At 41.7% G+C, this 72,089-nt stretch overlaps 1 protein-coding gene across 5 annotated transcripts; it reads left to right on the top strand.

The window, feature by feature from the left end:
• Positions 1 to 14,968: 14,968 nt before the first annotated feature.
• Positions 14,969 to 71,486, top strand: LOC131234292 (uncharacterized). Of its 5 annotated transcripts, XM_058231059.1 has the most exons (14): positions 15,021 to 15,124; positions 16,337 to 16,406; positions 19,718 to 19,819; positions 20,482 to 20,555; positions 20,685 to 20,756; positions 20,858 to 20,886; positions 29,694 to 29,744; positions 30,121 to 30,171; positions 41,067 to 41,126; positions 41,242 to 41,324; positions 57,032 to 57,182; positions 61,129 to 61,179; positions 65,216 to 65,320; positions 71,150 to 71,486. In XM_058231059.1, the coding sequence occupies exons 3-14, from the start codon at positions 19,752 to 19,754 to the stop codon at positions 71,285 to 71,287; spliced, it is 933 nt and encodes a 310-aa protein (XP_058087042.1). In that variant the 5' UTR covers positions 15,021 to 15,124; positions 16,337 to 16,406; positions 19,718 to 19,751; the 3' UTR covers positions 71,288 to 71,486. The 5 variants fall into 5 exon arrangements, with proteins under 5 accessions (XP_058087038.1, XP_058087039.1, XP_058087040.1 ...); XM_058231055.1 differs by lacking the exon at positions 16,337 to 16,406 and having other exon boundaries at positions 14,969 to 15,124; XM_058231058.1 differs by lacking the exons at positions 15,021 to 15,124; positions 16,337 to 16,406 and adding an exon at positions 17,360 to 17,513.
• The last annotated feature ends 603 nt before the right edge of the window (positions 71,487 to 72,089 follow it).

Below are 72,089 nucleotides of genomic sequence, written 5' to 3'. Positions count from 1 at the left end.
GGCAAAATTGAAGGTTTCAGACCGTTAGATTTTAACCAAACTATACCCTTGGATCAAGAAAATTTCCCTGCACAGGTCAGTATACTTGTGGCTCTGATCGAGTGACGATAACCGTTGAACTGATACAGGTCCTCCACGGTCGATCTATAAATTTGATCAGACCAAAATCTTAACCTGGCTTAGATCCATAGTCAGGGAACTTACTCCATGATGTAGGTGAGTAATGAGCCTTCACATGAGTCCCGTTTGCCCGAAACAGACACCCTTTGGCTATAAGCTAAGTATACCATGGCCCTGGGGCCATTTACACCACTTTTAAGCCTATTTAAGGACCTTAAACGACTCCATTTCCTTTCAATACGAATTTTCTCCAAACCCTAGGAGAGAGAAGAGAGAAAAGAAGAGAAAAGAGTGAGGAGAAGAGAGAGTTTGGGAGATCGAGGTGGTGTTTCTCTCTTACGCCTACACGCACTAGATCGCCTCTACATCTAGCTACACGAGTCATTTCAACTCCGATTTGGGTAAGAAGTCCTAACCCTAAATTCGTTTTAGGAATCCAAATAGAGGAATCGACGAAATAGCTAACCTATTTCATGATTTAGGTAGCCGTTGTGCTGTAGACGGAAATGTAGTTTACGAATCGAGTTCATAACGAGCAAACCGACGAAAGGTGCGGACTATAAACGTTTAGGTTATGGTTTTCAAGGCTTTCAATGTCAGTAATGATTTATGTCTAACTTGATTGTCGCCATATGATCTTAGTTAAGATGTATCTGATAAATTATACATATGTGTGCACTATGTGAATATAAAATCATTCTATGTGTTTGTTGAAATGTTTGAATGAAAGTGAAATTATGATTTATGTTGGTCATGACTATTAATCTAGAATACATGTTTGTTGTATGTATGACAACTCATTTATGGAAGGATTTGCCATAATATATGCTATATCTAATTTAATTTGTGTATATAGTATTATGTAGTCTAAGTGTTTGATAAAATATCTGAATGAGAAATTGTCTGATAAATCGCTTCCAACAAGGGTGTTGAGATAGGATTGTCAACTACCATATCTATATATATGAATTCCTTCATGTAGCCTTACTTTCAAATATGTGATTTATGTATAAAATGCCTATGTATAATAACATGTTTTATGTGTTTGATAAAATGCTCAAATGATTTTTATATTTGAATTATCATGCTAAATGCTGTTATGATTATGACAAGTGTCTACTTATTGCATTTGAGTATGATTGGGACTACTACGTAGTCCAGGCAATCAGTAACGGTTCTCATAGAGTGGCCAAACTAGTTTCGCCACATTAGATGCGTTCGATAAATTCAAGTCGTATGTTGATTGTCGGCAGTGGTTAAGCCATATGGAGTGCTTATGCGTTCTATGTTGATTAATTTAACGTGCGCTCGTATTAATCGCACATATCAAATAACCCGATTGGCCTATTGAGTGTTTACCATGTATGGACACTACTGCTTGAATCTAAGGTACCACTTACCAATGTAAAGCGCGTTTAACTATGGTAACAAGATTCGCTAAGACTTATAAGTTTGACATGGTGGTGTATGGGACACCGCGGTCGAGCTGTCAGCCTACGCTGGGGTGACGAGCCTCCTCGTAGTGACCAGTGGGCAACCCAAACTCGTAAGCCGAATATGGTAGTGTATGGGACACCGTATTTGAGTTGTTGGCCTACGTTCAGGTGACGAGCCTCCTGTAGTAACCTCGAGTATAAATTAGGCCTACGCTGAGGTGACGAGCCTACTCGTAGCGACATCGAGTGTAAACTCGTGAACTTACCTATCCACTACTTTTCATCAGGGGTGATGCCCTACAACTTGCATATCGTATGTGATTAACTAGGATTTACGACCCTAGATGGATCATTGTTCGAGTAAATGATATAAATGGAGGTACCTTAGCTTTTCGAACCTGCTGTATGAATAAGCTTAATAAATTACTTGGCTAACACGTTCATGCACCGCATTGCATGTGCTTTGGTGAGAAAGCGCATGTTTAGGGAGTTTGTCATGCGCGATTGTGAGATGATATCGCTGAGGGAGTGCAGGTGAGGGCATGCATCATTACAACATACCATTTCTGCATTAATAAGAGTACTTAGAATATGATTGTTGTATTGTTTTATCATTACTGCTTAACTGAATTGATAACATGTTAACCTTTACCTTATAGTACCACTGAGTTGATCACTCACTCCCACTTTGGGACAGTGTTTTAAAACACCAACCAGACTCTGATTTAGATGCAGGTTGTGATGCGGCTTACGTGACGGAGCTGGACTTCTTCGACAAGGAGGAGGAGTTCTCCTACATTTAGGTCTCAGGCGAGTCTGTGTAGACTTAGAGCTGCGTCACCAGGATTACAAGGATACTAGATTAGTTGAACATTTACATTTTGATATTTGTACATTTTGAAACAAACATATGTATATATTCAGCCCAATAGCACGTTCATACTCTGGAGGTTGTGAAACATATATATATTTAATATATCTATCCCAATCTTCCGCTTGCTTAATTATCTTAATTTTAGAGTATGATATACTGTTTTAGTGTAATCCCACTTATTTTTAAGGTACTAATATGGTTAACATTCAAACATCATTATCTATGTTACATAAGTGATGCGTTGGAACTCGGGAGTTGAGCTTTGCTCGACCCCCGATTTTCGGGACGTTACACTTAATGCTGTAAGATCTATCCTTTTGGGTGCGCTACATCAAGATTGTACATGAAATGGTCAATGAATGCTTGGAAAAGCTTTTCCCAAGTTTTAATTCAATGGTAGTCTAATGACGTGTACCAATCTAACGCATCACCTTTCAAGGATTTTTGAAACAGATGGATCAACGCTCTGTCATTACCTGACACAGTATTAAGCTCTCCACAAAATGCTCTTAAGTGGTCCATAGGACACCCTGCACCATCATATCTTTTGAATTTTGGTACCTCAAGGTCTTAAGGTACATCTGCATCAGGGAAGGAACAAAGATCCCAGAATTTGGTGGATGGGAGATCCACCCCCTGCTGTTTTCGTAGCTTCCTCTGCATCTCTTGCAATTGATCTCGGAGCTCTTCGATTTTGGAGGGACCAGATGAGAGGGGTTTTGCCTCTTAGAATTGACCAGATCTCCTATTAGGAAGAGGATGTTGGAATTAGCTGAGATTCTTGGTTGTGGGAAGTTGATTTTGGTGGTGGTTCTCATTAGTGAGAGAGGTTGATGAAAAGGATTCTCGGCTACAAAAATTGGCCTTGAAGGTGACTCTCATTTTGGGGAGGATGTTGGAAAGTTGAGATGACTAGGGCACTAGGCAATGACACTTGTATAGTTTGGATATATTCTCTTTAAATACATTGGGCAAGAAGGTCTGGCAAAGTCTTGAGATTTTGGGCCACATCAGCCATGGATACGGTAGTTTCTATATTACTAGTCATGAGCTCAGGTGATCCGAGGGGTGCCTTTTAGGCGCAATGGTTTCTTCTTTTTGATTTGCCATGACAACTTTAGATCGGGTAAGCATGGGGTGAACGGAAGCCTTAAATGGGTGCAAGCCAAAGATTGATCCTTATCTTTATTTTCGTTATATGCAAGGTATATATGTAAGGTATGAATGCAAATGTTTATATATAAAGTATCTCCTAAGATTGGATTACCACACTTTTTTGAGCTAGGTCTCAACTAGCAAACATCCCCAGTGGAGTCTCCATTCTGTGAATGTTGAAAATTAACACCCACGCTGATTTAAGTTTGTTTCTGGCATAGTGTGTAGGCTGATTTGGATTGATAATGCAGTAGACTTGGAGTCGCCACTAGCCACTTAACTTGAAATCTTACAGTCGGCTAGAACCTGCAGAATATGTAAAGCTAGAGAATCCGAAGACTCTCTTGCTTTAAGTTGACTCATGATCTGCAACCTGGGATTTTGAGTAAGAGACCTCGGTTATAAAGAGGGAAGGTGTTAGGCACCCTCTTTACCCGTACGAGTGTACGATCTCTACTTCGTATGGTAAGATGGACTTAAGGGATAAGATGGTGAGATGTCAAATATTAAAATGAGACTACGCAGACTCGGATTTCTGATCTGGTAAGGTCCGAAATTCCGTCAAGCCATAGAGCATATGTCCAGAGAATGTCAAAAGGAAAAAGAAAGTTAAGAGTAGATATGATGCTGTTAGAATGTTATGTGAGAGGACTAGGCTAGCATGAGTTTTTGATGTAACAGGATCCGTAGTTTCGGCAAGTCACAGAGCATATATTCAATAACAACCTAGAGAAGCAGGGGAGTTGAGAAGGAAAGTAATGATGCGATGTGAATACTGTCACGCCCCAAACCTGGAAATCGGATTCACAGGAATCCCAATCGCCGAATCCAATGCCGACAACCTCCATAGTACCCCATTCTCGGCTCCTAGCATCCAGACGCCAGATTCTGATCCTGGGATCCTATAAGGAGGATTTTTTTTTTTGTACATTTAACTTGTAATAAGCATAACCATAAGATTACCCAATTCACAAAGGCAGCATCATCATCACATATCCACTAATATAATCATTTGAGTACAATGCTGAAAGGAAAATACATAAATCAAAAATCAAGCTTCAGAAGACCGTTGCACGCTCCAAATTCAACACTGCTGCAACCTAACATTACCTGCATCCATTTATCATGCATAAGCTTATAGAAAGCGTAGAGGGTGGTGTAAGTGTGTGCACAAGGTAAGTGTCAAGTATTCAACGTAATGTCATAATCATATAATGTCGAAATAAGAGCAAGGTCATGAATCATACGTTATCAGAGTAAGCGAAAATACTGATAAGTCCATAAGTCAAACAATATCAGAATACGTGATACAAATTAACTATACAAATGAGGAGTCATAAAGAGCCAAATATTAGATGTCGTATCTAAACCATATAAATGCAAAAACACAGGTAACCCAAAATGTCATATGTCGTGGATGTAATGTAATATGCGGTGCGAATGGAATGACCATGCTGGAGTGTGAAGTCGGAATGATAGTACGTAGTATCGCAGGCTATGGGGTCCATCACAAGGGACTTCTATCCAAATTAGTCGCATACCTAAATTTGGATAGTCAGACTCAATGTGGTAAACTCCTGATTTCAGATTAGTCGCCCGCCCAACCGAAATCCTGGCCATTGCGAAGGTACATGTAACAAATAGTTGCACACCACCAGCCTGAGTGGATAGTGAATGAATGAATGAAGGAGTATATAACTCCTGCTCAATAAGTCCACATATCAGTACTGTTCATCTCTAGGATCATCACCAGGGTTTAGTACACTCCAAATGGCACTGCCCCTCTCCCAGCAGCACAGTCCAAGTGAGCGTAAGAAACCTCACTATCCGCCTGACCAATAGTCTGTCAATACCTATCTGGCACGTCGATAGTGGACCCATTTACGAGCTGGTTAAACTCAGCCTAGCAATGTCCCCTACCCTCGAGCGGGTAAGGCCACACCCCCTCCTAACCGACCACGACACAGTGGGAGACGCGGCCTCCTGGTATTCGGTACTCGAGCGCTCATGTATCCACTCGGTCTCGACGTTGGGGCGTCTCCTGGCCGAAGGTTTAGGGATTTTCACCCGGGGCCATCTATGGCAGCCCGATGCTAATAACATATTTTTGGTGTCCCATCTGGCCATCCACGATGTGCTTGTGGAGGCTACGGCCTTGATGTTGCTAGGACGTACAGTAGTCACAACACATAATGCAAGATGCATGAGTCATACAATCCAGTCATGCATTAATCATGCGCATATCGTGCGCTCATGTGAGATAACCTCCGCCTATCAAGGAGTCTCATAACAACCTGCCCAATGACATATGTAATGGTCAACCACATCTCATAACAAACATGCAGATGATGCGTATGATCATGTATCATGATGCTATGCTGTCACATGCTCATAATCGATATTAATAACCGGCATCAACAATCGGCCTCGACAATGTGGACATTTAACCAATATTGCCCCCAAGGAATGGCCCACATAGAGCCTAACATATAGTGGACCTATGGCCTCGCACAATGGCCTAATATACAACAAGTGAACTGCATCGCATGGGCCTCTCATACATCACATCGAGCCTCACCATTTGGGCCTCACTCTTGAGCCACATATTCAACTCAATGAGCCGCACATATGGGCCGAAAGTACATCACAATGGGCTCTATCGCTTGGCCCTCGAATGCATCATAATGGGCCTCATCACATAGACCTTATATTCATCACATTGGGCCTTAATTATGGGCTGAATACGCATCACAGCAGGCCTCAAATACGGGCCGCATATATATCACTTTGGGCCTCAAACACGGGCCAAATGCACATCATAATGGGCCTCAAATATGAGCCACATATACATCACATTGGGCCTCGACAATCAGCCTCGATATCTCGCCTCGATATTTGACCTCGACAATCGGCCTCGATATCGGAATCAGCCTCGATGATTGGAATTGGCAATCGGCCACAAACAAACGGAATCGATCGATAATCGGCCTCGATAATTGGAATCGGCAATCAGCCATGACAATCGAAATCGGCAATCGGTCACGATAATCAGCTTCGATCGCTAATTGGCAATCAGACACATCAATTGGAATCGATCGATAATCGGAATCGGTAATCGGTCACGATAATCAGCCTCGATCGCTAATCAGTAATCAGACACGTCAATCGGAATCAATCGTTAATCAGAATCGGCAATCGGTCACGATAATCAACCTCGATCGCTAATCGGCAATCAGACACGTCAGAATCGATCGATAATCGAAATCGGCAATCGGTCACGATAATCAGCCTCGATTGCTAATCGGCAATCGGCCACGTCAATCGGAATCGTTCGATAATCAGAATTGACAATCGGGATCGACATTCGGAATCGACAATCAAAATTGGCCTCGCTAATTAGCCTCGACAAACAGAATCAGCCTCGTCAATCAGACTCGGCCTCGACAATCAGAATCGACCTCAATAATCAGCCTTGACAAACGGAATCGGTCGAACAAGGCCCAAGGGAAGGTTACAATGTGGACATTAAACCACCATTGCCCAACAATGTGGCCATTAAACCATCATTGCTCCCAAAGCTGGCCCATCATAATCATCATTAAATACATCATGGAGTAATCACACATCGCAATAGACCTCATATATATCGAGTCGGCCATATCACATGGGCCGTACCAGTGGGCCTCATATACATTAAGTGGACCGCGCCCCTCGTATACCTCAAATGGGCCGTATCGATGGGTCTAATACACATCACGATGGGCCGTATGATAAGGGCTTAATACACATCATAATGGGCCTCGTGTTCATCAAGTTGGGCCTCATCATATAGGCCTCATATATGCCAAGTGGGCCGCATCAACGGGCCTCATATATGGTCATGTGGGGCCGCATCAATGGGCCGCACTAATGGGCCTCGTAGATGAGCTACAATGTACATCAAGGTGGGCCTCACAGGTGGGCCATATATATATCAAAGTGGGTCTCAAGTGGGAGTTTGGATTACATCTAAAATCATTTCAACAATTACAGGTGCAACATGTGTATCACTGCGCACTATCATTCCATGGGGCACATGGCCCACTAATGATGATCAGCTCTATCCAAACATCATCCAGCACAATCTGGACGGTGCGGATGAAATAAATACATCAAAATGGTGTCCACGATCCAGATGGGACCCACAGAACTTACTAACGTCTATACAACAACAATGGCTACTGGGCCAGCCATCAAATGGACGGCGTGGCTAAAATGCATGCATCAAGGTGGGCCATACATCCATCAAAGTGGACAGACGGTGTGAATACAACACTTTCATCAAGGCAGGCTTCATACAATCAAGGTGCGTCCCACAGCACCGTCCATGTACAGCCGATGTGGATGCAAAACACATCAACTCAAGGTGGGCCCCACTCGCTGCCATGGTGGGGTCCACGTCTAATGGATGGACGGCAGGGATCTAATACGTATGTCGATGTGGGTCCCACTGTCCCATGTGGGAAAACAGATGGATGGCTTGAATATAAAATACATCATGGAGGGACCCACACAAGTGGACGGTGTGGATTAAACCCATACATTACAGCTAGGGTCCACGCGTCCAAAACGGACAGACAACGTGGATGATACACATGTCATGGTGGTCCCACGATTTAGACGGTGTGGATCAAAACCACACATCACATGAGGGTGGGCCACCTCCTCTAGATGGATGGACAGTTTAAATAAAACACTGCCTGATGATCAAGCCCACAGAAGGCATCAATTACATTAGAAGTGGGTCCCACCAGATGTACTGACAGTGGATATACATACATCATGCGTGGGACCCACAGATCTTGTTGATGTCAGCAACAGTGGAACCCACCATCTCCACAGAAATAGATGGACGGCATGGTGTAAAAACACATACACTATTGTGCGCCCCACACCACCCGTCTAGATTGATGGCGTGGATAAAAACATACATCATGGTAGCCCACACATCGGACGGTGCGATTACAGAAAGTATACATCAAGGTGGGCCCACCCCACAAGTGTGGCACCTGTGGGTGGGTCCCACACCCCAACAAGGGATGGATAGTGTGGATTTCAAACCACGTGTATATATATATATATATATATATATATATATATATATATATGAAAGTGGGTTCCCAAGTGGGCCATTAGCTATATTATATATAAAATATATTATATTATATTATAAATATATATATAATATGGTATATCATATGGTCCAGCGTCCACATGGACGATCTGGACCGTCTAATTTTTTTTGTATATTACAAGGGGCCCACCGTCCAGAGATCTGGACGGTGCAAATATAATAAATACATTAAGGTGCGGTCCACAAAGAGAGACGGCGTGGAGAAACAATACATCACGGTGGCCCTCAAATCTTGCTGAGCTGTACAACAGTAGCAAGAAGTGGAGTCCACGTAGTGGACGGTCTGGATGTCACCAACCCAGATCAAACCCACAGAACTTGCAGCGTCAGCACAATAACTGTTGCTGCGACTGCTGGCGCACCTACCATCTGACGGATGGTGTGGATCACCAAGTTGGATGACATTACATCACGGTAGGTCCCACAGATCTTACCTGCTGCACGTACAGCAGCTGCTTGCAGCGGTTGCTGGCCCACTGTCCATTAGACGGATGGTTCATATTTAAATAAGATGGACGGTGGGGATACAACACATAAATCACGTGGGTCCCATCTGCTGGACCACGTGGATGCAACATGCATCATGCAGGCTCCACCGTGGATAGACGGTGTGGATGGTACACACGTCACAGTAGGTCTCACCGTCCAAGTTGTTGGACGGTGTGGATACACCACGTACATCAAAGTGGCTCCACCGTGACGGATGCGTGGATAGATCACACGCATCAGGTGGGCCACACGACATCCAAGGAAGAGAGAGAGAGAGAGAGAGAGAGAGAGAGAGAGAGAGAGAGAGAGAGAGAGAGGGATCGGAGTAGTGGAGGGGCCCCGCCACTATGGGCCCCTTTTTAATACAAATCATACATTAAGATGGGTCCTACCACAAGTGGGCTTCAAATCATTAAAATCAACAAATAAAATCACCCACCTTAGATCCCTTCTTCCTTCTTCCGCCAATGCATGATAGAGCTCCAAAGGTACAACTTTAACGGTTGAGATGATCTTTGGATGGTGGAGATGGGAGGTAGGAAAGTGGGCCACACAAGCTCTCTCCCATGGAAACTTGCTTGGACGTGGGATGCTTGCTTGGAGAATGAGAGAGATGAGAGAGAGAGAGAGAGGTGTAAAAGAGAGAGGGATAGGTGATTGATGAGGTGTGATGGGTGAGTGAGTGATGGGTACTTTTGTAAAAGAGAGTGTTGACTTTTAGGGAGGGTGGTTGTACTTGGGGATGGGATGGAGTGATGGGTTAATGGGATGTGTACTTGACATTTGACGTGATGGATTCTCTCGGGATTGCAACACGCGGTGTTTTCCTCGAACTGAACGTGAGCCCACATCTCTTGGCTCGGGTATCACCTCGGCGCGCGAGACGCGGCGTCGGAACCTCGGCGACAGCGCGGTCGTCCTGGTACAAGTCTCGGGTCGAGTCGACTCAGATATACAGGACACGACTTAGGATCGCGCGTAAATGCCGATAACAGATCGCAGGTCGCCGAAATTCGACCGGGAGGACCGTGGAAGCCTACGGAACAGTACGAGCTAGGATACGAGCCTCACAAATACTAATGACAAATATGTGATCCTTAGTTTGCACTTGAAAATGATTGATTGTTTAGGTGCACTATGGTTGGAAGATTTGGCTCAAGTTGAAGTGAGAGGTTAAGGCATGACTGAATGAGACTAATGGAGGCTAGAAAAGATGAGAGCTTTAGAACTTAAACACTCCTCATTCTTACTTGTTTTTTTTTTCCTCTCTCTCTCTCCCTCACTCTCATTCTCTTTGCTGGTTGATAGTTGTTGGTGAAATGAGGAGAAGTGAAAGGTATTTATAGCCTTTTGGGATGATCTTTTGGTAATTCTAAGGACTTTGGAGGGTGAATGATGATGTGACAGCCTGGGATTGGTGGAGGAAAGGGAGATGCCACATGACACTTCCTTATAGGTTCATAAGGTTTAGTAGAATGATAAATAAGGTGAATTTTAGGGTCAAATAGATCAATATAGTTGACCTTAGAGGGGAGCAACAACTATGAACTTAGAGGCACATTTGTCGAGGTGAGGCGGTAATTGGATTACCGCCTTTACATAGTTGTTTCTGAAGTTTAGCCAATGGGCTCTTTTCGGGCCCTAGGGGTGGCCTAAAGCCCTTTTTGGATATTTGGCTCAAAAATGGCCCGAAACTGGCTCGATTATGACCTGAAAATAGCTTGAAAAATGAATGAACTGCGGGTACAGGTTTAGGCATGTTTTGGCTTGGGTGATGCCTTGAGTTAAGTTAGGGTTTGGGGTAATGGAATGGCTCAGATTCGATTAGGGTTTGGATTAGGTTTGAGTGCGGTTTTAGGTAAGGTGTGGGGTTCAAGTTCAGTTTCCAAGGATCATTCATGCCTTATCAAGTTGCTAGTCTGGGTGGGGTGTCTACACTCATTAGGTAGGACATATTATCAACATGCCATAACCAAATATCTTTGAATTTTTTATTTTTTTTTTAACTACCCATTTTTCACATACAACTTTTACATTTTTAGTCCATGGCATGTTCATCACACCTGTTCTAGGGTCCTCATATGTGGGCCCCTCGTTGAAAGATGTTCACAATTCAACTATTTTGTGTGGAGTTATTTGATACCATGGTAGGGTATCATGCTCAATAGACAAAAAGTCTGAATAATACGTGTGTGTCATACATTAACTCAAATCATAGTTAATTAACTTCTGGAACTCGTGGTGTTAATTTGAAATATGTCTAAGATAAGAAAATGACGTCAAATTAAGTTTATTATCTCTTTATAGAGAAGTGTAGTTGATCGGAGAAAATGTGAGCTTGTTGAGTCAGACCGCTGAAAGATTGCAGAGTAGAGCATGACTGGCTTGCTATTTTTAAGACTAGTTCCATTCTACACGAGTGTAGTGTTTTAGGTAGCCAAAAAGTCTCCATGATCAAGCAACTCATCATAAAAGTGTAACTTAAACTCATTTGTTATTGACACCCCACCTAGGATGAACAACTTTATCAATATAATTTGGTAAGAGAAGGCCTCTAATTTTTCCCTATCTTCGAAACTTGAACCCCATCTACCCTCCCATATACTTAATCCTAAACCTTGAGCCATACCTATACCCTAGCCTAGCCTTACCTCAAGCTGAAAATCTTGATCATATCAAAGTCCAACTCAAAACCTGACCCAAATTCAAGCCTAGACTTAAGCCCAAACTCAAGCCTAAGTCCAAACCTAGACCCCATCAGACCTAGTCCATCCTAAAAACCAAACAACCCAAGGAGGTGCCCAAGGTCTATAGAGACTATGACTACAATTTGGGAACCATCCACGAGACAGGTGGCACACAATGTGCTGCCTACTATGTGGATGCTTTCGCAAATCAGGGCACACTTCAATGAAGGAGAGAGAATTCTACCCCCACCTCGAGTATTGTACTTGGACTCCAAAAATGACTAAAATACCATTGAGACCCCTCTTTTTACCACCCATACCACATCTCTTAATGTTCACAACCCCAAGTGCAGGCTGCGCTGTAGTAATAATCCTGATGAGACCAAGGTCGAATCTACAGGGACTTACTATATGTGTGCTTTCTGAAATAAAATAGAACTAAAACTAGAATCAGAACTAAACTAGAATCTGGAATAAGAAAGATTAATTGTGAATAATTTATCAAAGATAATGAGGAACTAGAGTGCCAATGATTCACTTACAACTATCTTAATACTACCTTACTTGATTCAATCAATACTTCAACTGGAATCAAAGTCCTAATCTATCCAGTTGGATGATAGAGCGGTTAAAACATAATGAGATTATGAACTTTCAATGGATTAGTTACCTCATATAGCACTAATGTAATAATCGCAGGGAATTCAAAGCATCAACCATGCCTGGAGACAATGGTAGATCACGGAATTTTACAGATCACACAATTGCAAAACAGATAAGAACATATTAAAAACTTCTTAAGCATCTACCGTGCTCGGAAATAACAATAGACCACAATAAACTGAAAATATTCATTCATTCAAACTAAAAATCAATGGAGTTCAACATATACTTGAATTAAGGTAAAATAAGCATTAAAATAAACTACAAGCTTCACTTCTTAGTTCTACCTAAGAGATTAGTTAACCATAGACATGATTGAACTAAAAATCTTAAAGAAAAATTATGAAAACTAACTAGAAAAGAAAGAAAGAATGCCTTGAGCAACAACACTCCTTGTTCTACTCTTCCTACCTTAATTTGTGCTTAGAAGAACTCAGAAAACTCCTTTATATAGGCTTTGTTCGGACCGACTTAAAAACTGACTTCAATTTACACAGGTTACGCAGCTTCGATGGGAGCTTTGATAGGACTTCGATTGGATTGAAGTCAATTCGAAGAGTTCGATTCGAATTTGGAAACTAACATCAATCGACTTTTAAATTCTGTGTAAGTCCTTCAACGAGATCGCCTATCATTTGATGGCATCAAACTAGTTTTGATATCATCGAACATGTACTCGATGAGATCGAGAAACGTTCAAAACTATCTAGCAAGTTCACCCTAATATTCATGATAATTTCGATGGCATCGAACTTGTTTTCAATGGGATCGAAGGGGTTTTCGATGGGATTGAGAATTGCACCCATATGTCCAGCAAACAAACTTAATTTTTCTGATTTTTCTGATGGGATCAAGAATTGCACACATCTCTTTCATAAGCAGTGGCCCACTTGATTAGTTTACCAACCATCCATATTAAATTTGCTCCCACTTGATTAGTTTACCAACCAACCATAATAAATTTGCTTTAGTAAATGTATGGGTCCACCACAGTTATTATACTATAACCATAGGCATATGACTTTTATTTTCCTAATTACAGTACTTAAATGATCCTCACCCCTACATGGGTGGACCAGCATGATAGGCTAGCAGATGATGGCATGAATACACACCAACTCAACAACTGCGCACGTGGCAGGCAGCAATTGGGCGCCACTAGGAACCCAGTGTAACTGAAGCTGTGTGGGCCCATCCTGATGTTGTGCTATATCCATTCCATATCCATTCAGTATAACTGAAGCTGTGTGGGCCCATCCTGATGTTGTGCTATATCCATTCCGTCCATTTGTTTCGCCAGCTCATTTTAATACATGAGCCCAAATACGAGGGAGATCCAAAACTCTGAGTGGGCCAAGCCACAAAAAAACAGTAGGAATAGAAAAACCAACGGTTAAAACCTTCTTGGGCCTACCAGCGTTGTTTATATGCTATCCAAACCGTTCATAAGGTGTCCCACCTGGATGATTGGAAAACACAAATATCAGCTTGATATAAAACTAAAGTGGCATTAAGAGGGTTCATAATGTTGGGCGTCCTTCCCCCACTTGAGTTTGGGATCTTGCTCATGTTTGGGCTCATATCATAAAATGAGCTGTATAAACAGATGGACGGAGTAGATTTAACACAAACATCACCGTGGGCCTCATAGAGATTGGGGTTACAAGGATTTGTGTAACGCCTTAAAGAGGCAAGTCGCGTCCGCAGCAACTCAAATTAGGAAGCGGATTAAGTGTAGCCACGGCCTTACCCAACCCTGCGGCCTTGACCGTAGGGCCCACCTTGTTGTATGTGTAGTATATCTACACCGTCCATCCATATTTTCAGATCAACGTGGAGGCATGAACCCAAAAAAGAAGAGAAAAAATCTCAGGCTAACCATTCTAAAGGAAGCAATGATGATTGAACGCCCACCGTTAAAAACTTCCTGAGGCCAAAAATAATGTTTATTTTCCATCCAACCTGTTGATAAGGTCACAAAAATCTAGATGAAGTTTAAAAAAAAAAAAAAACAGCTTGATACAAAACTTTGATAGCCCACAGCAAGTTTTTAATAGTCACTTACTATTGTTTCATGTAGTGTGTTTCACATTAGATTTGTATCTACTTTAATTTTGGGTTTATTTCCTTAAATGATCTAGCAAAACGGATGGATGGCGTGGATATACTACACATACATCAAGGTGGGCCACGGCCCGTGAGGCCGGTGGGGCTGGGGTACCTAATCCGCTTCCCTCAAATTAAACCGTCAGTGTCGTGTAGCACGTGCCAACGCAGCACAAGACATTTCCAACAACAAAATCCAGACTGTCCCACTCATCTGGCGGGGCACGCATGCGTGATGAACACAGGCCGTCGGTTAGTTTGTTTCTAACCGTTCATTTCTGTGATAAAAGCATGCCAGCCAGAGCAGCGTGGGCGACTCGGCGAGCAATAAAAGAAATCAAATGCTGATTCTTCCCACTTCCGTCGTACGTTGCAGTAGCTGCGTTTCTCGCTTCTTCTTCCGTCGCCCCTTCTCTTCAAGGTCTCTCTCTCTCTCTCTCTCTCTCTCTCTCTCATTTGATACTCTGGCTGCCTATGACACCTGATACTCATGCACTTAGAAATTGTACTCTTGGAAAATGCGCTCTCTGTTATGTCATTTCAATTTACTGTCTTTCCTGCGTTTCTCAGCTTAGATTGGGGGTGCGAATTGCCTGTGGCCCCTACCTGCAGGAAATTACTGTAGGCGGAAGCTATGTTGGACCCGCTGCGATTTGCGTGCGGCATGTACTCGGTACATCAATTTGGCCAGTTCATGTCAGTTCATGAATTAAAAATTTGAGGCAGATCCAAAACTCAACTGGGTCACGCATGAGAAACACTGGGGATTGAACGCCGACCATTGAAACCTCCATGGGCCTACAATTTTTGGATCATGCTAATATTTGTATGCTGTATTTTGTTATTTATTTATTTATTTTTTGTTGGTTTACTTCGTTCCAGTAGTAATGACATTATGAACGGTTTGGATGGCATATAAACATCATGGTGGGCCATGGGTATGTTTTGATGATGGGTGTTTCCATCCCCCACTGTTTCCTGTCGTGTGGCCCACTTGAGTTTTTGATCTGCCTCTCCTAATCTGAGCTGGTGAAACTGATGGATGGAGTGGATTTCTCATGGACATCGTGGTGGGCCCCACATTCCTTCCACCTATAGGGGCCTCCTAATCTGAGGTTCTGAACCCATTGATGGAATTCCTATGATAGGTGATCTCCATCTTGAGATTGGTGGTGTCATTATCTGCACATGTGGTAATCATGTACAGTATCCAGACCGTCCAAATTGTGGGGCACATTGTGGATGGAGAATGTCCTCTGACATTGCGCTGATCAAGCGATCCTAGCCATCCAATTGATCGCTATCAAGTGGATGGTTGAAAGTGGAATAGAGAGGTAGAATTCCAATGGCAGAATCATATGGGTCGGTGTCATCTTCTCAGTGTAACTGTGTTCCCATCTGCAATTGGGTCATAGAATTGGATGGTCTGGATTGCTGTACTACGGCACCATTTGTACAGTTGAAGAGTTGCCACCATGGATGGTCTTGGAGAACACTCTTGTTGGTGTCCTGCACTCCATAAAAAGGGTTGCAAGCTCTACAAGATATTCTTATTGTTGTTGTTGTCGTCGTTGTTGTTTAATGGCAGTGCTATGGAATTATATTATTTCAAAGTTTGATGATTGATATGCAGGCACCACAAATTATACAAGTGAATGCTAGTAACTCAAATCAAACCATCCAAATTGGGAGTCTCAATCTAGGTGAATCATCTTCATCATTTAAGGCTTATCCCAACTAATTGGGTTCGCTACACAAATCTTGTTCAACCGATTGCTAGGATGCTTGAGAAAATGCTGTGGCCAAAGATTGACACAATTGATGCAACACTTCTCCTATATTTAGGCTTGGGACCAACAATGAGAGCACAAACCTCCACTGTTAGCGTTCCCAATCTAGATGAATCAAAAACCAAAAATTGGGATTGGTGGACACTATATGGGTGATTGAAATGAAAATTGGTAATAGTCCGATATTAGTAAATGAGCATCCATTTGTTTTATGCTAATTAATTTTCTCGTTTCTTCAAAATTGGACAACTTGTCCTGTTTGTATGCATTATATAACTGAATTGGAAATAACCAAATTGCTATATCCTTCTTTAGCACCCACACTAGGGGTTTGGTGCTCTAACTTGCATTGTGTTACTTTTAAGATGGACTTGAGTTGGGGTATCTAAAAAAAGGGAATAGAGTGTGTGTGTGTGTGTGAGAGAGAGAGAGAGAGGGGGGGGTGGGAGATCAAGCGGGTCCTTTTTTTTTAAAGTCTTGATGAGCTTGATTTTGCTAGAAGTTATTTTGATTTTAATTAATCATTATCAGCTATTGTTTTAAAAATAACTGTTGGATGTGCCCTACTTTCTAAGACCGTTTTCATTAAGGGAGACGTGTCTCCTCAAATCCGGGCACATCTCAACTTCCTGTTTTTATATCATAGTGAGATTGGGACTCTCTTTGTCTTTGTCTATAAATAAGGGGGTGGTCTCTTTAAGGTTTTCACAAAAGCAACAACAACAAACTTCTCTTCTCTGTTTTCGTTCTTCAAAATTCTCATTTTTTCTTCTTCTCTCTAAGCATATGAAGAAGGTGTGGTGGTATTGATGTTGGGTTTTTAGGTGGCTTGTGCACGCTGTTGAAACCGTACGCTGAACGATTGTTTCCTGGGGACAGCGTGCTAGGAGCCTGCTACATCGTAAAATCTGCTGAGAGGCGTGATTTATCTCAAGGTGAGCGATTGTATATGCGCATCACTCTAGCAAGTAATCAGATTCGTTGTCAACTGAATCATTAAATTTGCGATTGCTTCAATAGGTGTGCCATTCTTTATTTCTTGATTTATTATTGTTTGAATATTTCATATTCCACTTATTCTAACAGTTTTTAGATAATAGCCCATGGGTTTGGGAAATATATTGAATGGGAATAAATTAGTTCGCCTTGATAATTTTGATAGCAAACACTTTAAGAGGTGGAAGCAGAAGATGTTGTACCTCATGACTCTTCTAGCGGCCTATTTCATAAATCAGCCGAAGCCTACTGGTCTATAAGAATCGGAACTGACTGTTGTCCGTTACAAGTGGGATGAGTTTGATTATCTTTGCCAAAACTATATTCTTGGTGCCTTTTCAAATCTCGTGTCAAAGTTGAACATCCAACACCTTTATGTTGAGGGTGATTTCAAGTTTAGGATTCAAGTCCTGCTTATCAGGTGAACCCTACTTGGAGAGTGCAGGTGTTGATGATCTAATGAAGGGAGAAGTTAAGATAGATTAGAAGCTGTACCACACGAAATGTCTATAGGGAAGCAAATGCAGTAGCCAATATTTTGGCTAAATTGGCTACTTATACACTTATAGTTATCAGGAATGGCATGTCTCACCACCACAATATTGTGTATAATCTTTTGTGTTGCTCTTTGGGTTGCGTGCTCTAGGTAGACGTTAGTAGTTATAAATTTTCCTCTATAGAAAAAACTGAACTACCTTTGTTGTGTATATAAAAACTTAGTTGCATGAAGCTCTCTCTCTCTCTCTCTCTCTCTCTCTCTCTCTCTTCCCAGCTGTTTATACTTGTTAACATTTTGAAATAGACAGTTTCCCTTTCTGCACATGAGGAATTAGTTAATTTTTTTTTTTTTTTTTCACCAAGAAGTATCCCAAAATGATAATTTTTTATATATTTGGTTGATAATTCAGGAGAGTGAAGAGATTGAGAAAGATGTTGCTCATAATACTAGAGTTGAGTGGATGAAGTGGAGATGCGCCTCTTGCTGCATACCAATGAAACTTAAGGGAAATTTCGTAGGATGGCTACAAGATCAGCCATGCTTCATGCGACAAAATGTTGGGTAGTCAAGGGACAACATGTTTAAAGGATGAGTGCAGCTGAAATGAGGATGTTGGGATGGAGGTGTGGCAAGACGAAGTGGGCTAGTATTAGAAATGAATGCATCCAAAATGGAACTTGGGAGTAGCATCAATAGGTAATTAGATGAGGTTATTAGATGAGGTAAAGTAGACCTAGATGGTTTGGCTATGTGCAACAGAGACCGAGAACTGCAGCGGTTAGCAGTGAGTTGGGTAAGGTTGCAGGTTCTAAAAGCGCAAGAGGAAGGCCCGAAAGGATGTGGGTGGAGTTAGTAAGAAAAAAATTGAAGTTTTAACTAAGGATATGGCTCTGGATATTGTTGAATGGCGGAATAGGATTTGTGTAGCCGATCCCAGTTATTTGTGATAAGGCTTAGATGATGATGATGATGATTGGTAACTTACCAGACTCTGTAAAATGGTGGTTTTGCTCCCATCACTAGTGTCTCCATGTTGTGTACAGTGGAGAGTGGAATAGACAAACTGGCCTATTGCCGATGAATTTGCCACCCTCAGATTTATCTTAATCATGCAATTATGTTCAGAATCAGGCATCTTATATGCATTTTAATATCAGAAGCTAGAATCATTGCTTGGTAACAAGCCCCACGTTCTTGCTTCATGTCAGTTGCAACATGACGCCTGCCACTAATGCAATCTGTTTTTATGAACTCCCATGTGACAACTCCAAGTAATGACATCTGATGTTTAAGTACTAAGAGTTAAAATTGTTTTTCTTGTTTACCACATTGCATGCCTCCTTTCCTTTGCTTTCTATTTCAAACATGGATTTGAATGTCAGTGGGTCTCATGTAATTAAACTCTTATATAGTTTGACAGACGTTCATTTGATCTAATATGATGTAACTCTGGCCAAGGCAAACTTAATGCTAAGTGTGATCATCATCTCCATGCATTTCTAATTCTTGTCTTCTGATCTATTTATTCCAGGCACTCGTGTTCTTATTGCTTGATAAAATTTGATTTCATGCTTGCAATTAATAGGGATGATTTGGTTATGGACTTTCATTATCCCCATGGATTAGCACCTTGTATTTTAGTGTTCTTTCATATCCTCTCTTTTTCAGGGTTTTCTTTATCTTCTTTCTCTTCTCTTTTCTAAGAGAACATCGGAATTAAAATTTGCAGGGTTGTGTCGGTTCCAAGGTATAGAAGTAGTCACATGGACACAGAAACTTCACTGTTTGAAGGGAGAAAGCGCGCCACCATCCGGTTGTGCAAGGTTTCAAGGTGCGTTCTTATTATTTATTATTTATCATTATTATTTTTCTGGGAAAAGATCATTTGCACAAAGTGTGCACTGAGAGTTGGTGCACACATGCTAACCACTGCCCAATAATGGTAAGCAGGAATCTTAAAACACATTTCAAAATGGGCATATGAAAACTTGCATTTTGAATCTTGCTATATTCCCACCAACTGTCGCTCAATTGAGGGAGATGATATGCACTCTTACTCTGTGCTCATCGTGTGCATTTTTCTGATCGGTGCTCACCGTGTATTTAAATTGTGCTCTTTTAATTTTTAATTTTTGTTACATCTAGTAGTGTTGATGATGATGACATCTAGAACAAAAGAGATCAGAACCTCAGTGTTGATCCTCCTTTGATGCCATGGAACAGATCCTAGATCGCTAAAAAAAAAAAACTAGTTAGAAAAAGAGGAAGAGAGTAGAGAGAGGCTGGTAGCTAAAGAGACTTAATAAGTGCTTTAAGGATTGTGAAACATGAGTCCAAACGGTAAAGACAAGCAATAAATAAGGAATTACCAGATTGCCTCGTAATGAGTGGGCATACAAAATAAAACAAAAACTTTTTTTCCCCCTTTTTCTTTCCTTGGCAGTTGATGGCTATGCTTTTACTTATAATTAGTTATTTTTGTTTATCCTGCAGCTTTACTACTGAGTTACTCGAGATGCACTCAGAAGATCCCTCAATGCATATTTTATTTATCCCTGGAAACCCAGGTTGTACATGGATTTATCCATCTTTTGAATGTAGAGAGCAGAATGATATCATTTTTGTGAACTAAATTTGTTTTTGTTATGCGAAATTTCTTACATGCAGTGTGCATGATTTTTGGATTTTTACTGTAGGTGTTGTTTCATTCTATAAAGAGTTTGTTGAATCACTCTATGAGCAACTAGAAGGAAATGCGTCTATAACAGGCAAGCGAGGGTGCTTCCTTTTTGGCATTGAAGTTATGATGCTGGATTCTTTGATCTACTCATTGCTTGCTTCCTAATGCTTTCTTTATGTGAATCTTCAGCAATTGGGCACATTGCACAGACGAGAAAGGTTGTTACCTCCATTATTTAGAAGTGCAATCCTTGTTCGCTATGCTTCAATCAATAGAGAGCTAAGAGCATTTTTTTCAACCTTAGGATCAACTAATTTGCTTTTGATTTTGTTGAATTTTATTACCATGAGTTACCAAAACAATTGGCTATAAGGGTTTCTCGTATGAACTGGTAATCTTAAGGCAGAAATGGATGTGTGGGTTATGATTCAGAGATTGGTAACACATCTGCGTGAGGGTGAGAGGGAGGAGGGCGGGAGATGTAACTGCTTATTGACGTCTTGGCTGATTTCTTCTTGTGCTTCCTGTGCCTGTTCAGTCTCCTTTACAGTCAAATAGGCTAGAGACATTGAATACTGGGGAAACATCCTAGGCTTCAGGAAACCCAAACTCATATACTTTTTATCTAATTTTCCTTTGAATTCAGCATGGAAAAATCTTCTTGGATTCAAGCTTTTTGTATGTACCCTTTGGAAAATGTTCTCAACTCAAATAGACCATAACAAAATTTCCTTTGTTGTAAAACTTCTCAAGCTTTCTCCGTATCATGCTACTTCACATTGTTTTCTTCTATTTGTCACTTGATTTTTGCCTGTAAATCGTGAGTGTGCTTTGCTTTTGTGACTGTCTCCGCATAGACTGACAACTTTCCCATATTGGCAATCATAAGTTTGATGCAGTGCGCTGCATACTGTTACCAAAATAACCGCTTTCTCCTTCTCATAAGCATTTTACCAGCTTTCACTTAGGTCGATGCACTGTTCGTAATCAATAAAACCACATTAACCTCCCCAACTTCTTCAACTACTGAATCGAGAAGTTCAGGCAAATTGTCCACATTCGTGAGAAGTCTGATGTATAAATGGACCTTAAAAACTGGACCACTAGGACTATTTAGGAAAAAATTAATAACAGACCTATTTATTCAGTTGGTCCATCCATCAAACATGATTGTGCATCCTGTTTTCACCCACTTGTTATATGTTTCTAAGATCTTTTCAATGTTGTTCACTTCCTATTTTAGTTATTTATCCTTCATGATAGTTTGGAAGCTTCAACCCGGGTCTGAAATGCTACCATGTCTATCTTAGACTCATCCAAATTTGCCTCGGAATCTTAACAATTGATCCGAGAGGTTGAGAGGTGTGGGACCTAGCTCAATTTTGGCACGGGGCCCACAACCCGTATATTTTTTTATAGGCTTCTCTGGCTGGTGGAAATGCCTTTTCCACCAACCAAATAAGTGTTTTAAATGTAAACCTCTAGCCGGTGAAAGTACTTTTCCTCTTGTGAGAGAGATATTTTTTTAATTGTCTGTTTGGATTGAGGAAATGCTGTTTCCGCCACCTAGAAAGCCTCTCATTTTCCGAACTTCTTCGGGTCCCAATTACTCCCACATCCCTTACACAATTTGGAAAATATCCCACCTCAATCAAACCCAAAATCAACCCCATCCAATCTTTAGACCTTATGACAGTCAATTCACTAGATGGTGCTCGGAGACCGGTTTGACTGGAAGGTTTAGAAAGTTCCCAACTTCTAGAGGCATATCTTTATAACCCCATCGAATTTTAGCCTCAAGTCAATCTCATTAAACTAGCTTTCCAAGAAGCCCTAGATCATCCAAACTGACGCTTGAGCACTAAGTTATGATTGAAAAACTGAGTGGTTCCCAGGCTAAATTTATGCAGGGAACAATTCACAAATGACCTTTATGTCAGTGCGTGAAAATTCAAAACCCAAAATCCATATTCCTTTTGACAATTTGACCCAAGTTTTACAAAATTACGCCAAGGATCATTAGTTAGAACCTGATCTACCTTTTATTTACAAGACTACCTAAAATAATCCATGTTTTGTGAAATTCCATTTCTACCCTCTAATAACTGTGAGATTTTGACAAGTTCCTAATCCTACCCTTGCAAACCCAAACATCTAGATGCCTTTGAGAAGCATCCTTCTATCTCAGTTATCCCTTAACATACCGTTATTTACCCTTAAACCTCCCACTCAACAACCCTCCTGGTAAAATTCCTGCAAAAATAAAATATTAGAAGAATAGAGAAGAACAAATGATGCAGGACAATTAACCACTTGCTCTAAAAGCTCGAACTGTTAGAGTATGGCGAATTAATTCCTTTATCTCATATCTCGGGCCCCACTTCTCATGGGTTAGGACCTTGGCTGAACCCCCCTCATGGGGCCCAAATCACATGGGCCACCCCACCCCGAGTGTGTCCCCGCATCCCACGGGCTACCCCACTCGAGCTCGGTGTGAAATGCCCCCACATTAATCACCCCCGGTGAGAAGTTTCGAACACGAGACCTCCCCCGTGGGCCCTAAATCACATGGGTCACCCACCTCGAGTGTGTCCTCGTATCCTACGGGCTACCCCACTTGAGCCCAATGTGAAAATGCCCCTGCATTAATCACCTCTGGTGAGGAGTTTCGAACACGAGACCTCCCAATCTGATACCAATTTGATGCATGACAATTAACCACTTGCTCTAAAATCTCGAATTGTTAGAGTATGACGAATTGATCCCTTTATCTCATAGCTCAGGCCCCACATGTCATGGGTTAGGACCTCGGCCGAACCCCCCTCGTGGGCTTGTGGGCCCCAAATTACATGGGCCGCCCACTCTGAGTGTGTCCCCGCATCCCACGGGCTACCCCACTTGAGCTCGGTGTGAAATGCCCTTGCATTAATCACCTCCAGTGAGGAGTTTTGAACATGAGGTCTCCCCCGTGGGCCCCAAATCACATGGGTCACCCACCCTGAGTGTGTCCCTGCATTCCCCCAACAACCCCACTTGAGCTCGGTATGAAAATGCCCCTGCATTAACAAAGAACATGTCTCGAATGTTAGAGACCTTGGGGATCTCTATTTTCGAAAGGTTGAGTACGACTCTTCCCCTTTGGGTAGTGAGTATTGGCTTCGTAAACTCAAAGGAGGCATCCTCTTGTTTTGTTCTTCCATCCCAATTTTCGTATAATTTAAGTCAATCCAAGAAGACAGAGAGCAAGTGAAGAAGAAGAAAACAAGTAAAGACCATAATTGAAGTGCAAAGGGATTCCCCCAGCCATCCCCGTATCTCTACGGGTAATCAGCTGGTCCCTTCTCTGATGGAGAGAATGTTCGGTAATGCTCCTCAAGTCCTAATGCCGTTGCAAGTGTCAGGACCCCTCTTGCGATATGTTAGAAGGAAATCCAGTAATTGCAGATCAAAATCTGTGGGTAATTCCCCTCGTAGTTCCGACCACGAGGCCCCTGATAGGCAGGATTATGCCAGTGACAGTCCGCTGGAAGCTGAGGTGTCGGTACCCTCTTCGTCTAAATTTATTTCGCAGATGGATAGGGGGGTTATCTCGGGGAATTTCTCTCCCCAAATGGGTGCCGTGCAGCAGTCTCCTGTTTTAGGAGGTCGAGATGCTGAGATCTCCATCGACCTGTCCCCGTTCTTTGAGGCGGAGGGTAAGATAGATGGCCAGGCTGTGAATCCTGTAGCAACGTTGTCCCCTGTTACCTGCCAGACAACTCATCTGGTGACGGTAGCTAGTGGCCCTATGCCGGCGGACACAAAGCGAAAGAAGCTGCTGCGAAGGGCTAGGGTGCTATACACTCGAGGTGATTGGGAATCGAGACTCCGAAGACTAAAGAGAAGGGCGGTTAATTCAGGCTGTGTGACTGATGGATAAAGTCCTCGTTTGGAATGTCCGTGGGATTGGTAATAGGCGCTCTATCTTGTACTCTAAAAGGCTTATTACCCAGTATGATCCGTGTATTCTGGCTTTGCTTGAACCGATGATTCCTGATGACAAGAGACTGGGGATTGGCCTGTCCTTGGGCTTCCATCAATCCTTCTCCAACTCAGATCTTGGGGGAAAGATCTGGGTTTTTGTTAGAAATCAGATTTCTCCTTCACTTTCTAACAAGTCTGACCAATCTCTGTTTATAGTTTTTGCTCTGCAGGCCATTTCGACGCCTATCTCGATTACTTTTGTTTATGCTAGTTGCGACAGGGTGCAACGTAGGTCCCTTTGGGGGGAACTGGTTGCCTCCTCCTCAGTTATTACCTCCCCTTGGGCGGTGTGTGGGGACTTTAACACAACTATGACGGTTGATGAAAGGAGGAGCCGTAGGCGGGCTGACAGTGCCAGCTTGAGGGATTTTGCTGAGGCTGTCGATTGAGCAGGGCTCCAAGATGCGGGTTTCTTGGGAACCGTTTCACTTGGAGTAATAATCAGGGCGGTGCGGCGCGTGTGTGGGCAAGGTTGGACAGGGCCTTGATGAATGCTGCCTGGGTTACTGCGTTTCCAACTTTCCAGGTATCTCATCTTCCTCATGTCAATTCGGACCATGCCCCATTACTGTTGAGTTTTCCCCAGGTTTTAGCCCCTTCTGCGAAGCCGTTCAAATTCCAATGCATGTGGATTCACCACGTCTCCTATTAGTTAGTGAAGGAAGCTTGATGCTCGGAAGAAACGGTCCACCCGGTTTTCAACATCCTGCTCAAGCTGAAGAAAGTCAAGCAGGCCTTAAGGGTGTGGAACAAAGACGTGTTTGGTAACATCTTTGAGCAGCTTGCTTGGGCTGAGCGGGATCTGGAGAGCTGCGAGAGGCAGCTTGCAGACGCTGATCCGATTTCGGGCCCTTCCAGTGAGCAGCTAGCTTTGTTCAATCAATCTGCCGCGATTCTGACTTGTCCTCAATTGTTGGAAGAGAATTTCTGGAAGCAGAAGGCGCGTATCAGTTGGTTGGAAGCAGGTGACAAGAACACCCGGTTCTTTCATGCTGCAGCAACCGAAAAGCAGAGGAGAGCTGTTATCAGCCAGGTTTAGTTAGAATCAGGCCAGGTTGTGAATCAGTTGGCTGATATTAAGGGTGCGACAGTGGATCATTTTCAGAAACTATTCACGTCTGCTCCTCAGATTAATATCGAATTATTAGAGGTCATTCCTCACATGGTCTTGCCGGATCAGAATTCCATGCTCATGGCCCCTCCCACTCTTGCAGAGGTCCAGCAGGTGGTGCTGTCCATCTCGTCTGAGGGCGCTGCCGGCCCTGACGGGTTCTCTGCCTCCTTCTACTCTGCTTGCTGGGGAATTGTGGGTCAGGACCTGCTGAAGATGGTTTCGTTTCTATTCCAGGGTGGTCCCCTGCCGAGAGCTGTTGCTGCGTCCTTGATCTGCCTTGTCCCGAAGTCAGCAGCTCCTAAATCCTTTGCAGATTTTAGACCCATAAGCCTTTGTAACCGCCTATACAAGATTTTCTCGAAAATAATGGCAGCAAGGCTGAATTCAATGCTTCCCAACCTCATCTCAGCGGAACAAGGTGCGTTCATTAAGGGCAGATCTATGGCAGAGAATATTGCCCTCTCCCAGGAGCTGTTTCGGGACTTGAACAGAAAAGTCCGGGGAGGAAATGTTATCCTTAAGTTGGATATGGAAAAGGCTTATGATAGGCTTGAGTGGGGATTCCTCAAGCTTGTCTTACATAGATTCGGCTTCTCCTATCAGTCGATAGAGCTTGTTGAGAAATGTTAGGTGAACAATTGGTTTTCGGTCCCTGTAAATGATGAGATTTCGAGTTTCTTCAAATCCTCAAGAGGTCTACGACAGGGGGACCCCATTTCTCCCAGCTTATTCATCCTGGCGGCAGAAGTGCTGGGTAGAGGGCTCAAATCGCTGACGGATTGAGGTCGATGTCAGCCGTATAAAGTTAGAACCGGCTGTCGGACCATTTCCCACTTGCTATATGCGGACGACACTCTTTTGTTTATGAATGGGGGTCTAGCATCGCTGAGGGCTTTGTAGGAGTTCCTTTTGACATATCAGACAACTTTGAGGCAGAAGATTAACTTGAGGAAAAACTCCTTCTTTAACTCTTCCAAGATCTCAGAGTCGAGGGTGAGGACGATTGAGTTGGTTCTTGGGATTGCCAGGGCGCCGGCAGGTTTCTTGTACCTGGGGGTCCCGATGGCATCGGGTAGGCTGAAAGTGTCTGATTTTCAACCTTTGATTGACAAAGTGGAAGCTCGGATTCGGGGTTGGAAGGCGAGATGCCTCTCTCAAGCAGGTAGATCGGTATTACTGCGTCACATGCTTAATAGTATTCCCATTCACTCGTTGGCTGCGGCCCACATCCCGACCCAGGTCCTATCCAAGCTAGAAAAGAGGTTTGCGGATTTTTTCTGGGGTTGGATTGAGGGTAAGAGTAAATGCCACTGGAAAAGTTGAAAGACCATAGCGATTCCCAAGGAGGAAGGGGGTTTGGATATTAGGAGATTGAAAGACACGATGAAAGCTTTTAGGCTGAAAATGGCTTGGGCTATCAGATATGCGCCGATCAAAAACCTTTGGAGTTCTTTTATGTCAGCTAAATACGCCCAGGACTTATCTGCGGTGAGTATTTCTAGCCCTACTTCGTATGCCTCCCCTCTGTGGAAGAGGGTTTACGAGCTGCTTCCCTTGGTTGATAATTGTGTGTAATGGAACCTGGGTGTCGGTGAATGCTGATTCTGGTACGACAATTGGTTGGTTCTTGGCCAACTACTTAGCCTGGTAATTGTCCCTCTTCCTTCGGCCTTGCTCCAGCTGAAAGTTGCAGATGTGTTGGGCGAGGCTGGGCTTCTTCCGCCTTCGACGGCCTTTCTTTATCTCCCTCAATGGGTGATAGACCACTTCTTCCAGCATGGTTTCTGCCTAATGCAGGGGTCAGACACTCCGTTTTGGCCGTTTCCGCCTTGGGAGAGTTCTCCATTGCGTCTGCCTGGGAGAAGTGTAGATCGCCCCTTCCTCATGGGAGCTGGGCTAGAGGAATTTGGCATGGCAAGCTTCCTCCGTGGATCTCCTTGTTTACATGCAGAGTGTTAATGAAGGCGACGCCAGTTGATGATGTAGTGCAAGCTCACGGCATCTCTCAGGCGTCAAAGTGCGTTTGTTGTAAGGGAGATGTCCCGCAAGGCCATTCCTTCGATTCGATTTCTCACCTGTTTCTTAACAGCCACATTGTTGGAGCTGCTTGGAGTTTTTTTGGCTACTTTTTTGGTATCCATGTTCTCCCCACGACGTCAGTTGCATCTAGGCTGGCCCAATGGTGGGGGGCAGCGGTGACCAGCGCGTCTCGCTTGTTTCTGAAGAAGGTGGCTCCCTGTGTCATCACGTGGAGTATTTGGAAATGCAGGAATGTAGCTATTTTTGACAATAAGGCTGCGTCGGCGGCAGACGTGATTGCAAGGTGCAAGTGGTGGCTGTCGGTTTTGCAGGATGGGTTGACTAAAAGAAATGTGGATGTCAGCTGTGCCTCCTCTTTCAATGGGTCCACCTTCCCGGTCTGGAGCAGGGGGCTGTCTAATGGAGATGACGGTCGTTGGATCCCCTCTCCCAATTTCCCTATGGTGGTTAGATGGGTTAAACCCCCAGCTGGTTGGGTTAAGCTTAATGTTGACGGGTCGGTAATGGGTAACCCGGGCAACTCAAGTGGAGGCAGGATTTTTAGGGACGACAGAGGAGAGTTTTTGTTTGCTTTTGCTTCAGCCTATGGGATTGGATCGAACGTCAGTGCAGAGCTAAAGGCCATCCATGACAGGATGGAGAAATGCCTAGCGTATGGCTTGTTGAGGGTGGAAGTAGAGTCAGATTCTCAGCTCATGGTTAACTTCCTCAATGGGTCCCTCAGCCCTGGTTGGAAATGGGGGTATTGGCTTGCTAGAACCATCCAGCTCAGGCGTAGGGGGCAGTTCCTTTTTCGCCACATCTTCCGGGAAGGTAATGAGGTGGCGGACGCCTTGGCTAGGTTGGGAAGTAGGGAGCAATCGTCGGAGGATATGAGCAGCCTGGCAGACCTTCCGGACCATGTCAGGGGTCTTCTGTTTCTTGACAAGGTGGGCTTGGGTTCGATTAGGAATAGAGATAGGGTGGCAAGGAGTTGATGGTTCCCCCTGTTTCTTTGTCGGTCTTCCTTTTCCTTTTGGGTTTTTGCACAGTTTGATTGGCTCATGATAGGCTGCCCCTAGGGTCTTTTATTCCTAGGGGTGGCCCGAATGTAATTGGCACTTTTTGGATATATGAATCGAATTTTTGGTTTAAAAAATAAAATTAAAACAAAGACCATAATTGAAGAATAAAAACAATTGGATGTAGCTCTGAGCACCAACCTGGTATGTTCCAAATGAACTTTCATCTTCATTCTTCTATTTGTCTTTTTCTTTCTTTCTTTCTTTCTTTCCTTAAAATAAAAATAAAAAAATCAAGTTTTTGAAATTCCATTCAAGGATTTTCACTTCCCTTAATAGTAGGGACTTTGTATTTACATGGGTAGAGAAAGGTGCCAAACACCTTCCTTTCCAATAACTGACGCCCTTACCTAAAATACTAATTCCTGGACATTTTCTGAGTTTCTGAAAATTAGAAAAGGATCCTTTTTTTTTTTCCCGAAAAATTCACTAGCCATGCTTTGATCTAAAATGGCTAGTGATAACTCCTCATTTCATAGTCTTCTGTCTTTAGTAGAGTTTGCTAGTTTGTTCAAACACATATGCTAGGTTGGTGCCAATGGATGGATGGGCGTTTGGAATTAGCATAACTCTTGTAAATCACTTTGTCTATGTACTTAGTTTCCATTTATACTGAGACATGCACACATATTCATGTGCTTTTTGTTTGTACTTAATAAATGTCATGGATATCTTGTATCAGAGTTAGTTTCCATTTATACTTTGTTTGTACTTAATAAATGTCGTGGATATCTGCATCAGAGTATTTGCTTTGTATCTAATGATTTTTCCTTGCATACCTGCTTAGGATTGGGAACATGGAAGGCTGTTCTCATTACAAGATCAAATTAATCACAAGGTATTGTTGTGGTTTGGCCATTTCTCTTATTGTATGTATTTGGAGAGCATTGACTGACAAATAAGTTCCATTGTCGGCAGTAGGGCTGTTTATGGTTTTCACTATGGTCTTACATGGTTTGGTTGGCAACTCCAAGAGCTATTGGTTTTGTCACACGGAAACCATCTATTTTGTTGTCAATGCCTTGAGGTTGTTGGACTTTGTGGAATTCACCATTGAAATGAATCAATAAATAAATAAATAATCCTCCCTCATGCGGATCTTTTTTTTTTCCACTCTAGTGGAATTCTTTGTCATATTTTATTTATCTTTTAATGCAATTTTTTTTTTTTTCTATTTGCATTGTATGATTTTGCTTATTTCTCATGCATTGCAGATGGATTTTATCAATCAAGAACTTCAAAATAAAGAAATTCCTTTAATACTGGTATATAGTTCTCTGTTTTAATCAAATTTATTAAATTAAGATAAACTTTTCTTTGTTATTATATTCTATTTAAGATAATTTTTGTTACATCATTTTGTCACAAAAGATCTGGGTTATTTTTGATACTTCTTTGGTATAGAAGTAGCCAGATCCAAAGAAGAAGTTAATCTATCTCAATGGGAACATGTTCTAGATTTACTCATGGAGATGGGTCTTCTTGAGACCAAGCCAGTTAATGCTCCAATGTATCCTATTCACAAGCTTGTACGTGATCAATGAGATATAGTGGAGGATGCATGGAGGTACAAAAGATTGGTTGAAAAACTTATTTGCTTAATTTGTACTCGATTAGACATCCTATGCAGTGATCTTGGTGAGCCAATTCATTAGTTCTCTAAGAGTACCTCACATGGAAGCAGTTATTCGAATTTTGCATTACTTGAAAGGAGTACCAGGTCAAGGACTTTTGTATAAATAGAATGGTCATCTTCAGCTCACAAGATTTTCAGATGCAGACTGGGTGAGTTCATTAGTAGATAGGTGATCCACTACTAGATATTGACGCAGGACAACCCTAATTATGATGCATGCTCATGGACATAATTAAACAGCGGAAATAAAAGGAATAAATGATCTAAAATTCTAACAGTAATCATCATAACTGAGAAAATCATAAAGGAAACATGCAATGGAGCACGCCATCACCACAACCATGGATTATGGAATTCAATTACTACTTGGGTTGGATCCGGCGAGGGATGAGACCTCCCGATCTTGCATGGTCACACCCAATCGATCAACGAAGATCACTAGTCCGAAGAACCAAGAAGTTTCTCGGATTAGGGATTTGAGAATTTGGGAGTTTAGGGTTTAGATAGGTTCTCAAGATTTTGATCGAAGAAGGATTAGCCAAAACTGGAAAATACAAGGAAGAAAATTATTACCTTAAGTTGGAGGGGCACAAGAAGAAATTAGGAGAAGAAGATCAAGGGAAGAGAAGAAGCACCATTAGAGAGAAGAGAGGAAGGAGGCAACCAAAGGGTTTGCTTTTCATTAATCAATAGTTAAAAATTCAAATTTAGGGCTTTAGCTCACTTAAATAAGCAAATAAAGACATAAAATTACTAAAATACCCCTAGGATAAGCAAACAAGGACATAAAATTACTAAAAGACCCCTAACTAAGTCAAAAACGCGCAAATAACATAAGTACAGGAAAGTTTGGGCGCTCGGTCTTCTTTCTCCAATCTTCCTTCACATGTGTCTTCCCTGAGTGGGGTCTTCTATATGTCCAATCACATGTGAAAGGTCTTCAGCTCCTCAATAGTCGTCTATCCACAAGGACGGCACTTGTGGTTGGCGCTTTCTTCGTTGGTATACCTTGAATGCGCTTGTGTCCGCATCAATTCCCCTCGGATGAGAAAAACTTGACTCCGACGAGTTGAAACTTTTGTAGCGCTCGAGTAGATCTGGATTAATACCCTGCAAGGCGTCGCCCGACAGCCACGTAGATTCAGACGATGGTTTGTTCTTCCACTTGACAAGATACCTTTGGAAACCCCCATCTCTCGTGGATAATATCTCGTCATCCAAGATTTCCTCAATTGCTTCTTTATGGGTAATGGGTGGAGGAGGGGGTGGAAGGGGTTGGGTAGCAAACTCAGAAAAAGGCCATGAAAGGGACGATGTATCAACAATGGGAGTATGGGCACGGACTAGATCTTCCACATTAAAAGTTGGATTAATGCTCATTTCAGGTGGAAGGTTAACCCGATACGCGTTGGACCCAACCTTTTGTAATATCTTGAATGGTCCAGCACTACGCGCTTGTAATTTCTTTGCAGATCCTTGAGAGAATCGCTCTAGCCTTATTTGCACCATTACATAGTCTCCTTCTTGAAATTCTTGCACTCTACGATGAGAATCAGCTGAAACTTTATAATCATCATTGCTCTTATTTAACCACTGTCTAATATGTGTATGCAAATCATGAATATGGCGTGCGAATGCATCGGCTGACTCAGAAGACTTTGGGTTACAGACATAGGTAAAAGATCTATGGGCATTCTAGGTTTATAACCACTTACAATTTCAAAAGGACTCAACCCTGTAGATCTATTAACTGACCCATTATAAGCAAGTTCAGCAGTTGGTAAAATTAGGTCCCAAGTCTTAACACGTTCACCCACTAAACAACGTAGAAGATTTCCAAGGCTACGGTTTACCACTTTAGTTTGACCATTTGTTTGTGGGTGGTAAGCAGTAGAAAATTGCAAACGAGTTCCCATAATGTGCCACAGTGTCTTCCAAAAATAGCTAGTAAATCGAACATTACGATTAGACACTATGGTTTTAGGTAACCCATGGAGACGCACCACACCATAAAAAAAAAGACGAGCAACATGAGATGCATCTGACGTCTTCGAACATGGGGGGAAATGCGCCATTTTAGAAAAACGGTCCACAACGACAAAAATGGAATCATGCTTTTTTAGTCTTGGGAAGCCCGAGCACAAAGTCTATACTAATGTCTTGCCACGGAGCATGTGGCACTGGCAATGGCGTGTACAACCCGATATTTTGCTTTCTTTGCTTTGCCAGCTGACATGTTCGACACTGCCCTAAAACTTTGGCTACGTCTCGCTTGAGGCTTGGCCAATAGAAACGATCTTCCACGAGGGCAATGGTCTTATCACGACAAAATGGCCAGCTATCTCTCCTGAATAAAGCTCCCAGATGAGGAATTCACGAAGGGACATACGGGGAATACAAAGTCTGTCTCCCTTGAAAAGAAAGTCATCTTTAAGAACATATTCACCCATAATATGCTGGTCACTAGAGAGCGACGCGTAAGTACCCCCAAAATTAGGACATATGGGGTATTCATCTTTCAGTTGCTCAAATCCGACTACCTCTACACTCAAGGAGTTGAGCAACGCCACTCTCCTACTAAGGGCATCCGCTGGTTTGTTTTCAACCCCGGCCTTGTGTTTCAAAACAAACGAATATTCCTGAAGAAACGCTACCCACTTGGCATGCCTTGGGTTGAGTTTCTTCTGAGAATACAAATATCTCAAAGCCTCATGGTCAGAAAACAAAACGAATTCTTGCGGTAGGAGGTAGTGTCGCCAATGTCTCAGGGATTACACTACCGCATAAAATTCTTTGTCGTAAGTGGAGTATTTTTGTTTTGCCTTATTCAGTTTTTCACTGAAATAGGCCACTGGGTGTCCTTCTTGACTCAACACTCCACCTATACCGACACCAGACGCATCGCACGCTACTACAAAGACTTTAGAAAAGTCAGGTAGACACATGACAGGAGCTTCCACCATCTTGCCCTTAATTTCTTTAAAAGCCTTGACGGCGGCTTTAGACTACACGAACTCTCCCTTTTTCATGCACTCGGTAATGGGAGCCATGATCGTGCTAAAACCCCTAATGAACCGATGATAAAAAGTTGCTAGGCCGTGAAAACTTCGCACCTCATGAATGTTCCTTGGTTCTGGCCACTCAACTATGGCCCTGACTTTTTCAGGGTCTGCGCGCATCCCTTCAGATGACACTATAAATCCTAAGAACACAACTTGGCTAGACATGAATGCACATTTCTTAAGATTAGCGTACAACTTTTCCTTCCTAAGGACACTACAGACCTTCTTTAAATGTTCAAGGTGTGATTCCTTAGTGGTACTATAAATAAGAATATCGTCAAAGTACACCACTAGGAATTTTTCCATGAACGGCCTTAAAGCTTGTGTCATCACCCGCATGAAAGTTCTGGGTGCGTTAGTCAAGCCGAAGGGCATGACCAACCACTTATACAACCCATCTTTCGTCTTAAACGCCGTCTTCCACTTATCTCCTGGGCGTATACAGATTTGGTAATATCCACTCTTGAGGTCTATCTTAGAGAATATAGTGGACCTGGCCATCATGTCAAGCATATCATCAAGTCTAGGTATAAGGAACCTATATTTGACAGTAATTTTGTTTATGGCACGGCTATCCACACACATGCGCCACATGCCGTCTCTCTTTGGCGTCAACGATGCAGGCACGGCACACGGGCTCATACTCTCTTAGATGAAACCCTTTTACAGAAGCTCATCAACTTGCTTCTTCAACTCTGCATGCGCTGCAGGGTTCATCCTATAGTGAGGAAGGTTCGGTAGAGTAGACCCTGGGACAAGATCAATGGCAATGCTGTATGTCCCTCATAGGTGGCAACTCATTCGGTAAGTCTTCAGGAAATACATCACTGTATTCCTTCAGGACCGAGGTCACCTCACAGGGCAACTCTGATGGAACCTCAAGTGTAATTTCTCTAGCCACAAGGGCATACACCATAGAATCCTCCTTAGCCTCTTTTTCAAACTCTCTTGTGCTGATTATATGTAAAGACTTAGGTTTGGATTTCCCCATTTCTCTAGGCTCCCTTGCCTTCTCATCCTTCTTCTTCCCTAGTGTATTCTCAGGTGGCATGGGATTAAGTTTGATCTTTTTACCATTATACATAAAAGTACACGCATTCGAACGGCTAAAGATCGTGACATCATTATCGAATAGCCACGGTCTACATAGGATAACATGTCCCACATCCATAGGTAAAACATCACACCACAGGGACTCTTTGTATGACCCAAACTCGATGGGGACTAGACATTGCTGGGTGACAGGTAGGGATGTCTTGTCAATCCAAGAAACTTTATAAGGGTCTGGATGAGGTGTGGATTTCAGTTTTAAGCGATCTAAGGTGCTAGTGGAAATCACATTCTGACAACTTCCACTGTCCACTATCACCTTACAATTCTTTTCACCACACTTGGCAATAGTGTAGAAGATAGTGCTTCGACGCCAGTCAGCATTACTTCTAGACTGAGCTAACACACACTTGACTACTGCAAGCGTTGCTTCTCCATCCACTTCTTCTTCATCAGTAAGTCCTCCTTCAGGGTGATACTCTTCAACTTCATAATCACCCTGGTCATCTCCACCCTCGTGGGACTCGCATATAACTAAGGCTCTCCCACGGCTCTTCGTGGGACACTGATTAGACATGTGGCCAAGGTTGCCACACTCATAGCACCTCACTTGACTCATGTTACTAGGACCGGCACCAAGAACCCCTTTGCCCTTGTCCTCCCTAGGCCTAGACGGAATGGTCGCCTGTGCCCTAGGTTGACTACCAATATTAGGTCTAGTTCCTTGGGAACTAGATCTAGCACTGGAGTCTCGGGACTCAAAACGACGAACGACAGGAGCCTTCAGATATTGCTCTAACTCCTGCACGACTTGATATGCTTCATCTAAGTCCGTTAAGGGCCGAGTAATAAGCTCGCGCTGAAGATCTACACAAAGGCCCGTCTTGAAACGCAAGAGCATTACTAGAGGGTCTTCTCGGATATCACATCGCATCACATACTCTTCAAATTTAGCGATGCAGTCAGCGGCAGGCATTGGCCCTTGGTGTAAGGATTGCCATTGGTCAAGGAGCTTCTGACGGTATGAGAGATGAAGGTACTTCTCCTTCAACTTCTCTTTCATCTCATACCAATGTGTGATAGGGGCTCTACCAACTCTCTCTATCCTACGCTCGGTGTTGGTCCAAAAGAGCTTGGCTTGACCCACAAGCTTCATCTTAGCAAACCGCATTTGACGGTTTTCCGACATGCCATACCACTCAAAGTAGTGGTCCATGTCAGCAACCCAGTCAAGGAACGCCTTGGGATCCAAGCGCCCATCAAAACTCGGGGCCTCAACTCTCACACTCTTCATCGCACGCTCATCTGGATCATAGCGGTCTTGATGACCACATGTGGCTCGTGCCTCTCGCACCACACCACGACCATTACCACGATCTCTATCCTCACTACCACCACGTGTGGCAGCGTGTTCTTCAATGATTCCTTCCACTTGGGAGTGCGCATCTTCCCTTACAGCGGGGTTCTCCTTTTGGAACGCCTCTAGTTGCTCTGCCTTAGTCATGGTAGTGGTAATTTGGTTCTCAAGGCGGGCAAACTCACGCCTTTGACCCGCTTCTAGGGCGGTTATCTTTTCTATCAATTGAGCAAGTTGCTCAGATAACTGCTTGTTATTCATGGTAGGTTGAAGTCCGAAACCTGTACCTCTTCTCGTGGGCATACAATGAAGACTTGAACTAAACTCTACCTAACTAGACTACTAGGTGTTATGACTTTCAAGATGAATGCGATGAATGCAAAACTACTATGAACTGACACAATTAAGTTGAAACAGGAAACAACTCAAATCTGGAAAATTTCCAGATTAGGAACTTTCTAAAATTGGAAAGTTTCTAAAATTGAAAACTTTCGAAACCTGGAACTTTCCTAAGTTAAACCTAAAAATCAAAACCCTAATTTGATAACTCGATCTAGACAAAAACCATGCAAGCCTAGGCTTTGATACCAAATTTGACGCAGGACAGCCCTAATTATGATGCATGCTCATGGACACAATTAAACATCAGAAATAAAAGGAATAAATGATCTAAAATTCTAACAGTAATCATCATAACTGAGAAAATCATAAAGGAAACATGCAATGGAGCGCGCCATCACCACAACCATGGATTATGGAATTCAATTACTACTTGGGTTGGATCCGGCGAGGGATGAGACCTCCCGATCTTGCATGGTCACACCCAATCGATCAACGAAGATCACTAGTCCGAAGAACCAAGAAGTTTCTCGGATTAGGGATTTGAGAATTTGGGGGCTTAGCGTTTAGATCGGTTCTCAAGATTTTGATCGAAGAAGGATTAGCCAAAACTAGAAAATAGAAGGAAGAAAATTATTACCTTGAAGAAGTTGGAGGGGCACAAGAAGAAATTAGGAGAAGAAGATCAAGGGAAGAGAAGAAGCACCATTAGAGAGAAGAGAGGAAGGAGGCAACCAAAGGGTTTGCTTTTTATTAATCAATAGTTAAAAATTCGAATTTAGGGCTTTAGCCCACTTAAATAAGCAAATAAAGACATAAAATTACTAAAATACCCCTAGGATAAGCAAATAAAGACATAAAATTACTAAAAGACCCCTAACTAAGTCAAAAACGCGCAAATAACATAAGTACGGGAAAGTTTGGGCGCTCGGTCTTCTTTCTCCAATCTTCCTTCACATGTGTCTTCCCTGAGTGGGGTCTTCTATATGTCCAATCACATGTGAAAGGTCTTCAGCTCCTCAATTGTCGCCTATCCACAAGGACGGCACTTGTGGTTGGCGCTTTCTTCGTTGGTATACCTTGAATGCGCTTGTGTCCGCATCAGATATTGTACATTTGTGAGAGAGAATCTAGTCATGTGGAAGAGCAAGAAGCAGAGTGGCCCTGATTTAGTGTTGAAGCAAAGTGCAGAGCAATGGTTCATACCTCCTATGAGTCTATGAGGATCAAGAAATTGTTGCAAAAAATGTGATTTGCAATACGCCTACCTATGCAGTTATTTTGTGACAATTAGGTTGCTTTATACATAGCAAACAATTCAGTCTATCTCAAAAGAACTAAACACATCGAAGTCGACTGTCACTTCATACGTGTGAAAGTTTCTAGTGGCGAAATCTCTACTTTATATGTTCGATCTCAGGACCAACTTCTTGATGTGTTTACCAAGGCTCTTTGTTCCACTCTAGCTACACACACATATTCCAAGCTTGCCTTGGATAATATCTATGCTCTATACATTCTCTCTTTCTTTATACATTCTCCTCTTCTCTCTTTCTTTTTCTCTATTCCATCTCTTTTTCAACTATTTTACATCCATGAAAACATATATACTAGAATTGTACCTTCATCCGAATTGCTGCATTTTGATGACATCTAAAATGAGGATCCAGTCAGGCTCCTATATGATAGCATTCGCCATGCAGAAAGTAATAAACAAGTTAAAAGATTTGGTTCAACATCTTGATATTGACTTCCACATTTTATGTAGTGAAGCCTCAGAGGTCATACGCAGTCTTGAATGGCTTCAACCCCGGCTTTGGAGTTTAAATACTAATTTACTGAGATTAACTTGTGTAAAAAGTGCTTAATCCTGAAATTTGGGTTTGTTCTATTGGCATTTTATCAAATGGATGCCCCAAAAATTTCTGGACTAGATGATACTAGGCGTTCAAACTTTGGACCTTTTTCTGGACCATTCCCTATTATTTTCTAAACCATCTATGTGGCCATGTGCAATGGAGACCAAGAACTGCTCGGTTAGGAGTAACTGAGTAAATTGGTTCAAGTTGGAGGTTCTAAAAGGGCAAGGGTAATGCCAAGAAGGACAGGGGTGGAGGTAGCATAAAAGAATTGATGACATGTGGTTTCACAGGTTATGGTCCTTGATAGAGTGGAATGATGGCACACAATTCATGTGGTCGACCCCAATTAGTTGCGATAAGGCTTGGGTGATGATGATCTATTTGTAGGCACATTGATTGTAGGGTTAGGAGCTTCTAATCTCGAAGATCTTTGGGGAATCCTCCTTCCATAGTGCCCAGCGAGTCAATGCTCTAGATCACCAAATCATGGGCCCAACTATGTTGTGTTGGGACCATCAGGATGCTAGGCATGTCCTAATCTATAATGTATTAGAACCTGGTAATTCCTTGGTTCCATACATGAACTGTTGGCTTGCGCTGTTGACATGTGCTACTTGCCTCATGTGGATGGAATAGGATCTATACATGTAAAATTAGCAAACCCTTTGATTATCATTCTAAATCAAGTTCATGGATATAGTAGTGCAATGCTGGTGTGGTCTAGATCTTAGCATCACCAATCTTGGTGCCCTGGCATGTTAATTTTCAATGACCGTCTGTTACATGGAACAACCATTCGTATGAAATACTTGCTAGACGAAAGGAAAATCCTTCCTATATGGACTGTAAGTTTCAGCTTGACCATTGCGTATGAAGATAATTAAATGAAGAAGACCTTTTCTTTTGTTTGTTGGCTCCATCCATTGCTGGTAGCAGCAAGATTTTTGTTGGTGCAACTAAGCCTTTTTTTTTCCCCCTCATCTGCCATGCCTATAAGAGAGACAAATAAGTAGAATGAGAATTTGAAAATCATTTTAGGCAAAACTAATGCAGATGTTGTTTCATGCACGAGTAGGGCACCAGGAAAAAGACTCATATGAAAAAAAACGAAGCTAATAACCTATTTGGATTGGTGGAAACCAAAACGTGGGCATGGTAATCCAAATGTTGCATCAGAAGAAAGGGAATTGTGTGGAAAAGAATCCATGTTAACCTATTTGTTTTAGCACACGTGATTTCCATGGACATGTTAAAAGGTCTACGGTCAAAAAGCGAGGAAATGGAAATCACCCTTTTTCACGGAAAACTGTGGAAATGTAAATTGATTTGCACAACTAAAAGTGTTGTCAATTCTCAAAATAGGGGAAAATGTCACATATGAGGCAATCGATTTCACTTTTTCATAAACAATGGTGTTTCATAAGGGCAATGGTTGGCACCCTAATAGAGCCATTGTAAGAGAACTGTTTTATTTTGATGAGTGCAGGCAAAACGGTGTTAGAAAATTGTGCAGGTGCTGCACTCTGATTTGCTTGTTCTAGACCCAAAGGGAAGAGCATAGTGGTGCTCATGAGGGCAAGGGTTTGCTCCCTGATAGAGCCATTGGAAGAGAATTGCTATATTATGATGAGTGCATTAAGTATACCTGATAGACTTTTAACAAAGTCTAAGAGCACCATTATGCTCTGCCTGAGCTCTTCATGAAGGTTGGAAGGGGAGCACCATGAGTTCAAAGCAAGTTGGGTGATGTGCCCTTGACAAAGCCCTTACCAGAAGTAGATGGAGAAGTGATTGTTCTTAGGAAGGGATGGATGCATCCTACAAGCATCCCTGTGCAAGGGATGAAAGGGAATCAATTATAGTTTAGAAGTCAAGGGGATCTTCTTCCTATCATGGACTCCAATTTGTCCTTAGTTTGTCATGGGAGAACCTTCTGCTTCTCAGAATAAGAGGAAATGGCTTGGATTCAATCCCCTTCTCTCCACATTGGAGTCCTATAGGTAAGCAACCTTCCCCAAGAAGAAGATAGAAAAGTAGAAGACGGAAACTTATGGTAGAAGTTGCTCTGCACATTTGTGGCTTGTGAGAATGCTATGCATTTTTTTGGATTCCCTTGCCTATGGTAGAGGTGCGAGGGAAGGTCTCCTTGATGATCACATGCATGGTTACATGCTAGAGAGGGGTTTTCCTGAGAGGCTCGATATCCTGGATTATGTTGAGACTTATAGCTCCCACAGAGGGAAGACAATGGTCTATCAGGTTTCCTGGCATGGTAGGGGAGGATTGTCCATATCCCAGCCTCGGACATGTCAAGGAGTGATTGGTTCTTCTTGAAGGGAATCCCCTCCTAAAAGAGTACATGGGAAAGCCCACTTTGAGGAAAGTTAGTCCCTGTTAGGACGAATTGCAGCAGCTATGTCTGCCCTTCAAAATGGATTAACGGCAAGAGACTAGCTGGCCATCTTGTGGATGTGGTTGCCGCCTTGTGCCTGTTCGGAAAGTCCCCATTCATAGCAAGAGTGTACGATACATGCTCACCACAGCTGCTTCCATGTAGTTAGGTTCTGTAGTTGCTTGTCAGCCATGTCATACATGATAAATCGCACTGGGTACTTTTAAACTTTTATGCAGATATTTCTGCTTCCTTATATATATATTTTTAAAAATTTGTACGAAGATCTGTGTTGGATCTACTTTTGTAGGATTGGGTATGTTACATAAGCATACCCTGTGATGTTTTCCTTCAGAAGAAAAGAAAAGAAAGTGCATGTAATATCAAGTCTAGAATTTCAGATGGTTGGTTTTGAGTTCTCATATGAAGTTTCGGTAGCTGACTTGCATTTTCTTTCTGAAGGTGGGGCACTCTATTGGTTCACATATATCTCTTGAAATTTTTAAGAGATTACCGCAAGAGGTATATGGCTATCCATTTATGTTGGTTGTATATTTTTTTGATGTGGCTAGTCTGATAACTTGATATATGATTAGAGCTCACAAGTGAATCAAAAAATCTTTTTGGGTTTTTGCAGGTGAAATATACTGTCGGGCTTTACCCATTTTTGGCAATGAGCAAGGAATCCAGAGTGCAGTCGATGCTTGTGAAGATTACGGCGTAAACTTCTTTTTCTTTATGAGCAACATCATCATCTACTTTTTCAGTATTTTTCCTTCTTGACTTTTCTAAATAAGATGGTGGTATGCTTCTACTTGTTCAATACCATGTCTTCTTGCCCTTGTGTTGATGGTAGTTCATTTTAACATATATGAGATCCTTTTTTGGGTTTCTTATTTTTGTACTAACGTGATTATCCCTAGGCACTTTCCTTTTTTTTATCTTCTCATAGGGAACAAAGGGGACTTTGGAGCTTGTATAGCCATACATAAGAAAACACCTCTATTGAACTCCCAAAAGGATCTGTTTGGAACAGGGTTATGGGTATCCAACGTTATATTTTTTTCAACTTCATGATCAATGTTGTCAAAATTTTAATATTTCTGGAAACTAGTGTTTCAGAGTATCAGTATGGTTACATGTCACAATGACTTGGGATACGGAGACATGCATCGATATAGTCAATGATATCACAGATACCAGGTAAAATATTGCTGTCCAAGGGAAAGATTGGGAAAAAGGTTGAATTTTTCAGTGAAACTTTAGGAGATGTTAAAAGACATGTTTACACACCTTCAAAATATTACAAAAAACAACTATACATAATATGTTTTCATTTTATAGGGGCTTAAGCGATGCGCTGTCGGACAAAAGCAATGCGATTATATCCAAAATGAGTTCATATCATTTAAATAGCACTAAAGCAGACAATGCATGGAAAATTTGCAGCCAATCGATAGATCAACCAACACATGAGGATATAAGTTTTCCACATTAATCAAGACTCAACAACATAGTTTTTCAAAATAAGTATATATTTTTATTCATAATAAAAATATTATTTTGGAGAAAACGAAAACATGTGGCCAAATTGATAGATCCACAATGATTCATTGATATATCAAATATCCACACTTGCAATCTCATTTTAAGGGATAAAAATGGAGGAAATTAGGATTTTACCAATTTCCTCCATTTTTAACCACTTAAAATTTGATTCTTTTTTACCTCAAATCCATGTCAATGTGTGAGAATCATGCATAGTGATGCAGGACATGAAATTCAAATATGATGTGTGAGATTTTAGGCTTAAGATCACGTTACTTAAGAAACAATTACACAAATTCTATATCCCACATGAAAGTCCAAACATTCAATCAAGGGGAATCTATGCGGGTCTAGGCCTACACACATTAGGGCTGGATCAATAAAAATTATGAACCAAACGATACTCAAAGATAAGAAATAATCATCCACGCATGCACAGTAATCAGTCCCTAATCCAAGGGATTCACCAATTTCAACTTAAGGAACCTTAGGGGTGAGAAAATGGGCAAATAAATTAAGGATAATGCAATTTAGGGTTATGGTTTATGAAAATAGGTATGAAAAGAGGGAAAATAAGGAGAAGAACCTGAACCGAAGAAAGTCCACGCGTGCGGACAGCGGTAGGGCCAGGCACACGTGCGCACGAGCCTGGCCGCATGTGCGAGTAGGGCCTGATTTCCGAAACGGACTCCTTGGCTTTGGTCGGCCAGGGGGGGTCTTCAAAACCTCCAAGTTTCGTGACGATCTGATGTACGGTTTGTGCGCCGTGCTCCGTTGAAGTTTCGGCCCTCCTATAGGGCCAGATTCTGAAAACTGGCTGTAGGAAGAAGAACGATTGAAAAAACTGGTGGATCCGAAGCAAGGACGATTGTAGAAAGTGAGAGATATGAATGGAAGAGGATAGGGATGGATGGGGATAGATGTGGCTTCGCACCATGGTAGTTAGCCCTTCGAAAAGGGAGGGTTTCGCACCCACTTGAATTTTTCCACAACTCAGAAACTCAGAGAGTAGAAAAAAACTTGCAGGAATTTTTTATTAAACTTCAATGACTTAAAAGAACTACAAGGGGTGCCTATTTATAGGAAAACTGTATACCCCAAAAACTCGCGCCATGTGCGCAACCTATTACTTGGCGATTAAGTAAACTAAAATAAAAACTAATCAAAGAAATCTAAAGCGTTCATGATATTCTAAATAACAAAAATAATCAAAACTTAAAATATGAAATCAATCCGACTAGTGGGCCACGATCATGAGATCCCATGATGGGCTTTACTTGGCTATCAAGCCTACTCTCTTGAACCAAAACTTCGTTTTCTAACAACGAGGCCCTCCTTGGACGTTGTCATCGAGACAGATTGACGGTGGGGCCCTCCTTGCGTACGTGCGTGGGGGCAGTGTACGTGCGCGTGATGTCCCCATCAATTCTCCTCGGCTGCGAAGATTTTGCCACTAACGAAATAAAACTCCTGAACCGCTCCAGGATGTCAGGATCAAGTCTGAAATTCCTCCTCAGTGAGCCACATGCTGTCTGAAGCTGGGCGTGACTTTTATTTAACCAGGTACTTCTGAAACCCGCCGTCCGACGTTGAAACTATCTGATGGTCCATGATATTCTCTATTTCCTCTCTGGGTGTGTGAATGTTAGATATGGGAGGTAGAGGTTGGGAAGAAAGGTCAGGAAGAGTAGGTATGGGAGGTAGAGGCTGGAAAAATGGGTCGGAACGGGTAAGTATGGGACGTAGAGGCTGAGAAAAAAGGCCAGGAAGAATAGGTATGAGTGGTAGAGGCTGGAAAAATGGGTCGAGACGCGTAAGTATGGGATGTAGAGGATGGGAAAATGGGTCGGGAGGGGGCCATAAATCAAGGGAAAGGTCTGTGGAATCAGGATGGTTAGGTGAAAGGCTGGACAATGCATCAATGACCCCTTGAAATGCAACTAGATCCTCTACATTGAATGTGGAACTAATTCCCATGGAGGGTGGAAGATTTGTCACATACGCATTGAGACCATTTCGTTTTATAATTTTGAATGGTCCAGCGCTATGCGTGTGTAATTTTCAAACGGTTCCCTGAGGGTACCGCTCTAGCCTGATGCGGGTCATCACAGTCCCTTACACTGAATTCCTTAAAACATTTATGTTGGTCTGCAGAAAATTTGTAATGCTCATTACTAGTAGTGATCTTTTGCTTGATTTCTTGATGCCATGAATGAATGTGATGCGTAAAAGACTTTGTAGGCTCTAACGGCCTATGGGACAGTGACATGGGGACAAGATCAATAGGTTCCCAGGTTTATAACCAGTAACGACTTCATAAGGACTGAGACTTGTGGACCTATCGACAAAACTATTAAACGCAAACTCGGTTGTAGGTATTACGATGTCCCATGTTTTGGTGTGCTCTATATTCCTCCCAGGTGGAGACTCATCCAATAGATCATCAGGAAAGACATCACGGAACTCATCCATTACCAGAATGGCCTCAGTGGGTAACTCTACACTAGCCTCTGGTGCACCCTCTCTAGCCACAAGGCCGTGCATGTTGTACCACTCAAAATAGTGGTCTTGATATCCCTCATGGGGTGGGTGCACGGGTGCATGCCCATGACTGATTCCTTGGCCAACTCCATTCATTGGTCTATCCTCCTGGCCACCTGCCTGAGATTGGACATTTACCTCAATGGTGGGGTTTGTCCCGACGGAGGCCTTTAGTTGGGCAATGCTCACCTCAAATTGGTTAAAGCGTTGGTCTATATGTTGTTTCCAGCGCTTACCCAAAGACTCGATTTGCTGGGATAGTTTGTTTAGTGAATCTTGCAATCGTTCCATGTTTAGTGTTGGGTGCAAACCAACCACGACCCGTACGTGGGGGCATACGACCGCTGATCTAAAATGATCTCTCCAAATGGATGAACGGTGTGGATATAATAAATACATTATTTTGGGGCCAATGTAACTTTGATCTCCTTTGAACTGTTTGTACAACTCAGCTCGAGGATCCTCAGCGCCATCTTTATGGACGGAAACGGATTGGCTACTCCCCCTGCCACTGGGGGCCCCATCTTGATATATGTGTTTCATCCATTCCGTCCATCTATTTTTCTAGATCAATTTATGTTGTTACACAGAAAATGAGGTATATCCCAGTCTCAAGTGGACCACATTACAGGAAACAGTTCTGAATGAACTTCGACTATTAAAAATTTTTTGGGGACCATAAAAGTATTGGATCAAGTTGATCTTTGTTTTTGCCCTTCATTTGGGTCTTTATGACCTAATCAACAGATTGGATGTCAAATAAACAGTACAGTAGGCCTTAGGAGGATTTAAATGATGGATATCCAATCGCTATTGTTTTCGTGTGGTGTGGTCCCCCTGAGATTTATATCCCTCTCATTTTTGGGGTAAAGACCTAAAATGATATTTAAAAATGGATGAACGGAATGGATGAAACACATACATCTTGGTGGGGCCCACAGAGCACCGACCACCAGGGGAGTAGCCAATTCGTTTCCTTCACGGACGTGGATTTCTTGCGAAAGTCTCTGCAGGAAGTTCCTGCGCTGGAAACTTAGGTGTGCCCCACCATCGAAAACTTCCTAAGGTCCATTGTGACCATCCAACCCATTGATAAGTTCACACATACTTGGATGAAAGGAAAACACAAATATTAGATTGATTGAGAAATTTTTTTGGCCCACAATTTTTAATGGTCAATAACTACTATTTTGTGTGGAGTAGAACACATCTACCTGAAATTTGTAATGTCTCATTTTTTAGGCCAACCCTTAAAATAAGGTTGCAAAACCAATGGACGATGTAGATATGTCGTGCATGCATCAAGGTGGGCCTTATTGTTTTCGACGGTAGCATCAATTCCAACTATTTTCACTTGCGTGGTCCACATAAGTTTGAATGAAGGGAAAAAACAATTATCAGCTTGATCCAAAACTTTTGTGGTCACTAATGGTCAATCACCATTGTTTCTTATGGTATGGTCCCCCTGATTATTAGATCTGCTTCATTTTTTGGATGATGTCCTAAAATGAAATGGAAAAACGGATGGACGGGGTGGATATTGAATACACACATCATTGATAGGTATGTTTTCTAATTTCTAATGTATCTTTTGCTTTTAAATGCATTGGTTATGTTTTCATACACATCTTTATACAATTATAAATGTTATGCATCATATTTGAATATATTTACCTTAGTTTAATCAGATAACGCATAACTTAGGACCTTATACAAGGGAAATTTATTATGTGCACTTCTTTCTTGAGATTTTATGATTTAAAAGTGTGTATTAAGGTCTTTTAAAATAATTCTTGAAGTTTCATAAAAAAAATCAACTGTTTTGCTAATGTTTCCCCATGTTTCCCAAAAAGTGCGATAAATTACGCGATACAAACGATATATCCTGTGCGATAACCAATACGTATCTGTATCCCAAGGTTGCGATACATTGCGCATACTGATATTTCGAACACTGATTACAGTCTTACTTGGATGAAGTAAAAATAGAGAACTGTTAGTCTAAATCTGATCTAAAACTTTTGTGGGCCCACGAATGTATGAACGGACATTCAATCCTCATTGTTTTCAGTCGTGCGACGCGGTCCACTTGAGTTTTGAATCTACCTCATTTTTGGGCCCATGTCAAGGTATTTAAAATCGGTTATGTAATGGTCATAACTGTTATGCGTTACAGGGTCAAAACGGCCATTACAGAAAAAACATGTCATAACAGACCATAGCGGTCCCGTAACAGTCCTATAACGGTCCTATAACTGTTTTTTCTAAAAACAAAAAAGGATTGTAACGACTGATACGGGGGCCATAACGGTTGTTACGACCCGTACCATAACAGTGACAGTGGTGGCCGTTACCGTTTTGGAACACCTTGGCCCATGTTCTAAAATGATATGGTGAAACGGATGGATGTGATTGATTTCTCACTAGGATGACAGTAGGCCGCACTTGTTTGAGTGGGATACACAAGTCTTGTGTGAGAAAGGCATGCAGACAGGGTACTACCAATACCTAACTGGAGTCGGATAGTCCTGTAAGGGGATCTATGGGGCCCATCGTGATGTATGTTTTTTATCCACGTCGTCCATTCATTTTGAAAATTTATTTTACTTGATGAGCCCAAAAATGAGACAAATCAAATGCTCAAGTGGACCACAACATAGGAAATAGTGGGGATTGACTGCCACTGCTGAAAACCTCTTTAGGGCTACAAATTTTTTGGATTAAGCTAATATGTTTTCCCTTCATCTAGGTATATGTGACCTTATGAACAGGTTTAAGTGGCAAAAAAACATCACGGTGGGCCCTAGGAAGGTTTCAACGGTGGGGTTCATTGTCACCATTGCTTCTTGTGGTGTGGTCCACTCGTGCCTTCGATCTACCTCCTTTTTGGGATCATGCCCTAAAATGATATGTGAAAATGGATGGACAACTTGGATAAAACTAGTGCTGTACACGAGCTGAACGGAGTCGATCTTGGCCCAACTCGGCTCGGCTCGGCCAATAGGCTACCCCAGCTCGAACCCGGCTCGATCCTCGAGCTTGACTGGCCAGTTTGGCTTGGCTCAGTCGCAGCTCGGGCCAACTCGAGTCGAGTTCAAGCTGAGCTTGAGCTCGATCTTTCGAGCCGAGTTCGAGTTCGAACTTACGAGTTGAGTTCGAGTTTAGGTTTTATGGTTTTTAATATATATATATATATATATATATAATACATAATATATAATTTATTTAAATATATAAATATTTACAAAATATTTATATTAAGTGAACCTGATCCAAGTCGAATCGATTCGAACCAAGTCAAGTTGAGCTCGGTCTAGCTCGGAATTAGCTTGGGATTTTTTCGAGCTAAAAAAATTAGCTTAACTCAGCTCGAACCCAGTTTCGAGCCAAGTTGAGTTGAGCGAGTTAATCGAGCTAACTCAGTTCGTGTATAACTCTAGATAAAACCAATAGATCACAGTGGGCCCCATAGAGTCCTTGACAGGCTCATTCATCTCTAGCTAGGTGCAGTGGGGTAATAAGAGCGTCACTTGGGTGCGACCTCGGGACCAGGTGTGTGAGACCTTGACCATAGGGCCCACCTTAATGTATGAATTTTATATCCATGCCGTCCATATGTTTTTCTAGCTTATTTTAGGCCATTTTCCTAAAACTGAAGCAGTACAAATTTTAAGTGGACCATGAGATAGGAAACAATGGTCATTGAACGCCTACCATTAAAAACTTGCTAGGGCCCACCGTAATGTTTTATTGACCATCAAACCCATTGATAACGTGTCATAGACCTGGAGGACAATAAAAAACAAATGTCAGCTTGATCCAAAATTTGTGGCCCACCATAAGTTTTTAATGGTCAATTACCATTGTTTCCTATGGTATGGTCCACTTGAGATTGGGATCTACTTCATTTTTGGGATCATGCCCTAAAATGATCTGGAAAAATAGATGGATGGTGTGGATATACAATACATACATCAAGATGGGCCCCACGGTCAAGGCCGAATCATGTTGGGTAAAGCCGTGCATGACCTAATCTACTCTCTTTACTTAAATATCAAACTTTTGTATTCGTCATCAGATCTAACCAGACCCTTCGATTGATGGTTGATATACAAGGTAATGCATTCTTTTTGCAATTTTTTTTAATACCTAAATATGCAAATATATTTAGGCATGTCCTGAAGTTTTCATTGAAAAATTTCACCATTTTCCCATTGTTTTCCCCCTTTTCCCAGCATTTCCGATTATCAACGATAACAATATTATATCTTAATCTCTAGCCAGCGAAACTTGTAGCGATACCAACAACACGAACACTGTGTATACCTATGCTAAAATCCTTAATCTGTTACCAAAATTTGATGCAGGACATGTGATCTAACCATTTGGATGTAGGAGATTATTAATGGATTAATCAAAGTAAGTCAAATATAATAACATGCCATTCTACCATGATTAAAAGACCATTCTACCATGATTAAAAGAGTAACAAATGGATAATAAAATTCAGATTTACATTAAATCACAATCCCACACAAGCATAAACCACATAAGCATGGAAATCTAAGGCCCAATGAGAGATTGAAACTCTCATGTTAGCATAGGTATGGTTCCAAGTCAATGGGCAAATTTGTGCAATTCTAGGGTTACGGCCCGTTTGGGAGCGTGGATTCAGAACCCCCTGAATTTGAAATCCTCTTATTGTGTTTGGCATCCTAGATTGGGAATCAACTTTAATCCGAAAGTAGCCATGCATGGTATATTTATAGGGGTTTGAATTTTATTACTAAATTAACTTTAGCATCTCTAATTAGTGAACGTATGTAATGTTTAACACAATGGTTGTAATAAGCCCACTAAAATATATACTTTGCCCGAAAATGATGAAATTCCCAAGTCTCGGATGGGCCACAAGCACAAGATCATGTCTGAGTGACTAACCAACAATTTTTAACTGTTGATTTATATGGACAATGGTTGGACGGCGTTGATCATCATATTAAAGTAATTATAGTGATGCAATTGATAATCTAGTTGTTTTGGAATATCACCATGTGCCCAATAGTTTAATAGTCTAGTGACACACATATTACACATGCAACTATTGGAAGGATTTTAGATGTAATCCGAGCTCTCACCGTGGATTCCAAACCCTCTCTTTGAGGGGATTTGAAACCCCCAGTTACTTTATGGTGCCCAATAACTAGGGGATTTGAAATCCCCCCAAATCCATGGTGCCAAATGACCCCTTAGGGTTTCAAGGGATTTTGGGAATTTTGGGGAAAATGGGAGATTTAGGGTTCGGGAATTAAGGATTTAGGGTTTCGTAGGGAATTGGGGGATTAGGGTTTCGTAGGGAATTGGGGATTAGGGTTTTAGGCTAGCGTTTTTTGGATAGGGATTGAAGAAATGGAGGAAAATGAAGGGAAGGGGCTGACTGTACGGTCGTACAGCCCCATCCATACGTGTGGGGCTGGTGGTGACGGGTTGGGTTTAGTGGAGTGATGGCTAGAAAAAGATGGATTTAGGCAACGGGTTTAGATTTAGAAGGAAAAGGTAAAGGGATTTAGGATTTATAGAAGAAAAGTGGTAGGGAAGAAGGATTTGAGAAGAAATTAGAATAAAAAAAGTACCTTTTATAAGAGAATAAGATAGAGATGAAAAGGATAGCTCGGCTTCACACCTTTGGATTCACACCAAATAGTCTCTTGTCACAAGAGAATCTCAAATTACATGAGAGAGATCTTTTTCAAGCAAAAGAGTTGTTTTTCATTCCATCATTATGGGCTAGGGCTGGACATTCCCCCTATATAGTCTCAACATGTGTTTTGACAAAAATGCCCTCATCATACATCACGTCCCATGATACAATAAACTGAAAATAACTCATCCTAAACTATAAATGACCATAAAAAACATAAAATTAGCTAATCCTAGTATTAATGACCAAACTGATCAAGGAACACAATGATCCAACCGTCTGGTCGAAGGATCCACATGATCCAACGGTCCAATCGTCGTGTCCTTGCGATCCAATGGTCAAAACTCCCCAAATAGGCAACCCACGTGCATCTTCCTAGCGTAAGATGCATGATCATGCATGTGGGGTCTTCAAGTCCTCGGTGCAGTCCACCCAGGCCCATGTATAAGTTGTTGAGCCAAAGTGCAGGCTGGGCTACCCTCCTCCTCTAGTATTCTCTAAATGGTCGGATGTCCTCATCACAAAGTGATCCATGAGAGGCACAAACCATCAATGGTGTGCCCCACATTATGGATTACAAGCATGGTCCTCACAGAGCGAACAAAATATGGGGAAAAGTATCTATATATATAGGGAAAAGATACTATGCGCTCGACCTCACGATAGCTCCCGTGAGGTCGAGCTGTGTGGGCCCCACCATGATGCGTGTCGACCATCAACGCTGTGCATTTGATGGGTCCCCTCTAAATTATGGGATATCCCAAAAATCAGCCGTATACGGAACTCAGGTGGGCCATACCATCTAAAATCATGTGAAGACATCGTTAAAACATATAAAAGCACTTGGTGGGGCCCACCTGAGTTTTGAATGCTGCTGAAACTTGGTCTGAACCCTCATCCAAGTGGGACACACATAATGGATGGGCTGGATTTGCAAACCACATCTCGGTGGGCCCAAAAAATGATTATGAATATTTTAATGGTGCACGGCCCCTCCCCACTTCTGTATGTGGTGTGGCCCACACAAGTCACGGATTGACTTGATTTTTGAGACCTAGGCCCACGATGGAATGGTGCATCTGACTGATGGGGTAGATTTTCGAAACGCATCACGGTGGGGCCCACACAGCTCGACCTCATGGGACGGACTCGTGAGGTCGAGCACATAGTACCTTTTCCCATATATATATATATATAACACCAGTACAAGAGTTGTGCAAGATGGTGCAAATCAACAGTATGGGTACACCACAGGTGTACCATATACAATGCTTCTTTTTCACTATATTTTGCTAGATGCAATGGGTGTGCTCGTCGCTTTTCTTTTTTTCTTTTTTCCATGCTTAGAATTAATGCCTATTGATATTGAGGCATATCCATGAGCATCCATATATAACAAGATTAGTGATGCAGGACATGGAAAATTAAATATGATATGCAAGATTTCAGGCTTAGATCCTACCAATTCAGAAACAATCACACAAATTCCACGTCCCACATGAAAATCCAAACATTCAATTACAAAGGGGAATCTATGCGGGTCTAAGCCGACACAGGCTAGGACTGTACCAATCAAAATTATAAACCAAACGATGTCAAAGAGAAATAAAATCAACTACTCATGCATAAAAATCAGTCCCTAATCCAAGGGATTCTCTAATTTCAATTCAAGGAACCCTAAGGTGATAAAAAGAGGCAAATCAATTAGGGATCATGTAATCTAGGGTTAGGATTCATGAAAAATGGCTATGAGAGGATAAAAGAGGAAAAAAACCTGAGCCAAAAGATGATCCCGCGTGTGGACAACAACAATGGCCCAAACGGACGTGTGTGTGATACCGACCGCACGTGTGTGGGGCCCACTATTCAGAAAAAGGCCACCTTGGCCCTGGTCGGCTAGGGATGGACTCCAAAACCCCCAGATCTCAGCTCGATCCGATGTACGGTTTGTGCGTGATGCTCCGCTGAAGTTTCAGCTCGCCTGCAGGCCGAAATCTGGAAACCTGCTGTAATGAAAAAATCTGATGCAACAAAAGGACAAATTCGAAGTACGGATGGTGGGGGAAGATGAAAAAAGATGATGGAAAATGGGGGTGAATTGGGATCGATGTGGCTTCGCACCTCAGTAGTTAGCCCTTCGAAAAGGGAGGGATTCGCACCCACTTTTGAATTCTTCTACAACTCACGAAGAGCAGAAAAATAAAGCAGGAATTTTTTTTATTAACTTCAATGCATGAAAAGAACTACAAGGGGTGCCTATTTATAAGAAAATCCTATACCCCAAAACTCGCACCATGTGCGCAACCTATTACTTAGCGATGAAGTAAACTAAAATAAAAACCAAACAAAGAAATCTAAAGCGTTCACGATGTTCTAAATAATAACAATAAGCAAAACCTAAAATATGAAATCAATCCGACTAGCGGGCCATGATCATGAGATCCCATGATGGGCTTTTCTTGATTATCGAGCCCATTTTTTTGAACAAAAACTCCTTCTTCTAGCATGGGAGCCCTCCCCGGACATCGTCATCGTTCCAGATCGACGGTGGGGCCCTCCTTCGTGTGTACATGCGTAGGAGGCGGCGTGCGTGCGCGTGATGTCCCCATCAATTCTCCCCGGCTGCGAAGATTTCGCCACTGGCGAAATAAAACTCCTGAACCGCTTCAGGATGTCAGGATCAAGTCTCTGAAGCTCCTCCTCAGTGAGCCACGTGCTATCTGAAGCTAGGCGTAACTTCCATTTAACCAGATACTTCTGAAACTTGCCGTCTGACGTTGAAACTATTTGATGGTCCAGGATATTCTCTATTTCCTCTCTTGGTGTGTGAAGGTTAGGTATGGGAGGGAGAGGTTGAGAAGAAATGTCAGGAAGAATAGGTATGGGAGGTAGAGGCTGGGAAAATGGGTCAGGACGGGTAGGTATGGAACGTAGAGGTTGGGAAAATGGATCGGGAAGGGTAGGTATGGGAGGTAGAGGCTAGGAAGAAAGGTCAGGAAGAGTGGGTATGGGAGGTAGAGGTTGAGAAAATGGGTCGGGAATGGTAGGTATAAGATGTAGAGGTTGAGAAAATGGGTTGGGAGGGGTAAGTATGGGAGGTAGAGGCTGGGAAAATGGGTCGGGATGGGGCTATGGTTCAAGGGATAAATATGGGGAATCAGGATGGGTGGGCGAAGGGTCGGACAAAGTATCAGCTGTCTCCTGAAAAGTAACTAGATCCTCCATATCGAATGTGAAACTAATTCCCATGGAAGGTGGAAGATCTATCTCATACACATTGAGACCGTTTCTTTTTATAATTTTGAAGGGTCCAGCACTACGCGCGTGTAACTTACGAACGGCTCTCGGAGGGTACCGCTCGGGGTTGATGCGGACCATCACGGAGTTTCCAATATTGAATACTTTGAAACGTTTATGCTGGTCTGCAGAAATGTGCAATGTTCATTACTAGTTATGATCTTCTGCCTGATTTCTTGATGTCATGAATGAACGTGATGCGCAAAAGACTCTGTAGACTCTGACAACCTATGGGACAGTGACATAGGGACAAGATCAATAGGTTTCCTAGGTTTATAGCCAGTAACAATTTCACGAGGACTTAGACCTGTGGACTTATCGACGGAACTATTCAACGCAAACTCGGATGTAGGTATTACGGTGTCCCATGTTCTGGTGTGCTCTATATCCCTCCTAGGGGGAGATTCATCCGGTAGATCATCGGGAAAGATATCACGTAACTCATCCATTACCGGAATGGCCTCAGTGGGTAACTCTATACTATCCGCTGGTGCACTCTCTCCAGCCACAAGGCCGCACATATTGTACCCCTCAAAATAGTGGTCTTGATATGTCTCATGGGGTGGGTGCACGGATACACACCCATAATTGATTCCTTGACCAACTCCATTCATTGGTCTATCATCCAGGCCACCTGCTTGAGATTGGACATCTACCCCAATGGTGGGGTTTATCCTAGCGAAGGTCTTTAGTCGGGTAATGCGTACATCAAGCTGTTCACAGCATTAGTCTATTTCCAAGTGCTTAATCATAGACTCCAACGTCTGAGATATCTTGTTTAGTGACTTTTGCAATTGTTCCATGTTTAGTGTAGGGTGCCAACCACAATTCAACAATATAGTTGTCAAAATATAAGATTTTTTTTTTAAATTATTATTATTATTATTATTATTTCTTTTTTCAGAAACAACCTAGTTTCGAAAAACGAAAAAGGAAAGTTTCTAAGAAAAACAAATTAGGAAAGTTTCTATATAATAATAATAAAAAAAAAAGTTTCTAAAAAGACAAATTAGGAAAGTTTCTAAAGAAAAACAACTTAGTTTCTAAAAACGAAAAAGGAAAGTTTCTAAAAACAAATTAGGAAAGTTTCTAAAGAAACAAATTAGGAAAGCTTCTAAAAAAACAAAGTAGAAAAGTTTCTAAAAAACAACAACAACCTAGTTTCTAAAAAAAAGAAAAAGGAAAGTTTCTAAAAATAGAAAGTAAGTTAGTTTCTAAAAAGAAAAAGGAAAGGAAATTAGTTTCTAAAAACAGATTAAGAAAGTTTCAAAAAAAAATTAAAAAAAAAAAAAAAACAGAAAAGGAAAGTTTCTAAACCTAGAAATAGAAAGCTAAGTTAATTTCTAAAATAATTCAAATAAGGGTATAACAAAAAATTTCAGCAGCTTATGTTAGGGTTTATGGACCTCTAAACAACCATATATGATGAGAATTGATGCGTAATGGACATAAACAACCAAACCCTAAACATGTAATGAATTCCCCTACAAGAACCCTAGGCTTTGATACCAAATTTGATGCAGGACATGGAAAATTAAATATGATATGCAAGATTTCAGGCTTAGATCCTACCAATTCAGAAACAATCACACAAATTCCACGTCCCACATGAAAATCCAAACATTCAATTAAAAAGGGGAATCTATGCGGGTCTAAGCCGACACAGGCTAGGACTGGACCAATAAAAATTATAAACCAAACGATGTCAAAGGGAAATAAAATCAACTACTCATGCATAAAAATCAGTCCCTAATTCAAAGGATTCCCTAATTTCAATTCAAGGAACCCTAAAGTGATAAAAAGAGGCAAATCAATTAGGGATCATGTAATCTAGGGTTATGATTCATGAAAAACGGTTATGAGAGGATAAAAGAGGAAAAAAAAACCTGAGCCAAAAGATGATCCCGCGTGTGGACAGCAACAATGGCCCAGACGGACGTGTGTGTGATACCGGCTGCACGTGTGTGGGGCCTACTATTCAGAAAAAGGCCACCTTGGCCCTGGTCGGCCAGGGATGGACTCCAAAACCCCCAGATCTCAGCTTGATCCGATGTACGGTTCGTGCGTGGTGCTCCGCCGAAGTTTTAGCTCGCCTGCAGGCCGAAATCTGAAAACTTGCTGTAATGAAGAAATATGATGCAACAAAAGGACAAATTCGAAGTACGGATGGTGGGGGGAGATGAAAAAAGATGATGGAAAATGGGGGTGAATTGGGATCGATGTGGCTTCGCACCACGGTAGTTAGCCCTTCGAAAAGGGAGGGATTCGCACCCACTTTTGAATTCTTCCACAACTCATGAAGAGAGCAGAAAAATAAAGCAGAATTTTTTTTTATTAACTTCAATGCATGAAAAGAACTACAAGGGGTGCCTATTTATAAGAAAACCCTATACCCCAAAACTCGCACCATGTGTGCAACCTATTACTTGGCGATGAAGTAAACTAAAATAAAAACCAAACAAAGAAATCTAAAACATTCACGATGTTATAAATAATAACAATAAGCAAAACCTAAAATATGAAATCAATCTGACTAGCGGGCCATGATCATGAGATCCCATGATGGGCTTTTCTTGATTATCGGGCCCATTTTTTTGAACAAAAACTCCTTCTTCTAGCATGGGAGCCCTCCCTGGACATCGTCATCGATCCAGATTGACGGTGGGACCCTCCTTCGTGTGTACATGCGTAGGGGGCGGCGTGCGTGCGCGTGATGTCCCCATCAATTAGGGTATGCTTGGTGTGATCAGTCCTTCATGGAAATGGATTAGGGTCTGTTTGGATGTTTCCACTTCCCGAGCAGATGGAATGCACTACATCTAAATCATGAGTGAGATTTAGAGGGGACTTGCCATTCTTATTTCACTTATGAATTGGGGCAGCAAAGTGGAAAAAGGGGTAGCCTGCTCAGTGCCATTCTTATTTTCCATCGCCAAGATTTTGAAAATCTCGCAATATTGTCACGATAATATCACTTAATAAAAATTCCAAGATAATACTGTGAGATTTTCAGCTCTCGGTGATATTTATGATGATGAACAACAAGAGTGTTGTATCTACTGAAACTGGCAAGCAAACTGTGGTTTGGCTCTACAACTATATGGGCCCTTAGATTTGATCCTCAGTGGATCCTTAGGATGCCAGGAAAGTTTATGCATTATATGCAAGCATTTAATGTGGCAGCTTTCAATAATTATGCATGCTTTTCCCAATATCCAAGCCATCCACCAATGTTTTTAGTTTATATATTTTTTTTCCTTGTCTTTTCTTATGGTGAATTTCTCATGACTTGGTTGTTGTTACTCGGTGCTACTTAATTCTACTAGGTTTTGAATTTCAGGTTCCAAGTTCTCTGCACTGCTGTTAGTTCCATCTTAGCTTTAATTGGTTTGCTTCCAAATTGGGCTTCTGGGTTTTTGGTGAGGAAACTTGTGGGTGGACGGTCATGGTCTGCTACAGCAGTTGAGGCCACATGCACTCACCTGTTGAAGGTGATGCTTTTGCCCTTCCGTATTATATCGATGCAGCAGATGCTTGAGCCAAAATCTGGCTCCATACAAGTGTATAGATCTGTTACTCTGTGCCAGTTCTTATCTCATTGACAATGTTCCTACACTCATGGAACTGGACCTGAATTATCTGTAAGAGAAATTCAAAAGTTACTTGCAAGTACGATCTTAAATCTTACACTTCGATGAGTGGTGCAAGATCTGGACTGTTCATTAAGTGGCTCTACCATGTATGTGCTACGATCTGAAATCAGGATGGTATGGTCACAGGTCACCACATGGGCCACGTGTGTATGAAAGAAAATGGATGGTTTAAAAGAATTGGGGCTGTTCCATATTCAATGTGCAGATGTCCCACTGGATGACCAAACTTAGTTGCAGGTTCCTTCTAACATGGTGCTGCTTCCGCCTTGAATCGCATGTCAGACTCGTGCTTCCACGTCCTACCTGTTTATACTTGAAACATTTTGAAACATATACTTCTCGCTTCTGCACCCGAATCTGTTGCACCCCTGCTTCATACTTTGTGTAACTATAGACCAACTCTACATATTTTGCGCCATGACATATACACTTTGGGGCCCACCTGATGAACACCCTGCATGTCACGGACACGTGATACATTGGCATGTGTGGGGAGAGTCTCTTTTGAGATCCTACTCTTGCGAGTTTAGAAGCGTTTTCTGCTTAAGATTGGTTTCAATTAATCATCATCTGGATGCTTGGCCGGGGAATTCTTCCTGACATGAGATTTGCTAAGTCTACACGTGTGTACACTAATGCTAATGCACGTCACCATGTGCTAGCGTGGCTGACAGGTGCAGTGTCCAAGCCATCCATAAGGTGGTCCTGACCATGTCTATGTTCTCTGCCAAACATAAATCTAGTTTATTTAGCAGGTGGGCCGCACTGTTAGAAACATTTGGACATTTAAAAATTGATCTAAGCCATTAATTATTATTTTTTGTAAACTGTGGCTCATCTGACGATTGGATCAGCCTAATTCTTGGGCGAAAAGCATATAAATAGTGGTACGCCTCTAATGAATGGATTAGATCTTGTTACATTGTTCCGGGTTGGCACGTGGTGGTGTGTGCATTAACATTATTGTACACGTATGGGCTTAGCAAAGCTCTCCTGACACCATTGTTCTTTTTGTACTGCAATACTCTCCAGTGAGCTTCTCTGTAATGTACTATTGTTATCTAAATATTTTCTAAATTAATACTACATATTAGTAAGATATTTGCTTATTCCATTCTTTCATGTTGTCAAAGGATAACACTCCACAGTAAAGCTCTTCAGATATGATTGTTGAATTGCATTTTTTTTTCTCTATCATATCATGTATCTGTTTTTGTTATAGTTTGCACTTTTATTTTATTGTTTGTATTTATGCATTTAAACATAGATATTTTTTTTAAAAATCATATCATGTCTGGACTTGTTTATGCACTTTGATCTGACTGTTTGTGTTATGTCCACTCAAAGCCTAGATTTACTTTCAACTTCATCCCAATATAACGGTTGCCCATGAACACCAATATAGAAAAAAGAAGATGATAGGTTTTTCTTTTCTTTCTTTCCTTTTTTCTTTCAAAGAACTAGTGCCTTTATTAGCTAGATCAGACTGTTAATTTGATTAGGGTGTGAAATGAGACCAAGAAGGGCAAAAATGTTCATCACTCAATGGACTATTGATAGTAGAGAATCCAATTGCATCAATTTTCATGAGTGTTACTGTTTTAGATGTACTGAAAAACACATTTATGCAGAACTTGCTGATGATGGTACTAATTTGAGTCCATTACATAAATCTCTATTGGATGTTTGATGGAACAGTATAATACAAATTCAAGTCCATAGAATTACTTTCAAATTCAACTTCCCAATATAATGGTTGCCCATGAACACTTATGAAAAAATAATACTAGAAGTTTTTTATCCCCCTGAAGTAGTGGCACTGGATATTGCAAGCTCAATGTTGATGGAGCATTCTGGGGAAACCTGGGCATAAACGGTGGCGGTGTAGTCAGGGATAATTAGGGAAATATGTGTTTTTCTTATGCTCACTTCTACGGGCATGGTAGCAATCTAGAAGCTGAAATCAGAGCTTTGTTAGATGGCTTCTGTTGCTTCGAATTGATGAATTTTCAGAATCTTGTTATGGTGAGTAATTCATTCCCTTCTAGTTAAAATTTGTTCTTTCTGGCACCCTTGGTCAGTGTGGTCTTATCTGACAGAGGTCAGAAGACTTTTAAGTAATCTAATTGCACGGTTTCTCATATTCACTGGAAAAAGTAATCAGGTTGTGAATAGATTAGTGAATCATGGAGACGCTGCCAAATACAGTGTATCTTCCAGCTTGACTCACTCTCTTCCAAGTTCCAACTTCTATTAGAATGATGTTCAATGACAACCTGAGTCTTCACCACTCGAGATTTAAAAAAAAAAACTTATGGATGGTCTTTTCTTTATTTTAGTAACTTTTGGTCATGTATGTCGAGAGTTGTGTTTTTGATAGAGGGGTAAGGTTTGCTCCTCCCTCTTTGCTATTTAACTGTTTGTCTATTTACAGATAAATAATTGGAGGCAGTGTCCACTTCTTTGAGAGACAAAAAAAAAAAAAAAAGAGCGAAAAGTGTCATCAGAGCCAGCCTGGGAGTAGCCCAAATAAGATATGGACTGATGGAGAGCAGATTGAGATGGAATGGTCATTTGCAACAAAGACCAAATACGGCTCCAATAAGGAGGGGAACATTGATTTGGGTTGAGGGGCTTGAAAAGAGGATAAGAGGAAGGGCTAAATGGACTTCAATTGAGGTGGTTAGAAGGCAATGAAAGCTTGTTCACTTGATAGGGATAGAGCCTTTGGTAGGAATATTGGCAAAATAGTATTCGTAAATCCCACCCCAAATAGCTGGGACAAGGTTATGATGATGATCATATGTGTATGTATGCACACTGGTAAACACATGCATATACGATATACATTGTAGTTAGTGTATTTTTCTTGAGTGACAACCTTTGTCACTATCAATCTCCATATACTGCTTACTATGAAAACTGTGACCACCAACAACCTGAAATGGTCACATCATGAGTGTTTGACTAGTGTCGAAAGTCAAAACCAATCTCTTCTAGGTAAGGGCATGGCTAGACAATCTTCACAAAATAGGCCAGGAGCTAGAGAGATTTTTGTTTTTATCAATTCAAGAGATAGTACCAGATTAAATCAGGAATATATCTGTCATTAGAGTTTTTTTTGTGCTCCGCTTGCATCCATATGTGCACGGAGACAAGAATGATAGCATGTGTGCTGATAGAAGAGGAATGAATAACCGGGCCATTTAAGCATCCAAGATCCCCTAAGGCAGCCTTTTGACAGGATGGTAAAAGGTCGTTGCATCTTTGTCCTTCTACTTGGAAGATCCTATCCATTCCATTTTTAGCCTACAAATAGGCGGTTAAGGAGAAAAAGAAGAATAAGAAGAAGAAGAAGAAGCAATTGCCCTCATAAAATGGAAAATAGGCGGAAAGGTGGAAGGGCTAGGATCTTCCAATCTAGGAAAATTTGGGGACATCTACCATCCGCAGTCGGGCCCGCCACATCCATGGTCTGGTTCAGCAAACCTTGGGCCTACATAACATATACAGTATTGTGCGCCACAGTGACCTGTATGTTTGCTGATGCACAACACCCTACAATTCCTTACCTACATATCTATTTTGTTGTTTACATGCTCATTTTTTGTTCCTACAGACTACAAGTAATCTGCAAATATGTCTAGAATACTGCATTCTAGATAATTATCTACACGACAGTGTTGCAAATTTGAAAGATTTGCTTAGTAGGTTTTAATAAATTGCTATAGTACATGAATAAATGTACTGTATTAATGTTTCTGTTTTCTTTGTTTATCTACAGTATCATGCAATGCAGAATATCCTCTATATGGCGAAGACAGAATTCAGTAAGGTAGCATTTTTCATTACGAATGTATCACTTTAGTTGCCATACATATGTTGTGAGAAACAAGTCAAAACTTCATCCGTTGCAGTGTACTGTCTGGTTATAATACTCTGAAAATCAAGGAACCTTGAGTTGCAATATATGATTCTACATCAAGATCATGGATCCTATAACATAACACCCTCACAGTATATTTTTGCAGTCACCAATGTGGCCCATAGCACGATATTCTGCCTTCGCACTTCACCTTGCTACCACAATCTGCTTCTTATTCCACGTTATAAGGTTCCCTCCAACAAAGGTACAGTACCCAGAGGTGAAACATCTGTCTGTCTTGGATCTTGCCCAGTCTGCATCGGAATAGGCTTTGATCATGAGATGTCAATTATTTTTGAAAATAAGGCCATGCCCAGGAGCACCCTCTAAGTAATGCAAGATCCTTAGTATGGACTCCCAGTAAGTTGTACGAGGCTGGTGCATGAATCGGCTAACAATTCCAAATGCAAAAGAGATGTCTGGATGGGTGACCGTTAAGGTGTATAAGTTTTCCCTTACTGGCCCATCTAGCTTCACGTTGGGATGTATAGGAGTATCACAGGGCCTACACCCTAACAGGCCCGTCTCATCTAGTAGATCCCGAGTATATTTGTGTTGAGATAGCATGGTGCAAGATGATGATCGTGCTACTTCAATTCCAAGAAAGTACTTGAGGGGGCCGATGTCTTTCGTTTGAAATTGCTTTTGAATGTGTCTCTTGACGTTCACAATTTTAGCATTATCACTACGAGAGATGATATTCACCACGCCCTTGGGACTATGCTTAACAAACATTGAGTGATTTACTTGGCATTGATGAAATCCAAAGTCCAACAATGTGCTAAAATTTTCAAACGGTGCACATGGTGGATTGCTTTAGACCATAAATGGATTTCCTCAACTCGCAGACCTTCCCAGTCTTCCCCTGAGCAACAAAACCTAGAGCAACCTCTCTTCCCCTTATTGGCACATCTAGCTTCACGTTGGGATGTATAGGAGTATCACAGGGCCTACACCCTAACAGGCCCGTCTCATCTAGTGATAAAGTCCCTCAATATACATTGATACACCACACTCTGATAGCTTAAGCTTTTAGAGTAAATGGTTGTTTGACATGGTATCAGAGTGGAAGGTCCTATGTTTGAATCTCGAGAGCAGCAAATATGCTCGTTAATATATTATTCTCCCATGGGGGGTCAGGAAAATCAGGTCCGGCCCAGGGATCGGGAAATTAAGCCCGGCCTATTTATGGTGTGAGTGTCCCTCCACCTTCGTCAATATGTTCCCGTGCGGAGTTCCCACCTCGCACGTGCGGGGGGGTGTTAAAGTGATAAAGTCCCTCAATATACATTGATACACCACACTCTGATAGCTTAAGCTTTTAGAGTTGCTCCATGTGCACTTCTTCAAATAGGTCGTCATTGAGGGAATTGTTCTCGACAGTGAGTTGATATAGAGGCCACGACTTGTTTGCTGCAATGGGTATCAAAACTTGAATCGAATTGAGTTTGGCAACATGAGAGAACATTTCTTCATAATCCACACTAATAGTTTCTGTATACCCTTTTGCAACAAGGCACGCTTTAAGGCACTCGACTGAACCATGAAGCTCATATTTGATGGTGTAGACCTGCCTACATTTGACGGTTCACTTGCCAAGGGGAAGAGTGATTAATTGTCAGGTTCCCGTGCGATGCACGACAAAAAGTTCCTCCTCCATAGCAGGCTACCATCTAGGATGGGTAATTGCATCTTGGAATGAATTGGGGACCACATCATGTGATCAGGCAATGGTGAAATTGTGAAAAGAAGGATCAGACGATTGTAAGAAACAAAATTGGAGATGGGGTGCAGGGTGCATGAACGAATACCTTTACGAAAGGCAATAGGAAGATCCAAATTCAAATCCGGAATGTCAGATGTAGTTGTAGGGACCCCTAATAGCGGTGAAGGCGAGGGGCTAGAGTGCGGTGTCAAACTATCTGTACCAAGAGAGGGTGTAGGAGGCGACACAATTGGTTGAGGATGAGGTAAGATACTATCTGGGGTAGAGGATGGCAACTTGGGATAAAATGGGACATCCTAAAAAAAATGAGACATCTGCACTGACAAATTCACGATTTTTGGTAGGGTCCATGCAACGATATACCCCAGGAAGATACTTTTGATAGCTCGAGAATCAAGCCTGTAAGTAGGAATACCTAATGTATGAACAAAAGAAACGCAACCAAATACATGAGGCAGTACAGAAAAAATGGTCAATACTGGAAAACAAAAGAGAGAAAAGAGTGGCCCCCAGTAGGACAGAAGAAGGCTATCTATTTATCAGGTATCAAGCAGTGAGCATTGCATAACTCTAGAGACGTTTGGGAACGTTCATGTGAGTTAAGAGAGAGCATGCTACCTCCAAAAGACGGTGATTCTTCTGTTTGGCCACCCCATTCTGTTGGGATGTGTAGGCACACGAGGTTTGGTGCGTAATTCCACAAGAGGAGAGGGAAGATGTGAAAGTCAAAGACAAGTATTGAACATCATTATCAGATTTAAAACGCCATGTCCTTTTGAAACTGATTTTTAATTTTCATGCGAAATGATTTAAAATGATAACCACGAAAAAACTTTTGATCAATCATACAACATATAAATCCAAGTCATCTGAGAGAAATCATCAATAAATGTAACAAAACACTAGAATTTATGTAAATTAGACAGCCGAAGGGACCCCAATTATCTAAATGTATCAATTAAAATGGAGATGAAATGTGGTTTAACTTGAAACAAGATAAAGAGGGAACCAATTTATGGATAGAGTCTATGGAGGGATGACCCAATCGAGCATGCCAAAGCATGAGAGGGGATGATCTAGTGGAAAGGAGAAATGAGTCTACTCTACCTGGGTAAAGATAGTAGAGTCCACGCTGCTCACGCCCCCTACCAATCGTTGCCTTGGTTTGGAGGTCTTGCAATACACAATGAAATGGAAAGAAGGTGATTGAGTAGTTCAAAGACTTGGTAAGCTTGCTTACAGATAAAAGATTCATTGGAAATTTAGGCACAAACAAGACATAATCTAACTCAAGGTTTGGACTAGGCGAAGCAATTCCTTTGCCAAGGACAAAAAAAAGAAAAGAAAGAGAGATCCATTGACTAAGGAGACTGCCAAACAAGAGATTGTGCAGTCAAGAGACCCTGGTGGGCCACAATATGGGGAATAAGCTGGTAGGGGACGCCCACCCTTATTCTCATTGGGTCCACCTGAGTTGCAGAACCCCCAGAAAAAAGAAGCAAATCAAGGGTTGGCATTTGCTATCAAAGTGTCAACTGTTTTGTGGCCCACATGAGTTTCTGTTTTGGCTTATTTTTTAGCCCTCGGTGTGACTGAAAACGATACATCCAATGGACGGATTGGATGTCATGAAAAAATAAATAAAAATCGCATGAACCCCACTTCTGCCAAGTACCAACATAGCTTATGGTGGTACCAGTACCACCAGAGAGTACCCCTGTTAGAAAACTGTGCACTTGTAGTTGTAGTAGACTAGCAGCTGAAGATAAATGTTTCCACCACAACTGCTGAGCTAGATACTTTTCCCGCCGTTCATCACCTCATCTCCTGTCTTGAACTTCGTGTTTCTGCGAGATCAGGCCATCCATCAGATAGGCCTTGCTGTTTATGTGCAGTCATCAAGTAGGGCCACACGTACAAGGAAATGATGATTAGGAAATGGGACCAATGATCCACGTCAATGTGCATGTGTGCCTTGCTTGATGAGCGGACTGGTCTGATTGTCGGGCCACACCACATTCACAGTGGGGCTAGCCTGATGCAAGCCTCAACTTTATGTACACATGCCACATGGAAAGTACAGGATTTCAAATCTTCAGCAAGATTTCCTACCAATAAGAGATGCAAGGTTTTCTCTGTGGCTGTAGTTAGTTTCATTTCTGCCATGAATTTCTGGTACTAAATCCATATCTTGCTCTAACTGTTTTCAATCAATTGCAGCTTTCAGAAGAGCCAGAATGGGAGTTCATAAGAGAAAAGCAGAGTCAAATTGCTTTTTTATTCGGCATTGATGATCACTGGGGTCCGTTGACAATGTTTGAGGAGGTGATGCTAGGTTCTATCATTTCCCGTATATCAACAAAACCATGAATCTGAAAAAATAAATAAAGAAAGAGAGAAACAATGTCGAGGTTCTTGCCATGGTGCTGGAAGCTTGCAACTGGGAATCGAAACTTGATTTCAGAGGGTGGGTACTAGAACTGTTAACTCATTTTCATTCTGTCAGAATATATACGTGGTTCAGAGCTTCGACCTTCATGTTGACCACCGAAATCGAGTTAATTTGGTTTCAGCCAAGTTTTGATTCCATTTTTCAAGCCAAGGATCGGAAACCCATGATGTGAACTTGAGGATTTGGAAAACCATTACTAAAGTCTTGACTGGTGAAATATTGAAATGCTATGGTCTGTTGGTCATTGGCTCTGATTGCTAAATACTCCCATCCCTTGCTGCTTTTTAAAGGCCCTGTTTGGGATCAGGGAAATGAGAATATGAATTTGGTAAATCCATGAACTTTTTAAGTTCTAGGATTTGGATTTGACAATCCAAACTCCAAAGTCCATACAATTTTTATTGCTTTTTAAGAAAGTCACTCATTTTGTGGATATGCAAAGTCTTCAGCTTTTTTGTGGGGGATTTGGATTTGCTCCAAATCCATCATTTTATGGAGGTATGGATTTGAGAAATCCATGGATCTGGAAAATCCCCAATAAAAAAACAAACAGGGGAAATTTGAAATCCATGGACTTCACAAATCCTTGCCCCAAATCCCTTACCCCAAACAGGCCCTGAAGGACTGATAAAAGTTGTACTATTATATAACTGTAAGCAGTGTTCGAAGTATCGGTGTCGCTACAAGTTTCGTTGGCTGGGGATATGGAAACAATATCGATATTGCCAATCATCGACAATGTGGGAAAACATTTGGGAAACATGGGTAAAACAGTGGAATTTTTCAGTGAAACTTTAGGAGATGCTAAAATACACATTTAAGTATTTAGGAATTAAAAAATTGCAAAAAGAATGCATACATAATAAGTTTTCATTTAACGAGGGCCTAAAAGCATGTGTTGTTGTAAGAAACTAGTCCAACCATCCCATCCATCCCATCTATCCATCCAAACATCCATCGACACGTGGAATTTACACAGTTGAAATTATTGGCGCTACCAATGCAAGAGACACCTGAAATTTACACAGCAAAAATATTAGCAATACATTGGCAATAGTTAGCGATACATTGCCAATACCTACAAATTTTTAGACTACCAATGTTATCGGTATAGCTACCAGTGTTATCGTTATCACTAGGCTGGAGATGCGGATAATATTGGGGATACTCTAAACAATGGCTGAAATCAGAAATGACGATGTGTTTACCAGTTAGAGTGGGTGCAAATAGTGTTCCCATTTTGGGGATAGGAAAAGTTAGGAAAATAGACAAGCAAAGCGGAATATCACATCTATTCATTTCAAGTTCAAGTAATATGGTGAGAAGTGACCAACCAGAAATCAGAATCCCGTTGTTATTCTGCTGCATTTATTCTATAATTTTTTTTTAAGAACTATTGGGTCTTGATGCATGAGGACATGTATAGTGTCCTATTGCACACAATGCAGATGCGCCCTTTGTTTGGTGATCCGGACTGTTGATCTGCTATGCCGTTATCTGGATAGGCGAGCCTCAAACAATCATCCATACTGGATGGTTATCCAATCTATGCAATTTTCCTTAGATTATCTGTATGTTTTCTTAATTGCCTGTTTTGATGCAACTTCAGAAAGGAGTTCTCCACAAAAGGGGTTTTCCTGGAACTTCAGTATTGACTTTGTCAGTCAACTCGCTAGAACCAATCCAATTACTTTTTGGGTGAGTGGGTGATGCAGGACAACTAACCACTTGCTCTAAAAGTTCAAACTGATAGAGTGTGGCAAATCAATCCCTTTCATCTCATAACCTAGGTCCCAAATCCCATGTGTTAGGTCTAGTGTTCGAAATATCGATACTATCGGCAGATATTATCGGTATCGGGCCCTAGCGAGACGAAACTCCTCCGATAGCCCCCGGAAGATACCGAAAATCCAAAACTTCAGATATCGGCCGATATTATCGTCGATATCGCACTTGGGAGAGCATCATTATCTGAAAAAAATGAAAAAAAAAAAGAATAAAGAAAAAAGAAAAACTTTCAATGGTAGATTTCGGTACCTGTAAAGAAGATCGTCCTGATCGGAAGCTGCGTTTGATGGGCCATTCGAATCCAAGTCTCTGATTTGGAGAGATTTGGGCGCGAAATCGAGAGAAATCCTCTAAATCCCGACATTTGGGAGAGATTTTAGGGTTCCGGCATTCCGGAACCCTCTCTGCTTCGAAAAAAAGGGCCTCGAGCCCTTATTTACAGGAAGCGGATGGGCTGGTGTACTGCACACCACCGACCTGAATGGTGTGTTGATGTCACCAAGTTTTGTGGGTCCCATCGTAAGTTATATGTTATGTCCAAACCGTTCGTCCATTTTACGAGCTCGTATTAACTCTTTACCCAAAAAATAAGACAGATCCAAAGATCATGTGGACCACACTGAAAATAGTTGTGGGACATTAAACGTCTACCATTAAAACCCTTTTAGGGTCACAAAAGTTTTAGATCGATATGGATTTTTTTTTCCTCTTCATCAAGGTCTTTGTGACCTCGTGAAAAGATTGGATGGAAAATAAACGTCATGGTGGGCCCTACGAATGTTATAATGGTGAGAATCATTGCCTTCACTGCTATTTGTGGTGTGGTCCACCTGAGATTTGGATATGACTCATTTTCGAGCTCATGATCTAAAATGATCTCTCCAAATGGATGAACGGTGTGGATATAATAAATACATTATTTTGGGGCCAATGTAACTTTGATCTCCTTTGAACTGTTTGTACAACTCAACTCGAGGATCCTCAGCGCCATCTTTATGGACGGAAACGGATTGGCTACTCCCCCTGCCACTGGGGGCCCCATCTTGATGTATGTGTTTCATCCATTCCGTCCATCTATTTTTCTAGATCAATGAATGTTGTTACACAGAAAATGAGGTATATCCCAGTCTCAAGTGGACCACATTACAGGAAACAGTTTTGAATGAACTTCGACTATTAAAATTTTTTTGGGGACCATAAAAGTATTGGATCAAGTTGATCTTTGTTTTTGCCCTTCATCTGGGTCTTTATGACCTAATCAACAGATTGGATGTCAAATAAAAAGTACAGTCGGCCTTAGGAGGATTTAAATGATGGATATCCAATCGCTATTGTTTTCGTGTGGTGTGGTCCACCTGAGATTTATATCCCTCTCATTTTTGGGGTTAAGACCTAAAATGATATTTAAAAATGGATGAACGGAATGGATGAAACACATACATCATGGTGGGGCCCACAGAGCACCGACCACCAGGGGAGTAGCCAATCCGTTTCCTTCACGGACGCGGATTTCCTGCGAAAGTCTCTGCAGGAAGTTCCTGCGCTGGAAACTTAGGTGTGCCCCACCATCGAAAACTTCCTAAGGTCCATTGTGACCATCCAACCCATTGATAAGTTCACACATACTTGGATGAAAGGAAAACACAAATATTAGATTGATCGAGAAAATTTTTTGGCCCACAATTTTTAATGGTCAATAACTACTAGTTTGTGTGGAGTAGAACACATCTACCTGAAATTTGTAATGTCTCATTTTTTAGGCCAACCCTTAAAATAAGGTTGCAAAACCAATGGACGATGTAGATATGTCGTGCATGCATCAAGGTGGGCCTTATTGTTTTCGACGGTAGCATCAATTCCAACTATTTTCACTTGCGTGGTCCACATAAGTTTGAATGAAGGGAAAAAACAATTATCAGCTTGATCCAAAACTTTTGTGGTCACTAATGGTCAATCACCATTGTTTCTTATGGTATGGTCCCCCTGATTATTGGATCTGCTTCATTTTTTGGATGTTGTCCTAAAATGACATGGAAAAATGGATGGACGGGGTGGATATTGAATACACACATCATTGATAGGTATGTTTTCTAATTTCTAATGTATCTTTTGCTTTTAAATGCATTGGTTATGTTTTCATACACATCTTTATACAATTATAAATGTTATGCATCATATTTGAATATATTTACCTTAGTTTAATCAGATAACGCATAACTTAGGACCTTATACAAGGGAAATTTATTATGTGCACTTCTTTCTTGAGATTTTATGATATAAAAGTGTGTATTAAGGTCTTTTAAAATAATTCCTGAAGTTTCATTAAAAAAAATCAACTGTTTTGCCAATGTTTCCCCATGTTTCCCAAAAAGTGCGATAAATTACGCGATACAAACGATATATCCCGTGCGATAACCGATACGTATCTGTATCCCAAGGTTGTGATACATTGCGCGATACCGATATTTCGAACATTGGTTAGGTCATCAGCCAAACCCCCACCGTGGGCCCCACATCATGTGGGTTCCACCTCCCATGAGCCACCCACCTCACACGGGCTACCCACCCTGAGTGTGCCCCTGAATCCCACAGGCCACCCCACTCGAGCCTGGTGTGAAAATGCCCCTGCATTAGTGGGCTTTTTAGCACATTTTGGTGAGTAGGGGATTAGATAGGGTTTGGGAGAGTGCATCCAAACACACTACACGAACTAGGATTTGGCTCAAAACAGCATTTAGGCGTCAACCGCCCCTTTTGAGGGTGCGTCCAAAACAGGCCCTAAAGGTACATGATTTTTCCATCTGCGAAAATTTGGGCCCACCAGGTTGACCACCTGGATTGCCAAACCATGTGTTCCAGTTTTTTGGACTGGGTGCTTTGGGACTCTGCTTGTTGCAACTCATCAGACCCTATAATTCCTCTTAAGCCTTAATCCTTCATTTATAGAAGCACATTATTATGATTTTCTTACAAAAATTTATTAATGATGTTATTAACCTGTTCTGATAATAAATAAAAAAAAGTAGTTACCAAACTGTGAATTATCAAGAGGCAAGCATGGTTATAGTTTCTCTTTTGTATATACTCTCATGCAGCTTTCAACATCAATGTTATTCACTTTCACTCTTTCATCCGCAGTTGGTTTCTCAGCGTTAATGAAAACTATTTGGATTTGTCAAGCACAAGAAAAGATTCTCATTTCTTCTATTTCATTGAAAAAGGCAGACATGACTGGCACGAGCCCCTTGCAAGGAATTCATTGTTCATACGTGCACAACTACCCCCTTTTTTTTTCTTTTTTTCTCTTTTTTCTTTTTTTATATTGAGAATAGTATCTGTGGCTACTGCTGTTTTCCCGAATGTGAATCTAAGCTGCTCATCAAGTGGCCCACAGCATACATGCCCTTACCCAAAAAGTTAGGACTCCTCCGGTCAGCCACGCATGTATGGAATGTGGACTGTGGTCAATGTATTTTACCCATTTCTTCAATTCACGGCTCATACGTCCCCAATGTAGAACACGGGATCCAAGCCGCTCAAGTGACCTCAATACACTTACCTATAAAGTTAGGACTGGTGGGCCACACATGTAGAAAATGTGGACTGTTGGTCAATCTTGTTTACCCATCGATTTCTTCAATACAATTTCGGTCACCTGATTACTCAGACTGGCCTGACGTTTGGGCAAGGTATCAACATGGTGGGGCTAGCCTGTTGAGCAGCTTGGATCTCACACATGTAACACATCTCCCATGGTTTCTGTTAGCTGGGCTTGTTGAATTAAATGAAAACATATTAAATTTCCATTTCATGTCCTTTACTCAAAAGCTAGTTTACTTGTTTTTTGTGTTTTCGTTTTGGTTTTCATTTATTCTGTGCATCATCTGATCAAGACTGCTTGTTTGTGGTTGCAGATATCGAAGCAGGCCCCAGATGTCGCTTTGTCAATAGAACAGGAGGGCCATACGCATGGGTTCAGTTGCACTGAGGCTGGCTCAGTGTGGGTGGCCTGCTTCTTAGTAAGCTTGATCAAGCGTCAGATTTCTTATTGAAGTGATACAGGTTAGACTCCAGTCTAATAAAATCAGTAATGTTATGTCTTGAGAAACGTACAAAAGCAGTTTCTAGAACAATATTTGAGGGAAATATGTGAACTTGATATGCATATGCAAGATCGATGCCATTCATTTGGTGGGCCCCACCGTGAATATGATCTTGGCTGAAAATAAAGTAGATCCTCTGATCAGGCCAGCCACATGTGCGTGTTGAATGCAGACTGCGAGCCGAGTCCATAGGAAACTCGAATATGAGGTGATTTGGCCAAGTCACAGTGAAACTCATCAAGTTGACCTGCTAACACGGTCAACTTGACTCAAATCACTATGAGTCGGGCTGATTTGGCTGAGTCACAATGAAATATGTTGAGTCGACCTGCTAACTCGGTTGACTTGACGCGACTCGCTCTGACTTGGGCCAAGTCACTCACCTTGTGATAGCTCTTTTTATTTGTGATCTAATGACCTCTTTCAAACAAGCAAGAGCACTTAACCAGCTAGCTATGCAATACCAAGTTTCTTTTTTTCTAATTTTATAATACTTATACAATGATATCTAAATTTATATATTATTACTAACTATCAAGTTGAATCAGGTCAAGTCTTCGAGGTAACCTGACCTGAACATCAAGTTGAGTCGAGCCGAGCCGAGTCGGGTTTTTAACCTATGTTTATTTTAACTGTCCTTTTTTTATTTTATTTTATCAAATCTGTGTCTCCAACCCAATGAGGCTGCAAACCTGACTTCCTTGCCGTGCCATGTTCACGGTGTGGCGCACCTGATGAACAGTCTGGGGTG

The sequence above is a fragment of the Magnolia sinica genome, chromosome 19, assembly GCF_029962835.1.
Source record: "Magnolia sinica isolate HGM2019 chromosome 19, MsV1, whole genome shotgun sequence".
NCBI lineage: Eukaryota > Viridiplantae > Streptophyta > Magnoliopsida > Magnoliales > Magnoliaceae > Magnolia > Magnolia sinica.
Note: the sequence above shows the minus strand (reverse complement) of the source record. Positions and strands in the feature narration are given on the sequence as shown.

Coding starts and splice junctions, on each gene's coding strand:
- LOC131234292 (XM_058231055.1), top strand. CDS start 15,045: ATGCTGATTCTTCCCACTTCCGTCGTACGTTGCAGTAGCTGCGTTTCT. Junction 15,125..19,717: donor CGTCGCCCCTTCTCTTCAAG/GTCTCTCTCTCT, acceptor TAAAATTTGCAG/GGTTGTGTCGGTTCCAAGGT. Junction 29,745..30,120: donor AAGATCAAATTAATCACAAG/GTATTGTTGTGG, acceptor CATGCATTGCAG/ATGGATTTTATCAATCAAGA.